This window comes from Eupeodes corollae, chromosome 1 (assembly GCF_945859685.1).
Source record: "Eupeodes corollae chromosome 1, idEupCoro1.1, whole genome shotgun sequence".
In the NCBI taxonomy this organism is placed as follows: domain Eukaryota; kingdom Metazoa; phylum Arthropoda; class Insecta; order Diptera; family Syrphidae; genus Eupeodes; species Eupeodes corollae.
Genome location: NC_079147.1, coordinates 238,378,665 through 238,450,753, shown reverse-complemented (window position 1 = coordinate 238,450,753; position 72,089 = coordinate 238,378,665). Strand labels below are relative to the sequence as shown.

General features: G+C 33.6%; 1 long non-coding RNA gene across 1 annotated transcript; it reads right to left on the bottom strand.

Moving 5' to 3' along the window:
* Window positions 1-21,487: 21,487 nt before the first annotated feature.
* Window positions 21,488-54,278, bottom strand: LOC129940831 (uncharacterized). Its single transcript, XR_008780773.1, has 2 exons — window positions 53,921-54,278; window positions 21,488-22,212 (listed from the first exon to the last, which is right to left on the bottom strand). It is a non-coding gene; the product is annotated as an uncharacterized LOC129940831 (long non-coding RNA).
* Window positions 54,279-72,089: the final 17,811 nt, after the last annotated feature.

Sequence of the window (72,089 nt, the reverse complement as noted above, 5' to 3'; positions counted from 1 at the left end):
GGTTTGTTTTGTAAAATTTTTAATTTACAAGAGAAAGCTTAAATATTTTTGATTTAATTTAATCATGTGAATGTTGATGATGGTGATGATTTTCATAAAAGAACATTTAAAATTGAGAGATTTGAAATTTAGTGATGCTTCACTTTAAATTATTCTAAATTGAGTGTTTTGGTAAATTTCTTGTCATGAATCTTATAAAAAAGAATAAATATTTTATAAAAATTTCATTGGATTTGGTTTAATCAATAAATTATAAAAAACATGTCGAGTTTTAGAAACTGATCTATGAATGTATACAAAATTTATAGAAACACAACTATTTAAACAAGTATAAGGCAGTCAAAAAGTTAGTTCATTAACGTTTTAGATTTCTTTTAATATTCGTGTGTACTTAGCCTTAATGATGGTATCAACTACACTACCAAACAGACCCTTTAATGTCTGTTCACATGAAATTTATTTCAATTCTTTCTTTATAGCCTTTTACACCAAATCCAAAACCGGGTTTTCGGCAAAAAGTTTTCGAAAACCCGAAAATCGTTCACACCGAACATTTACACGTTTTCATTTGACATTTTAATTCATCTAACACCGGCTGTTAAATTTTGTATTGAAGAAAAAATTTGTGAGTAAAAAGTTATGTTCTTCTCAAATTTTTTGTGAAAATAAAATGAATTCTAACCAATACAAATTGGTTGGCAGATCAACAATTCCGCCTACCCGACCTTGACGAAGTGAAGATAGCTTTATCTAACCTCAAGTCAAACAAAGCTGTTGGAGCTGATGGCATCGCTGCCGAACTATTCAAAGCAGCAGACGATGACTTGGTACGGAGCATGCACGAACTCATCTGCAAAATATGGTCGGAAGAAAGCATGCCCGATGAGTGGAATCTCAGCATAGTGTGCCCGATACATAAGAAAGGAGACCCTCGTAACTGCGCCAGCTACAGAGGCAACAGTCTCCTTAACATTGCTTATAAGATCCTCTCTGCCGTATTATGTGAACGTCTGAAGCCATTCGTCAACAACCTAATTGATCCTTATCAGTGTGGCTTCAGACCAGGAAAGTTCACTATCGACCAAATATTTACACTACGGCAGATCTTGGAAAAAACCCAGGAGCTTCAAATCGATACCCAGCATCTCTTTATCGATTTTAAAGCCGCGTATGACAGCATCCATAGGGAAGAACTCTACCGAGCAATGTCTAGTTTTGGCATCCCTGTCAAACTTATCCGTTTGTGCAGAATGACGATGGAGACTGCACGCTGCTCTATCAGGGTCGGAGAAGATCTCACCGATGCATTTGATGTCAAAAAAGGTTTTAGACAAGGCGATGAACTGTCATGCGACTTCTTCACATTGTTCTGGAAAGAATTGTGCAAAACTCAACCATCAACACTAGAGGCACAATTTTCCAAAGGGCCATCCAATTACTTAGATACGCAGATGACATAATTATAAGATCAAAGCGTGATGTCTGTGGAGCGTTTTTGAGCATTGCGACGGAAGCGAAGAAGATGGGTTTAGTGGTCAATGAGGGCAAGACCAAGTATATGCTGTCATCAAAAAAGGACATTGAACGACGACGTCTTGGACAAAACGTCACCATTTACAGCTATAACTTTGAGGTAGTTAAGGACTTCGTGTACCTGAGCACTGCTATTAACACAGACAACGACACCAGCGCTGAAATCAAACGGAGAATAACTCTTGCAAATCGCTGCTTCTTTGGACTTAGAAGGCAATTGAGAAGTAAAGTCACCATCTATAAGACACTCATCATCCCGGTTCTCATTTATGGCGCTGAGGCCTGGACCCTGTCAAAAAAAAGATGAGAGCGTCTTAGGATGCTTCGAGAGCAAAAATTCTTCGGGTGATTTTTGGTCCCGTACGCATAGATGGAGAATGGAGGAGAAGATATAACGACGAACTGTACAGCGACACTGATCTAGTTAGCAGAATGTAGAGCGGATGGACATCAACGCTCCAGCCCGGAAGGTCTTTGAGTCCAATCCCGAGGGACGGCTCAGTAGAGGAAGACCGCGACTCAGGTGGCGCACCCAGGTGGGAGAGGACCTTAACCAACTTGGCGTGCGAAACTAGGGACCGAGCTGGCTGGAGACGCTTGTTGGTTGAGGCCCAGGTCCACCCCGGACTGAAACGCCACCTTAAGTAAGTAAGTAACCAATACAAATTGATGTTAACGTAAAACTAGCTCGCCTCGAAGAAGAGTTTCAACTGAAGTTCTGGGGACAAGTACAACAAACAAAACTGTTACAATAAAAAATAATTTTATTTAAAACATTTTGTTCTTCTTTCACAACAAATTTAATTCTAAATACGGAACTTATGACTATTGCTTCTGCTGGTCAAATATTCCTTCAGATTCGCCATATATTGGTCCGAGCAACTTATAGGCGGGGTTGAGAATTTTCTGAACGGTTTCGTGTAGGAGCAGAAAAGGTCAATTCCTTGTTCCAGATTCGTACAAAATCATACTCTTCAAGAGCGATCACTGAAGCTGTTATGATGGGCTGCAATTTCTCCATGACTATCTCTTTGGCTTCTTCCTTTGAGGACTCGCCTGACTTGTCCAAAGTACTGAGGATTACCTTGATGTTGGCATCGCTGTCCATATTTTCTTTCATTCCTATTCTCCTCTACAAATGAACTTATCGCCTTTCTTATATCTCCCAAATCCTTGTGATTGAACGGAGTTACCGGAAAGTCTTTCTCCAGGTAGTAACATAATTTGTAGTTACGAGTTCGTAGACGGATCCTTTGGAAACGTCATTACGAACTATAGTGAATTCCGGTTCCTCGCTTATTAAAAAGCGTTTGAAACTTTGGAGGATCATAAAAGAACCACCAGTGCCGTAAATAGTCACTGGGCTTTTATTCTAGATGTTGCGTTGACAAATTTTACCGCAATTTTTTCTGCTGCCACGCAGCTCTCCTAAAGTTTCTTTTTTTTTCTCTCTTCCATATTCTGTAAATAAAAAACAAAAAACAGTAACTCTTATTTTGTAAGGAATTTGTATAAATAATATTACTTACCACGACCAAATTTGTATTCAGAATAAAATATTTGTTTTGACAGCAGCCAACAACTGTTTTGTTTACATTAATTTGATTGCTGAATGTTTCGAAAGGTTTGGTTGTTTAGGTCAACTTTGAATTGCTACTAGTTTTTGAGAGGTTTTATATAAAACTTGTGGTTTACCAAAAATGTATGGAAAAAATTGAGTTTTCGATGTAGGCTTCGGCGAAAACCTAGTTTTGGACTTGGTGTGAAAAACCCATTAGAAACTGATCTATGTATGTACAAAAAATATTATAGAAATACAACTTTTTAGACAAGTATAAGGCAGTTAAAAAGTTAGTTCATTAAGGTTTTAGATTTCTTTTAATATTCATGCGTACTTAGCCTTATGATGGTATTAACTTCACTACTAAATAGACCCATTAGTATCCGTTCACATGAAATTCATTTCAATTCTATCTTTACGTTTATCTGTCAATTTGTATTCTCACACAATAGTGCAAATTAAGACACGAAGTTATAAGAAAAATTACTTGATATTTATTCTTCAAAATCCACGGAATAACTCTGAAGTTAGGAAAAAATAGAGCTGTCAAATTTATGCCAAAACTTTGATACAGATTTGTTGAGACTTCTATTCTTTTGAACCTGTACCGTGTGCAGGACTGTCATGCTATAGATCTTTCGTTCTCTAGCTGTACCACCTAAAGCTTTTTAACGAGTTCTGCCTCTTGAGAGGAATTCAATCATGGAAGAGTAATTCTTGTTAGGAAAAGTAGTTTTTCAAATAAGCCGTTCGGAGTCGGCATTCAAATTCTTGGTCCCTTCCATCCCTGACACTTCCCTCATGCATAAATGACGAGCTGTTGCTCCACCTAATTATTTATCTATGGTTTAGCCTTTTCCATGAAGTTAAAAAAACCTAATCATTCAAATGGCCGTCTTGGAAAAATTTGGAGTATGCGATTCTTTGGACCAATTCGCTTATTTCAGAAGTGTTTCGTTCATAACTTGAGTAATACGGTCTTTTGCGTAGACACACATTCTTATTTACTTACTTACTTCCTCCCTCCAACTCTTGCCTAGTGACGCTGATTCCATCACGACTGTTCTGCGCCATGTGCTTCTCGGTCGTCCAGCTCTTCTTCCTTCTTGTGTGAGCGTATTGTTTGGCCTGTAATGCAGTCGTTACCTTTTCGAAGTGCATGTCCAATCCATTGCCACTTACGTCTTTGTATTATAGATTTTATAGGTTCCTGACCCGTCCTTTTATAAAGGACCTTATTTGATATACGGTTTGGCCAGAAAATCCTTAGGATGTTACGAAGACATCTGTTCAAGAAGGTTTGCCGCTTTCTTGTTTTGGCTGAAGAAACCTTCAAAGTGCTGCACCCATAAAGAAGCACAGATTCGACACTTGTGCGAAACAGTCGTAGCTTTGTTCTGAGCTGATAAGAGTTATTCCTCCAAATTTTTGACAGAATACCGAACGCAGCTTTTGCATTGCCGATGAGGCAGATGACGTCTTGTTCGGTTAAGCCTTCGATAGAAACGATACTTTCAAGATTTTGAAAGCTCTCCACTTTTTCCAGCGTTTTCGAGAAAACATTTATTTAAGAGGATGGTTGGGTTCCGAGGCTGATCATTTTTGTTTTGATGGAACAAGTTGTGGACCCACAACTTCTTCTTCTCTCTCAACACTTGTAGTCATTCCATGGAGATCCATGATCCTATGAAAGAGTAAGCAAACATCGTCCGCGTACTCCAAGTGTTTTAAATAGGATGTCAAAGTCTATTGGATCCCTCCGCTACATGACAGAGCTAAGCGCAGTACATCGCTTATCACAAACAAAAACAATATTGGCGACAGAATACAACCTTGTCTGACTCCACTTCAGATTTCAAAACCATCTGACAACCTACCATCGTGCAGAACGTGACACTCGGATCCATCATATGCTGCTGAAATAATAGCAATTAGTTTTTCTGGAATGCCTTTCCTCCGCAAAGCTAACCAGATTACTCCCTGTTAACGCTTAACGCCTTCTCGAAGTCGACGAACAGCAGGTGTAGTGGTGATCGATATTCAACGCACTGTTCAATAATGATCCGCAGGGTGTTGATATGATTAATACAGGAGGATTCAGCGCGAAATTCTGTTTGTTCAGCATCGAGTGTGGCCTCAAGATGTTCTCTGATGCGTTCCTATATCACTTTTGTTACTATTTTGCAACGGCAAGTAGATCGCAAATTCCTCTCCAGTTTTCGCGCTTTGTAATATCTCCCTTTTTTGGAAGCTTGACGATAATTCCCTTCTTCCACTCATGGGGGAAGCTTTCAGTGGTGCAGGCTTCTTTTATAAGCGGATTAAGCAGTTCGATTGATGACGTTGGCACTGCTTGTAAAAGCTCTGCGGGAATTCCATCATTACGATGGTGATGATGCACAGGCCTTTCTCTTCCAAATTCTTTAATATTTTCACGACCATAATAATTATAAAATGTAATGAGGAAAAAATAGCTACGTTTAATTCATCACTTGGAGTATGTTAAGCGATCGGTTATCGTAAATAGCAAAGATGCAACTATGAAACATCAAATGACAGCTGAGTTTGACAGGAGTCAAATGTTAGAGCTAAACAAACCACTGAATGAATAATTCTTTACCTTGTGGACTTTACCATTAACTAGAAGCTACTATTTTTCGAAATGTGAATTTGGACTAAATTATGAATGGATTATCGAATTAAACTGGTTGGAATATACTTTTAGTTATTTTCTTGTTGAAATGTCATGTTTCGCCTAATTTAAAAGATATTACAAAAATATAAGTATACTTTAATAATGCTAAGAAATACATATGTATTTCGTATAGGTCTGACAAAATAATAGTTATGAATGATCGTCTCTTCGCGCCTTTTCATATTAAAATTATTATGGGCCCTTAAAGTTACAAGACTTTTGTGAAGTTTTGTCTTGTTACAGAAACAGATCTACTTGACATGATAATTTTAAATGGTACTTTTTTCAATCCTAAACAAACAAACAAAAATGCTTATAAATACCAACCACGTTGAACATTTCACATGTTTTGTTCTTAATTAAAAATAAATTGAAAACAAAAACGAAAGTTGCCCTTAACCAATACGGCCGCGGCATAGCAATGTTATATGTACAAGTAGTATTCTGATATAATGGAAATTCAATTTCCTCAAAAAACAATTAGAACATGGCTTCCCTGATTTTCCCCTTCTCCTCGTAGTTTCTACATATTATGTATGTAAATAAACAGAAAAATGTCTCTCAACTTCATAGCCTATAGATTGATTTTTTCGAAAAAAAAGTAAGAACAAAGTTCTATATCTCTACAAGCATCATCAGCGCCAAAAGCTTGTCGCATAGCGTACCGTACCGTTCCGTTCCGTCGCGCCGCATCCTTACGATGTCGTCAAAATGTCAAATAATTGAAATCTCAAAAAATCAGACCCGAATATAAGAATCCCTTTAGTTTGGTTTAAGTTGTATTCTTTTTGTTTTAGGTTTTCTTTTATTTTTATTTACTCGTATGTCTATTTTTGCCCGTTCGGTTGACTTAAATGCTTGTCAATACAAAATTGTGGTGTCGATGTGTGTACGAGTAGATGGATATGTAATTTTAGAGACTCATAGACTGAGAATGTCAAATTGGTCAAAGAGAGGTTGATGTACCGTTTTTTTCTTTTGCTTTTACTTTTCGAGAAAATGACAACAAAAACAGCTACAAAATAAACTAAAGAAAAGTGATTTTCTTTTCTTCGATTTATTTTTATAAACATTTTGCATGGCACTTTTTATGGTTGCCAGATGTTTCTAAATTTTTGGGGATATACTCATATGTCTTATTTATTTGATGTCAAGCTTGAAATCTGTCAGCTGAGTGTATTCTTAAAAATATTCAATATTAAATTTTCATTAATTTGGACACAATTCAGTATCCAAACAACAAAATTAAGTTTTTTACAGTTTGACGTTAACCGCCTTTAATTGTATGCAATTTGGAATGGGCTCCCTCCAGTGGACACCATTAAAATGAAATATTCAATGGAAGTGAGACGTCTCATGTTTGACGTCTGTAATTTCTCTCTTAGATACAGTTTTAACAGAGAACATTAACATGAAATTTGACATATACGTTTTTTTCTGTATTCTTTTGCGCGATTAAAGGCGCAACTATAATAGGCATAAGCAAACATAAGCTTATGTCAAAAACCCAACGAAAATTCACTTAAGTTTGCGAAATTACTGCATAGCCATTATGCAATTTTTCTCACGTATCTACATGTCAGATTGTACTTATGCGGCGAGCGACTGGGATCGCTTTTGCTTAAGTGTGCTTAAGTTAACGAGATTGAGAAAAATGAACGAAACGGAGCTAGACTCCATTATGTTCACTCGTATTAAGATTCTTTATGTTCGCACGTCTACTTATGCGCGCATATGCTAGCTTATGCCTATTATAGTTGGGCCTTTAGATTTTCGGTAGAATTACCCGTCTAGAATACATGTAGCTGAAATAAGAAAATAGACTTCTTAAAGCAGTATTCACATGAGTGCGACCAACAAACGACGAATGAATTACAAAATGTGAGTTTATAAACGTTTGAAGACATTTTTCCACACAAATTCTTAACAAAACGATAGCAATATACTTTCTAAATATTTGATTTATGTTGCAAACTTTTACTTTTCAATATCATTAATTAATAAATTTAAGAAAAACAATTTATCTGTCGCAAAAAAAATTGTAGTTGATACGAACTGTCAAACTCTATTCGTGTTCCACATTAGCACACTCGCAACGAATAAAGTAATCGCGCCTACTTAACCTAAAAAAATCATTCTTGTTTTATTTTCGGTGGTGAATGGTGTTAATTCGCGACGCTTTAAAAACTCTCATGTGAAAGAAATGTCAAAATCGACGAATATTCGTTCATTCGTTGGTCGTGGTCATGTGAATAGTGCTTAACATAATTTGCCCAGGTCCATCCATAGGAAATAAAATGTTGAAATGTCAAAATGAGTCGCTTCAAAAGAGTCTGATGTAAGCACCGTCTTAAGACACCTGGCAACACTAACTAAAGTAAGTGTTATTCCTTGTCAGCATCTGAATTTAACGGAATTTTCTTTCGCTAGAATGTCAACTAATCCGTCTACAAAGGAAGCAAAATATGTTACCGACACGAACGATTACTGACGCGTTGTTGTCTAAAAACACTTTCTTGCCCAAAATACTCGAAACGCTAAGATTGATACATACGTACGTACATATATAGGGTATAGAAATGGGCTGTCACTTGACGGTAAGAAAATGCTTTTGTTTCATCCGTCAGACACTCGCTCGTGATTTTGTCGTTTTCTTTTAATTGTTGTCTCTTATAATGAAATTAATTTTGTTAAACTTCGTCGATCAATAACCCCAAATAGTGATTTTCTTTGGTATGTCATAGAATTTTGGGTTCATCCAAGATTCTTGCGTATGTTTTGTTGACAAAAATTAGGAAATACAAAATGCGTACATGGGGCACGGACTAGAAATGGAGAGCTATAATGTCAAGTTAATGAAGTCGTATGGCAAATCGATTTATATCGGTCTGTTCTGTAATCGGGTGTATTGCCTGCTGGTTCAGAGATGACTTCGGACAATGCACTTTGAACAAAATCTAACTTTTAAGAATAGAAAGAGAATGCTAACGGAAATACCTGTCTAGGTTCTATACTCAACTTATAGAGGGCAACCTTTTCGAGTTCAATAATCTTAAAATTGAGGAATAAATTAAATAATTATTGGAAGTGGAATTAGGTAAAAATATATGGCATATATAGTTCCATTTTTTTAATGTGCTAGTTTTAAATGTGCTGCCAGAAGCTCAGGTTAGACGCCTTGGGTGAAATAATAGGAGTATAAGTAACAAGCACTGCAAACCCTGTTTATAAATAAAATGATATCAGCGGACGAGGCAAAGTCATTTGACTCACGTTTTTGAACAAGCATTCGTCATCACTGACATAAATAGGTACCTATAACTCGAATACCAGAAATTCCCACACTTTTTTCTTCCCATAATAAGCGATCGCGTTTCTATATTTTTTCAAACACAATTATGTTGCTTAGTCCATATAGAGTTCTACTTCCTTAACAAATTACTATCAGCAATTTTTTAAAAAGGTTATGGACTTGTTGTGGTATTGGATTTGTATTTCAAATCAAATTTCAGTTGAGTTCACTCGTCCATTAAAATACTCAACTTAAGTAAAGATGCGATAGAGGTATATGGTATGCATATCTTTAGAATACCGCATTTCCACCGTTTTATATACAAAATGGAAAATAACAAAATTAAAGTAGATTATATCTGAAATCAAACAAAATATTTTCTCACACAATGCGAAATCTTGTGTATGCGGTTGAACTTGGTTCGTTATTTTCATTTCAGGCAGTGTAGACATTGGTTTTCGTCATCTGAATTTAACTAAAATATCTTGAAAATGCTGATAATGAGCTAAAAATGTCGCTAAAAAAATATAAAAAAAAGTAAACACAAAAATCATAAAAGGGCGCGAATAATAAATGGAATTTACATCTACAGTTTACACTTAGAAAAAAGTTGTATAAATTGTTTCTATGCACAATGACATTTAAATTTGTTTGCTATAATTACACAAAATTGACATTTCTCTATGTTCGTTCAGTATATGTATCATATTAAACTATTGAAGAAGTCCTGATATTTGTGACAACTTGGGATTAAGCGAATATTCTACTACTATCTAATATTCATCTCATAAAATTGCACACTAAGTCTAAATCAAACAGTTTTATCATTACGGAAGGACAGTTTGTTTTTCATTTCTCTAGCAATTGGCTCAATCTATACCGTCTTTAAAACAATCATATTGGTGGGTTAAAGTTTATCTGCAAACTTTTGATTTTCACATTTGATATAATGACGTTGACAGGAACGTCAAAAACAATTAATAGGTTATTTTTTATTTTGAGGTTACATTTGAAAATTTGTTTCATCTTGATAGTGACTTCAGATTTCAATTTTACGTACAAAAAATTAAAAGAAAAATATGCATCTGCTAAACTGACAGCTGAAAATTGAATTAGTTTTAGTGAAAATAAACCAGTTCTGCAGATTTGTTCTTAAATAAAAAAATAAATACATTTATTGTGGAATGTAAAAACAGGGAAAGTTTGTGTTTTTTGACAGATCTAGATCAAAAATAAATTAATTTATTTTTTTCATATAACATAACATCAATAATCAACGTTTAATACTATTTATGATGCTAATCTTTTTTAACACAAAGCTACTCAAAATATACTTAGTTTCTTTCAAGTGCGTCGTATCCCTGCCAAACATTTTTCATATAAATATTTTTATTTGACTGTTAAGGATATTGTTTTGCAAAAAGTGTTCCAAAAGGAAAGTATTTCTTATCTTGATAACTATTTTTTGAAACAGGTAACAAGTTTCGATTTAATGGCAAAAAGTCCAATTTCGTGGACATGCGTACATGTCTGACTTTTGAGTTGATATACTTTGATGTTTATTTGTATATGTAAAAAAATGTATGCGTTCAATATCACATAGATAGCGTATCCAAATGGATTTTTGTTAGTATATAACGTGTAAAAGAACAGCTGATCCAAAACTGTTAGACAATCAAAAGCGAATGCTATCTGACAGAACAGCTGATCTAACACGCATAATGTATGTTTGAGTTTGAAGGAACCTGGTAGTTGAGTTTAAATTTTAATTTTCTTATATATTTATACTATCGATTGAAAATATAATTTTACAAATGTTTTGGACCCTAAAATTTAAATGTTTGTCTGTTTCTGTGAACACCTCAAAGTTGATTTAAGTTTTTGACAGTTGTCTTGTTCAATGGAGTGTCTAAAAATTCACTCATACAGGATATCCTATTTAACAAGAGCTGAAGGCAACCAATACAGGGTCAACTAAATTCATCGATGAATGAAATCCAGATAAACTTCACATGTAAACAAAACTATTTTTGGCATTTGATTCAAGTTCATATTAAGTAGTATTCACATGAGCGCGACCAACGAACGACGAATGGATTCCAAAAGTGAATTTGTATACGTCTGAAGGACTATTTCCACTCAAATTCTTAACAAACGATAGGAATATAGTTTCTATTTGACTTATGGTGCATACTTTTACTTTTCGATATCATATGTTAATAAATTTAAGAAAATTCGTCGGGAAAAAAATTGTATTCGATACGATCTGTCAAACTTTATTCACGTTCCACATTATCCACACTCGCAACGAATACAATAATCGCGCGTACTTAACTTAAAAAAAATCATTATTGTTTTGGTGTCGGTGGTGAATGGTTTTTGGCTGTGGCTTCTTGTCAAACTTCATTCGCGACGAATTAAAAACTCTCATGTGAAAGAAATGTCAAAATCGACGAAAATTCGTTCATTCGTTGGTCGTGCTCTTGTGAATTTAGCTTTAAACCGCTTTAATATTTCTTTAGTGAAGTTGAAGTGTAGAATGTAGATCGTATGTGGAACGCAAATTGATTTTGACAGTTCACACTAATTGTAATTTGTAATCCAAATAAAAACACAGGCAGATTTTCAGATATGAGTGCTTCTGAGTTTTAACAGATTTTGACAAGACCTTTTATCTCAGTGTATAAATCGATTGAAGAATGAAGAAGTTTGCATGGAGTTTCCCATAAATAATAAATGTATAATGTGTTTTGTCTATATGTTTTTTTTTTTATTTGCTGCACTCGGTGTGCAAACGTTTTAAGGCTCGACTGCATTGCGGAAAATTAAATGTAGCGGGAAATGGAAAAATTATTCATTCATAGTTTTCAATACAATATTATATTAGAAGACAAGAATTGCCGAGCACACAACATGATACTATAATTTACATCCTACTGCGCTACGTGTAGTTTGAAGTTATGAAATTTACAAAACAAATTGATGTTAAGACCCGGAAATTTTAATTGATTTTTCAGTAGAGGAAGCACTACACAATATTCATAAATTGTATTTCTCAAATTATTTTTGTTGTTGTTGTTATAGTTGTATACATACTTGACTTGTATATCTTGAAGAACTTGTATGTCAATGCCATATGCTTCTTTTGCGCCAATGGAAAGGGCAACGAAATGAAGCATTCCCATTCAATTAGCAAAACATGTTGTCGGAACGACTCAGATCGCATTCGAATTCGGATTCGATGCTGGAGAATTAAGTGGTATAGTTAACACGATATGATATATGTACCTACATAGCACAGTCATGACGACAAGCGTCAAAAATTTAGCGCGATTTACAATTTGGAATTTGTGCATTGAAAGCATGGTTACCATTAATACTCGTATATTTTACAAAATCTGGTTCATGTGTATGGGGTGTAATGGATCCTTTTTGCTAGTTGATGAAAATGATAGTTGCAATTACAGTCAAGTGACGTATCCTTACAGAGATATATTGCAACGTTTGACGTTTGGTCTTTTGGCTAATCTTAAGCTCAGATATAATAATTTTTACAATACATTTCAAAAACGTAGATACATCTGTTTTATGAAAACTGCATATATATAGGTACATAATTGTTAGTAAAATAAATATCCGATCTATATTTTCAATACAAAATAATACAGATATTAAGCACTATTCACATGAGTACGACCAACGACCAAAGAATCAACAAATATTCGTTGATTTTGACATTTCTTTCACATGAGAGTTTTTAATTCGTCGCGAATGAAGTTTGACTTTGACAATTGTATTTTTTGTTTGTGTTTATCATTATTGTGTTTTTTTTTTTTAACAAACGATTGATAAAATGCGGTCGAAGCTTTATTTGTTAAAACAAGAAACCAAGAAAAAGCTGGAAAAATATCCAGAAAGAGTTCATTACATATTTTAGGATGTCAAAGGAAACATTTGACTACATTTTGAGCTTGGTAAAGAACAACTTACTAGCTTTAGAAACGACATTATTATCCGAACACCATTTACCACCGAAACCAAAATAAGAATGATTTTTTTAGGTTAAGTCGCACGATTATTTTATTCGTTGCGAGTGTGATAATAGAATTTGACAGTTCGACAACTACAATTTTTTTCGCGACAGATAAATTTGTTTTCTAAAATTTATTAATTCATTCATTCATGCATCATAAATCAAATAGAAACGATATTGCTATCGTTTTGTTAAGAATTTGTGTGGGAACATGTCTTCAAACGTATATAAACTCTTACATTTTGTAATTCATTTGTCGTTCGTTGGTCGCGCTCATGTGAATACGGCTTTAAGGTCACACTAATTTTTTGGAATGCTTATTTAAAAAGCCTTCTTTTTTGTACAACTCCCTTTGAGAAAAAAAAAAACAAATTTCAAAACTTTTCTCTAAATTAAACGAATTTTGATCTGAGTATAAAACGCCTCCCAACTCCAATTTGATTGTTGAAATTCAATGTGTTAAGCTTGGTTCACATCTCGAGCTAAAATTTAGCATCCCTACCAAATTCTTTCCAAAAATAAGTCAAGGTTAAATTTATTACATATATTTTTTCATAGTTTATATTATTGGGCTGTCAAAATTTAGCGGGTGGATTAATTGCCCGCTTGAAATGACCTAAATTTTGACAGCTAAAAGGGGTAATGGTCGGGGTTGAATCTCCTAATAAAATTTGTTTTTACAGATAAAAATGTATAGTTTTGAATATAAATTGAAATTAAATAGAGCCAAAAGCTATCATTGGTGGATTTCAATTAGGAATTTTTTTTCAATGACAGAAACTTTAATTGATAGCTATAAGCGACCTGTCAAGATACATAACTCATTGGAGTTTGTTTTCAATGATAAAAACCAATGATAGCTATAACAGACGTTTATGAATTACCTATGTCTATTTTTAACATCGTTTGAGAACAACTGTATTTTTATTTCTAAAAGGGTTCTGTCATGAAATAAATTCTATTTTATGCCTCCATTTAATAAATGGATATTGAGGAGTTATTTCTTGAAGAAAGTCTTTCTGTTCCCAAAAAAGACAACGAAAGCGAAAAAGAATTTAGCGATTCTCGAAGCAACATCCATCAATTTGGAACTAAGACTATAGTTTCTACAAGATCAATAGCATTAACTAAACATAACGTTCTTCTGTCAAAATATAGCTCAGGTTTAAACTGAAGTTTGAAGAGAAAACGTCAATTAAATTTTAGCTCGACGTGCGTAGATAAAATTCTTTAGCCAATTTAAACGCTCAATGTTTTCCTATAGCTTTCAAAAAGAGAGCTCCAAAATTAAAATTAACTCAAGATTTTAATATGTCTTTTTTGTAGTAAAATTTTGGCAACAGTGTAATAGGTTTCTATTTGACATTTAAAAATAGATATCAATACGTGCGTTTTGTTCGCATTTCATATATAGTAAAGTGAGAAATTCCCAACAAAACGATCGGCAGTGGCCAGATTTTTGTATTTAAAAATTGGTACAACTGAAAGAAGATCAGTCAAAATAATAATAAAAAACTTCAAAAAGGGGGTTTGTTCGTAGACTACTACATTAACATGTGGTGTACCTGAATCGAGTTGAGATTTATCTATTCGAAACTGAGATAAACCTTTCAAACATATCAAAACACAAAACTCTTTTTTATTATTTTTTCTTGCAAAATAAGCCCAGTTAGTCCATTTTCACTAAAAAAACTAAATAATATCAACAGTAATAGATTCGTTTTTTCCGCAATGGGAAACACACATGATTCCAAATGCAGAACTACTCAACGAAGACAGCCATCGAGATACAAATGCAATATTATTCGTACCAACATTTGAGAACGAAATCACATAAGATCCATTCGAGGATGGTATAAATGTCAAAAACCTATCCATAGTCAGATTCTACTCTAACTTTTATCGGTGTTATTCTCACTATGGATATTGTTTTTGTTATTCGTGTAAAATCCTTCTTTACTATGGATAGATTTCCCAACAAAACACATGTAATGTATGTTATACCAAGAGGAAGTTATGTCATTAACAATTAAAAACGATATCAGCAAAATATCCAACTATACGACCCCAAAAAAGTGTAATGAAAAAATCTCTGTGGCCAATATGGTTGAAGGCTGCATTTTAAGTAATGGCGTTAATAAAGGGTGACCCAAAATTAACGCAAGATTTGAATTTGCGGCCATTTGTGCAGTGAAGTGTTGGCAACCCTGAAAAAAAGCAATTTGACAGCAGCTAACAATATAGGGTTATTAAATATGGAGCGTTACACGATAAAACAACGTGTCTTCATTATTAAAGAATATTTCAAAAATAGTGAAAGCTTGGCGGCTGCAGTTCGAAAATTTCATACAAAATATGGTCGGAATAGTGTTTTAACTTCGTCAACTGTGAAGAGATTAATTGAAAAATTCATGGAGACTGGATCCGTTGGAGACTCCAAACACACTGGTAGTCCAAAAACAAGCCGTTCAAATGTGAATGTCGAAGCAGTGCGTGAGAGTGTTGCTGACAATCCAGGAACCTCAATTCGACGTCGTGGACAAGAATTGCAAAATTTCAAGAACCTCTCTACAGCCTATACTCACCAAAGATCTGTGGCTTCATGCTTACAAAATTCCATTGACACAACAATTGAAGCCTAATGACCATGGACAGAGAAGGGAGTTCGTTGAATGGATTATTGAACATTAACAAATGGACCCTGATTTTTCGAGCAAAATCATCCTAAGCGATGAAGCACATTTTCATCTTGATGGCTTTGTCAATCGCCAAAATTGCCGCATTTGGGGTTTGGAGAACCCACATGTGACTGTCGAAAAACAAATGCATCCACAACGCGTGACTGTATGGTGTGGATTTTGGGCTGGAGGCATAATTGGGCCATATTTTTTTGAAAATGATGCTGGTCAAGCAGTGACTGTTACTGGTGCTCGATATCGCAACATGATTACACAGTTCTTTCTGTCAAAATTGGATGATATTGATGTGTCCAATATGTGTTTCAACAAGACGGTGCCACATGTCATACAGCCCGTGAAACAATTCAATTACTGCATGAGACATTTCCAGGTCGTGTACTCTCTCGTTTCGGTGATCAAAATTGGCCTCCTAGATCGTGTGATTTAACACCATTAGACTTCTTTTTATGGGGTTATTTGAAATCACAAGTTTATGTCAACAAGCCCACAACCACCCGTGTATTAAAGGGGGAGATTCAACGCTGCATCAACGAAATTCAGCCACATCTATGCAGAATGGTCATGGAAAATTTCAACAAAAGAGTGCGCATGTGCATGCAAAGCCGTGGAGGCCATTTGTCCGATGTGTTATTCCATACATAACCCTATCCTATGTACTTTACGATTCAATAAAAATATAACTATCAAAAGACTAAAAACGGAGTTTTCTATTCAATTCAAATCTTGCGTTAATTTTGGGACAACCTTTATTTTCTAGAGCTAAAATATGACAGCTTCAAAAAAGTGACAGTTACTCTCTATTTCAAACACAGAAGAATACATTTTACATACAGTTACGTGTTTTTAAAAATGGAGTTTTTCAAATAACATAATGTATAATTTTTGGCGGTCATATATTTCTCCACAGTTTGTAACGTGTTTAAAACGTTTCCTATTGCTGACGTAAAAAATATGTGATGCTAAATTTATGCTATAGGTGTCAGTGTGATAGGAATATTAAACAAACATGCCTAACAACCTAATATATTATATCATAACATAACACCAATCTATCAGTATCACATGTTTGCTTTTGTTTTAATAAACAAATCTTATTGATATCGCGATTATTGATTCAAATGAGACACATTTATATCAAAGAGTGTTAAATCAATAAATAACATTTCACCCCTCTCATACAACTATGTACAGACGTTATTATAGGTACCTATAATAATACGGTTTCTATCGCTTCTTCTACACTCTCGAACCTCGAACAATGTTAAACAGCTTGTTGAACATTCGGAAAAAACGCTTCGTACACAATATTTTCGAGGAATTCTTACACATTTTTGTTGTTGCCATGTCTAACGTTTAGGAGTACAAGTACCATACGAGTTGAAGGTATATCGTCTACCCTACTCCACAGAACAGAACAGAACTCAGCCTACGAATACACGCTGCTGGCTGGTTTATCCAAGCCAAGCAGCAATGTTTTAACAACTGAATTGTACAAACAGAAACACTTCGTTCAGGTGCACCGTGACTGCTACATCAGACTCACTTCAAAAAAACAACTAAAGAATGTTAAAAAATGGGTTCAGTTATCTGTAACAGAAGTTGTAGAAGTCATTATTTATGTTTGATGGCTTGAGTGAAGTATTTTGTATCTAGAGGTGTGAGGTATTCATATTTTAACATAGTTATTTTGTGTATAGATTGTTTGCTATCAAAACTGACAGCAGACTTTTTTGTTCGGATATTTGAATTAAAAAAGAAAAATGGTGACTGACATAGTAAGACGTCAAACTTGAATTTGGGTTTTCTTTATTTTTTGGATTCAGAATTGTGTTTCGGGTTTAATGACATTGTATTTTTTAATATTTTTGGATTCACTTTCATTTAATAAATAGGGAATTGAAAGGTGATATTATTTGTCTCTAGTTATTTATAAATAGAGAGAAAGGAAGTTACAAGTTGCCGTTCTAATTTTAGTGTGTGTGTTTTTTTTCGAACGAAAAAACTGTCAATTTGTTGACAGTTTCTTTTCAAAGTCAATTAGTTAAAAAGAAAAATTACTTAAGACCTAAAACATGTGCGTTTTTCTCGCTTCCACTTCCGCTTAGATATGAATAATTTATCATTGCAAAATACGGTCAATTTTCAAAAACATTTTCATCTTTGATTGTAATTTGCAAATATGTCGAGATTTTCTTGAATTTTTCAAGAAAGTAGGAAAGTTTATCAATCGATCTGCACTTTGCAGAATTGATCGATAATGGTTCCTTAATGAGCCAACCAATGTCTGTAGAAAAAGGCTTTTTAATAGTATTACAAAAATTATTTGTTTTCAAGTTTTCAAGAAGAAATAAAACGCATATTATTTAATGTTATGGCAAGATCGTTATGGAAGGAATTCAGTGGCTGCCTCGAAAAAAACTCCTTCCATATGTCGTACAAAACGTACAAAATATTCTTTTCCAAGGTGTGAATAGTCTCGGACTAATCTGCGCAGGCCTGCGACTTCTCATGATCCTACAAAAAATAATCCATCGGTATTAAATTACTCGATCTTTAAGGCCATGCCATACAAGTGAGATAATGCACTCAACAAAAGTTGCCTTCAATAAATCGATTGTTTCGATGCGTCACCTGATCCAAATCATTATTTTGGCAGTAAATGTGTTGTTCAAAGATTCTACTCATTACGAAATGGAAAACTAAACTGCGAATAAATCAAGTGACAGCTGTCAAAAAGCAAACCACACATTCTAAGAAAACACTCGTTACTTTCACCTTACATAAAACCGATCTGGTCTTATTTCCGAGGAGATACAAAATTCCATTTGTCAATCCTCCTTATATTAAAGGAATCCAATTAAAATTAAATTAGTGCGTTGGACTGTCATGCAAGAGGTCTTGGGTTCAATCCCTGCCGGTGCCACCTTAATTTAAAAAAATAATTTTCGCGGGTACTGCCTCTTGCGAGGAATTGACAAATCCTTCAAGAGTACTTCTTGTCATGAAAAAGTGCTTTCTCAAACTAGCCGTTCGGATTCGGCCTTAAATTGTAGGTCCCTTCCATTCCTGACAACAGTACTCGCACACAGGAATGGTTGCGAGTTGTAAGTCACTAGGCCCTGGTTCACGACGGACTGTTGCGCCACCCCATTTGATTTGAATTAAAATTCTCAGACAAGGCTAAATACCTGGGTCTTGTCTTAGACAAAAAACTAAATTGGAAACGCAACGTACAGGAAAGAGTCAAAAAAGCTACTGTAGCTCTCTTTTCTTGCAAAAAAGCTATTGGTAATAAATGGGGTTTACAGCCCAGAATCACGCATTGGCTATACACATCGGTAATCAGGCCGATTTTAACGTACGGTGTGGCAGTATGGTGAACTGCTTTAGAGAAAGGTATAAACAGGGATAAGTTAAATAAAGTCCAACGTTCAGCCTGCCTATGTATAAGCGGATCGCTTCACACGACCCCGTCTGCAGCACTGGACACCTTGCTCTACCTTACACCTCTTGACATATTTAGCAAAAAAAATAGCTGCAAGCTCTGCTATTCGCCTCTATGCTTCGTCGCAGTGGACTAACAACAACATTGGCCACTCCGTAATTCTAAGGTACTTAGAATCAATTTCAAAGCACACAGACTACATCATCCCCCAACTACAATTCGACAGAAACTTCCAGATTTCTATACCTACCAGATCTTTTTGTGAGGATAGGACATTCTTGGAGGATGAGTCAATCCATTTTTACACAGATGGGTCCAAAACCAAAGAAGGGGTTGGTGGAGCTGTGTACTCTGAACGACTGAAATTTAGTCTCTCATTCCGCCTTCTTTTGGCGATTAAAGAAGTCTTGTCTTGGCTCAAAGAAAACGTGATATAAACATCTGATATCCGTATTTTCTCCGACAGCCGGGCCGCTATCAAATCTCTGAACTCTGTCTCTACAAACTCTATAACAGTAAATAACTGTGGATCATCGCAAATGGAGATGGCGCAACAGTTTAATATTCACCTTTGCTGTGTGCCGGGCCATAGAGACATTCCAGGTAACTGTAAGGCAGATGAACTCGCCAGGAACGGTACAGTACAGCCCATCCTACCACGTTTGGCAAGTACTGGCATACCAATCGCTACTTGTAAACTGCTGCTAATGCAAGACGCTGTGCGGAGGGCAGGCACCAGGTGGAACAACATCACCACGTGTCAAGCCACAAAAAACAACTGGCCAACACTGGATTTAAAACGTTCAAGGTGCTTGTTCTCTCTAAGCAGATCTCATATAAGCTCGATAATAGGTGTCATAACCGGACACTGTCTAATAGGAAAGCACGCCACGAGACTAGGCGTATTCTCAAATGACTTTTTCAGAAGCTGTATGGACGAGGAAGATGAGGAAACAGTTCTTCATCTTCTCTGTACATGCCCTGCTCTGGCTCGAAAACGCAAGAACTACCTAGAAGGATTATTCTTTAACGATCTAAACGATCTAAATCATATAGGTATAATCAGCCTCTCACGTTTCGTAAGGGACTCAAGCTGGTTCCATTGAGCTTAGGAGGAAGCCTCAAGATTCATGTGGTATCACAATGGGCCATTAAACTGGCCTAAGTGTGTCCGTTTCCATCTTGGACAGCCACTATAACCTAACCTAACCTTCACCTTACATAAGTACCTACCTTTATCTAATGGTTTTTTTCAGGTATTAAATTTTTACAAAGTAATAACCTAGTCATTAAAATTGAATATGAGGTAATTATTGAATGGTCATTTATACAATATTAACAATGAGACCCAACCGAAAAGTCAAAGTGAATGCGTTCACAATAGTGTAATGTGAATACCATCCTACTTTCTCTAATTGATGACAATCACACCGACTATAGAATTCGTTGCTTAAGGTGCCCTCCACACCAATTGTCACGTTGACATACCACAGTAACAGTGTCAAAATATTACTCCAAATTACTCCACTCATTTAACAGATTTTTTTAATCGCTGTTTATACGGAATGTTCTTATTTTGACAGTTTTGTCAATTTGTTAAAAGTGTGTTCACGGTGATAGTATAAAAAGATGCTGGAAGTCCATTTATAAGGCATTTTTAATGTAATTTTTGAAATTTCGAAAAATGTTCTGTCATCAATCCTTGTCTATTACTTTTCGGCTAGAGGTATGAGTTCTGGACCTTGTTGGAAAACCCTTGAACTGGTCTTAGCTTAACTTCACGATAGGTAACTCATTCGCTAAAATGCCAAATAGTTACCCTAATTTTCAACAAAATATGATGTATACAAAAGCATTTGCTCAGAAAATGTCTAGACAAAATAAAATAGCCTCGCAAAGTGCCAAATAAAAATAAATACGATTTTAAGTCGTCGGCTACACCAGAACACTTAACCTCAATTCAATTCTATCTAAAAGAAGAGTCTCCTTTGACTCGAAACTTAATTTTGAAAAAAACGTAACAAGTTGGATCACAGACAAATTCCACGTTTTGTTTCCAAAAACATTCATAATACTTACCTTGCTATTCCGGAAACAGAATTGTCCATCCCTCTTTCTCAAACCAAAATCCCACCATATCGACTTTTTTCAGTATAATTTCTTCAACCACATCTAATAACAAAAACAAAATACATAATGTACATAAAAATAAATAAAACAAAAATGAAATTCAAAAACGCTATGCGTTTGGCATCAAAAAGTATTTTATTTTTCGAAAAGATACGCTAGAAAGATATTTTTGCGCGCCACTCGTTACTTCATTAATTTTATGGGCGCTTACTCGTACTTGAGAGAAGATACTCAAAAACTCATTACAAATGAGTATATCTTATTGCTAGTGCGGTTGGGTTGTCGTTGTTGGTCCCGTGTCCCGTTCATAGCGTCGTCGGAGCGTCGTCAACCGTAGTTGTGGTGCGGTAGTGGAGCGGCATATCGGTGTTGAATCTTTACTATATAATTCTGGTGGTGCAATATGATGGTCGTGCTGATGTTGAAGCTGATGTTGATCTTGATGATGATGACGATCTCACATGGTCGACAACGTGCTGTATGTCGACTTTATAGACAGGACAGACACACCACTTACCTTACTTGCCTTGGTTGCTTTTACAGTTTACATATTTACACGATGTGGTAGATCTTTCAAAATGTGTCAAGTAATGCCATCGCATTATGTCATTTTCGGATTAACATAAATAATTTGTTTTTTTTTGTCTTGGTGTTGTTGTTGTTGTTGTTGTTGGAGCTCAGTCAGAATTTTGAAAATATTTAGAAGAAGGGGTGTGTACGACGACGACGTACCTAGATTTAGCTATGCCGTTAAGAAAAAGGCGCCAAGTTCAAAATCGTCAATAATAAATGAAGATCAGTGTTGCCATCGATAGATTTAAAAGCTGTCAAAAGAAAAGACAAATATTTATAATATTTTGACTCTTATTGTCAGTCAAGGTCATTTTATTTAAGTCTTACAGAATTTCAGAAAAAAATTGATCCTCCGAAAGCATTTAAATGTCTTAAGAAAATTGCTGGTTGATTGAAAAAATCTAAAAGTTACCACCCTAACAGGTTTTTTTTTACATTTTCACCTTGATTGTCAAAAAGTTTGATCGATATAAAATGATGAAATGTTAAAATAAGTTGAATGAGTCTCATGTGGCAACCGTCTGTTTATTTTACAAGTTCTCAGTATGCTTTGACATTTCATCATGAATAGACTTGCGATCTGCCACAACGTCGAATTTTCAGTGAATGGGCCCTAGAAACGTTGGCAGAAAATCCGCTTTTTTATCGACAAAATTTGTTCAGCGATGAGGCTCATTTCTGGTTGAATGGCTACGTAAATAAGCAAAATTGCCACATTTGGAGTGAAGAGCAACCAGAAGCCGTTCAAGAACTGCCCATGCATCCCGAAAAATGCACTGTTTGGTGTGGTTTGTACGCTGGTGGAATCATTGGATAGTATTTTTTCAAAGATGCTGTTGGACGCAACGTTACGGTGAATGGCGATCGCTATCGTTCAATGCTAGCAAACTTTTTGTTGGAAGAACTGAATTTGGTTGACGTGTGGTTTCAACAAGATGGCGCTACATGCCACACAGCTCGCGATTCTATGGCCATTTTGAGGGAAAACTTCGGAGAACAATTCATCTCAAAGACTGGACCGGTAAGTTGGCCACCAATATCATGCGATTTGACGCCTTTAGACTATTTTTTGTGGGGCTACGTCAAGTCTAAAGTCTACACAAATAAGCCAGCAACTATTCCACCTTTGGAAGACAACATTTCCGAAGAAATTCGGGCTATTCCGGCCGAAATGCTCTAAAAAGTTACCCAAAATTGGACTTTCCGAATGGACCTCATCCGCAAGTCAGTGTTTTTTTTGACTGGGTATATTATGTCTTGCCATGAGCAATGTCACATTTGACACAACTGTTAATCTGTCTTTGAGTGCTGGCTAGGAAGCTAGAGGAACTAAAACTGATAACTATTCAAGAGAACAGAAAACACAGGTTTTGGGTGCATCCATTTCTCGAAGTAAGGAAACTTTGGAGCCGCACCTACTCAAGGACTTACTATGGGAGGACAGTGCAGACTGTAAGTCCTGTCATGGGAAATGTTCAAATTACATTCACAAGACATAAATCGCAATACTCACTCCAAATTTTTGACATCTTTTCTATATTTGTATTTATTTCCTATTCACTGACAGATAACAATTATAAAAAAAAACTTTTAACAGTTCACCTTTGTCGCAAATGATAAGTTTTTATGTCTTAAATTCACATTAAAAGCATTAAAATATAATCTTGAGATCAATTTCAAGTCCTGTCATCGGAAATGTTCAATGGAGAATACAAATTACATTCACAAGACATAAATCGCAAAACTCACTCTAAATTTTTGACATCTTTTCTATATTTGTATTTTTTTCCTATTCACTGACAGATAACAATTATAGAAAACTTTTAACAGTTCACCTTCGCCGCAAATTATAAGTTTTGATGTTTCAAATTAACATTAAAAGCATTAAAATATAATCTTAAGATCAATTTCAATCCAGCATTATAGAAATCTGTCAACAGTTCAACTATGAACACAAATTTTAAGTTTTTACGGTTCATATTCACCACAACAGTGTCAAAATATAATTTTAAGATCAATTTAAACCCAACGTTATAGAAAACTGTCAACGGTTCACATATGAATACAAATAATATGTTTTGACATTTCGAATTCACCTCAATAGTGTCCAAATTTAATCTTAAGATCAATTTCAATCCAGCATTATAGAAATCTGTCAGCAGTTCACCTATGAACACAAATGTTAAGTTTTGACGGTTCAAATTCACCACAACAATGTCAAAATATAATTTTGAGATAATTTTAAACCCAGTCATATAGAAAATTGTCAACAGTTCACATATGAATACAATTAATAAGTTTTGACTATTTGAATTCACCTCAATAGTGTCAAAATTTAATCTTAAGATCAAATTCAATTCAGCATTTTGGAAAACCATCAACAGTTCACCTAAATAAAATAAATAAATTAGGTGGCGCAACAGTCCATGAAGAACCAGGGCCTAGTGACTTACAACCCTCAACCATTTCTGTGTGCGAGTAATTGCAGGCATGGTGGGCACCTACGGTTTATATGCCTAATCCGAATGGCTAATTTGAGAAAGCACTTTTTCATGACAAGGATTACTATTGGAGAATTTGTCAATTCCTCGCAAGAGGCAGTACCCGTGAATAAAACTTTCGGTGTCACAGGTAGGGATCGACCCCAAGACGGGTACTACAACAGTTCGCCTTTGAACACAAACATTATATTTTGACGTTTCAAATTCACCTCGATTGTATCAAAGTCTCAAATCTAAATCTTAAAATCAAATCAACTATCCACATCACGTAAGGCAGTTCAATCCATCGGCTATCGCTTCTCCTAATCCTTTGACAAAGATATGGTAGAGAGGGCTATTGTCAAAGCAATAGTTGTTCGATCGAAATGTGGTATGTGTTTTTGGCCCAGTTCAAACATGGCACATATGGCTTGAGGTTATATCAAAATGTGTTGTTTTCTTGTAAGTTTCAATCGAGTCCAAACGGCAACCATGGTATTCCATAAAAAAAAGAAGAATCTTTATTTTATTTATTTATTTGTTTTGACATCTCAACAACGGTATCCGAAACTATTTAAATTCAAATAGCAATCAAATGATATGATACTTCAAAAAAGTTTAATACTTTGGGAATTAGGATGGAATCATCTACATTGTAAAAATGCATTCAGTATATTATGTAGACTTTAGAGATATGGCTTTGAGTTCATGTTGAAGTGTACTTATAGATAATAATTATATTGTTTGGAGGTTGGTTGAGGTTTCTATAAATTGTACATTTATTAACATATGCATAGCTATAAAAACGTTTTAGATAGATATGTATTTACTTTGGAGGCGTGTGCGACGCTGACGATGACTATTAACATTTTAATGGTTTCTTCAAGTTATTTTTAAAACTTGAATTGCTATTTTGTTTGCTAGCTGTTAGAGATATTGCGAGTTCCTGTTCGATCGATGGTGACAACTATAGATCTATAAGTTTATTTTATTCTACGTACTGAAGATGATATTTACCTATTTTTGAAAAATATTTTTAAAATAAATAGTTTTTTCTTGGTGAAGATATTTTTGTTTTAAACAACTTATGTATTTATCTTTAATATAAACTATTATTTATTTTTGTTTTAGGTTGTATTGTCTTAAAATTGAAAAGATGGTGTTGATGTATCCAAAGGGTTCCTGGTTCCTGAACGATCAGGTAATTTATAAAAAGAGTGTTTTTTAGAGGTATAGGACTTTGAAATGTAATATAACAAAGATGATTTATTTAAATTACCAGAAAATCTACTTTATTCGAAAGATAATCTTCTGGCATTATGATTTAAGTATGATTTTTGACAAATAACCCCCTCGGCTGGCTCGGGCGTAGTCTAATCTGAAGGTTTTTTTTTCTGATGACATTTTTAAAAATGTGTGGCCGTACGCCCAAATGTTGTCCTCCAAGTTGTCAATCGTTTGGGCATAGCCTAACGGGCCAGTAAATTGTAACGTTTTAATCAGTAAATCAATTTTAACAGGAGCTGTGTGATTTATTGCCAGCATCGTTTTAAGGAAGAACGGACCAATTATTCTACCTACCCATAAATCATCACGTCAGATTTTAAGGATATAACGGTATCCTAACTTACACTTGATCATTATCATTTTCTAATATGTAAGTTTTGTTTTTAGAAGTATCCATTCAACCAAAAGTAAGTCAGTTACGTCAAAAAGAAAACCAAACTAAAAGACTAGCATCCGACCCACACTGATAACTTCCCATCCCGTCTGTCGATTTGTATTGCTTAAAAGTTTGTAGGGTTGGGTTAAATAAAATTGTAAGTTGAATTATTCTTACACATTTTAAAATCACCAACAATATTTTTTATATAAAGAAATAGTTTAGTTCAAAAATCTAGTTTTGTTAAATAGATTTTTAGTCGGAAACAAATTTTTACCAATTAAAGTAGCATTTCTTAAATTTTTACAAATTGGATGAATGAAATTAATTTGAGAGATATCGAGAACCGAACATCAACTTTTACCAAATTTGCGTACTATTTCCTGTAAATTTTATTTTTTTATGAAAAAACGGTTTGTTGGATTTTTATAAAAAAAAACTACTGAAGTTTGAAGACAATATTTTTAAAATTTTAACCAACTTTTATACATTTTCTTGCTTAGGTTTTTGTTTTTTGTAATAAAACTGTCAGTTCAATTTTTCTCAAAATTTTACCGAATGTCTTATAAGTTAAAATTAGTTGAAAGCCAAAAACTCAAGTTTTAAAAAGATATTTGGATCAAAAATCAATTTTTACAAATTTTTGTTAAATTTTCTATTAAGTTTTTATTTTTTTTTGTAAAAAAAACTGACAATTCGATTTTAGGAAAATTTTACTGAATGTTGAAAAAAATTTTTTTTTAAAGATAAAAGTAGGTTGAAGCCAATATTTCAAAGTTTTGAAAAGATATTTGAGTCAAAAATGAATTTTTACCAACTTTTATTAATTTTTTTGTAAAAAAATTGTCCATTCGATTTTTCTCAAAATTTTTCAGATTGTTGAAAACAATATTTCTTATAAGTTAAAATAAGCTGAAAGACATAATCTCAAATTTTGAAAAGATATTTGAGTCGAAATTGAATTTTTACCAACTTTGAGTAATGTTTTTTTTTTATAAAGAAACTGTCAATGCGATTTTTCTCAAAATTTTACCACATGTTAAAAACTTCAATTTTCGTTGAACAAAATTATTTTGAAAATAAAATCGTTTATTATTCGTAAAATTTTCGAGTTGACAAATTAATTTTTTCAGTTTTTTTTTATAAAAAAAAAAATCGTTAATTGGATTCGTTTCATAAAATATACTTATTTGGTATCACCTTACAATATATTATATAAAAGTCAATTCAAGACTCTAGCGTTTTTGGTTCATGAGATATTTAGGGTTAACCAAAATGTCCACCTTTTTTGAGAGCCAAAATTTATTTAAAGTCGAATCTCTTCTGGTCCTGGAGCTATGGACGACAAAAATATTAGCAAAGGTACGGACGTAATGTCAAAATTTTCAGTTTGACAATTTGGACCCTTTACAATAACTTCCTAAGAGAAGTTAAAAATAATTTCACAGCTGACAAAATGGCCGCCATTTAAAAAAGTTCTGTCAATTTAAAGTTATGTACCTCATAGAAAAAACACATCGGTTATGTGGTCAGATTGCATAAAATAATTGATATATGTACGTCAATGAAAACTTAAATTTAATAATCAATTGTTTTGTTAGAAGTTGAAGTTCCTAATTGAAATTTTTATAATTAGATTCACTTTATCATTGAAATTGTTTGAAATTGTTGAAAACTTCAGTTGTCACATCCGAATACCTCTTGTTATCGTGGTAAACTGAAGCAGATTGTGAAAAAAACGTCTCAATTCTTATAACGATGTTATTATTAGACGTTTGGAGTTGGCCTTTTTGACAGCTGTCACTTGATGTATGCTGAGTTTGGTTGGACATTGCGATTTAACACCGGTGGATTTATTCATATATATCATATCTTTTGCTCTATTATTGATAGTGCCAAAAATGATATATGCAGTAAGTACAGTTTAGGAGAAACCCTGTTTATCTGAAACATTTTCATAATCCCCATTTATTTGTTGACCAATTATATGTACCGTCAAAATACTGCGTTCATACGAAATTCGCTTTTTTTATTGATAACACCCAGAAGTTGTATTTCTTCTTTAAGATTTACCTTTATGACATTTTCATCATGTAAATGACATTTGAATGCATCCAACTGTAAAATATGAAAGAAAGTCACTGCCTATTATAAGTCTTCTTATTTCTCTCAATATCGCACATCGTCCAACAAAATGAAAAACATCCTCGCGCTCCTTCAAGTTGCACAGGTTGCATAAAATCGGTAAGTCCCCACGATGAGGAATGTAGTTTAGATTAAGGAGTTCTCCTCTAAGCCGGAACATGAACGAAATTTTTTTGATAGTATTTGTCGTTTAAGTATAGTTTCTTTCCCTGAGATCGTAGTTTAGTCTACTGTAAATCATGCGGTGCAGTGAGCTTTTGGCTTGCTCCGTGTATTGTGTTCTTGAGGCTTCGTCCAGACGAGCTATTAGGCGATATAAAGTTGGCTTCCAAGAGGAAAGGTTACTGTAGTTTAGGTCAACCTTAAGCTGTTCGGCTAGTTCTATCCAGTCTTTAAACAATTCACTTCAGGATTGGATTGCTTGAAGAACTACTTTATTTGGTAGACGATAACTTGGAATATCCAGAGCTTTGAGGACCTGCAGTTTGGTGTTTTTACAAATAAAGGCGATAAACCCGTTTACAGCATTATGATGTAGTTTGGCGTACTCGAAGGAAGGTGAAAAATCCGTTTTATGTAAAATCTGAGCAGTTTTTCCACTTGTTTGTATTTCCGACCTCTCCAAACTTGCGCCGCATAAACATAACTGATTCCGATACCGCTTCGAAGACTCTGTATTTATTGGTGTGCGTAGTTTCCTTATTATTAAAGCATTGCTTCCATGCTATGTATATAGCTGTTTTCACCTTAACAAGTTTCTCAATTTGATTTTTCCATGCTCAAGTACTTTGTAAAGCAGGCTCCTAGATATTTTTATTCTTTCTTCAACTCTAGTTTTTCCCCATTATAGTACCATTGCTCACTTGCACCCGATCTACCACCACCATTCTTTCAAAAAATCACCTTGGATTTATTTAAATTTACCATTAGGTTCCACCTTTTACAATAATTAGCAAGCTTATTTATCATTAGCTGAAGGGGCTGTGGAATATAAGCGAGCAGACCAATGTCGTCAGCGATCCCTGCTGGTAATTCTTCGACTATATCATCAATGAAGATGGCAAACAAGCTTTTACTGAGTGCACAGCCCTGTCTAACTCCTGATTTCGTTTGGAAGTTGGAACAATTCTGATAAACATTGGCCATTTCCACACTGATGCTTTGGTAATCTTGTATACATTTTGCAATACTGTACCGAACTTAAGCTACATTCCTATCTTAAAAAGCTTGTAAAACAGGGCTTTGCAATCCACGGTGTCGAAAGCAGCTTTGAAATCAACGAAAAATGCAAATAGTTTCCTATTTCTCGATAGAAACGAGTCAGCAATCGAGCGGAGCACAAAAATGTCAGCTTCAAACTCCCTTTTCCGTTAAACCCCATACTCTGTCGCCTTCGCCATTGCGATCCACGGTGTCGAAAGCAGCTTTGAAATCAACGAAAAATGCAAATAGTTTCTTATTTTTCAATAGAAACGAGTCAGCAATCGAGCGGAGCAGAAAAATGTCAGCTTCGAACTCCCTTTTCCGTTAAACGCCACACTCTGTCGCCTTCAATTCTTGGGTGAACGGAGTGCCTCGGAGGAAAATTACAACGACAATATAAATAACATATTGGTTCTAGCTCTGAATATCCGCTTAGTGAAAAGTAATGGTTATTTTACATGCGTAAACTGTTCTTAAAATCGTAGACTTTTCTTGAAATTTGACATTTCAACAAAAAAACATCTATGAGCTGTTGTCAGACATTTTAACTAGTGGTTTGCTCGTCCGTTTTAGGAACGAGTTGTTTTGACATTTAAGGAGCTACATATGTCTATTGACACTGTCGAAGTTTAAAATACAAAAGTGCTTCTTTTTAAAATGCAGGCTTTTAATGCAGTGATTAATTTAAAAAAATATCTTCTACCCTTTTTTCTATATGTATATAATTTTACCTTCACAAAAATATGGCCACACTAAATATAAATGACTCATGACAAATTTAATAAAGCACTATAAAATAGTTTTTTTTTTGTTGTTGCTGTTTTTATTTATTTATTATAAAGACATCACTATAATCGTTTCGAAATTGTGTCGACATTAAGACAACATTCCCAGAGATGAACGCATCATCCCTGCTTCTATTCATAGCCTCTTAATAAATCTTCTTTAATGGCTGTATCACCATTCGTGAAATACAGCATCATCGTTTCAGATTATTGAAACTCCAAATGTTGTTCCACCTACGCTGCGCGGCATAGCACTCACATATGCTTATTTTATTCTTCAGTCACCTGGACAGTCTCACCGAGTCATCTAAGAAAAAGCAATCACCATCTTTTGCTGCTATAGTTATGCAAATTCATAAAATTTATATTTTTTTTTAAATTTAACTTCAAACAAAATGCAATTTATTTATTTCCTTGTATTCTATAGAGGGTGTAATTTCAACGAGCTTGTTCTACTTGTTTTTAATAATTACAAAGAAAACATGTAAAGTCATTTTTCAAAACATCATTTGCCAAGTAGTTATGACTTGAAAAGTCATCAATCATATCTGCTAGCCAACACCTAACATCATGGCACAAGGCATAATCTTCGAAGTGTTGCCTTAATGCTTCGTTGTAATTTTGAACAAAAAAGTATTTATGTAGGTTTTATTTTTGATAAATGGAAAATGTTGTACTTTGAGGATTACAAATAATTCAATTTTGTAGTTTCAAAGGTGTAAAACAGACATATATATCGTTAAAATTTAACGAAGATAGTTAACCGATGAGAGTCTACGAAGAACGAAACATTTCGGATAGCTTTAAGGACAAACTATAATAGACATAAGCAAACATAAGCTTATGTCAAAAACCCAACGAAAATTCACTAAAGTTTGTGAAATTACTGCGGATAGCCATAACGCAATTTCGCTCACGTATCTACATGTCAGATTTTACTTATGCGATTTTAAGTTTGCTTAAGTTAACGAAACTGAGAAAAATTGAACGAAATGGAGCTAGACTCCATTATGTTCACTCGTATTGAGATTCTTTGTATTCGCACGTATACTTATGCGCATTATGCTAGCTTATGCCCATTATAGTTGGGCCTTTACTTAAAAAAAGGAGATTACATTCAGCCATATCAGGAGTTTCACCCAAAAAGCTTTTCACCCGAAATATTTTTGTTCTCCGGATTTTAAAACAGCTATGAGAAGTTTCTACCGAATAAAATTTCACTTCGAATTTAATGTTTGTTCCCCTGCATTTTAAAAAGCTAAGAAGAGTTTCGCCCAAATAAAATTTCAATTCGAATTTAAAACTGACAGTTCGAAAAATAGGTATGTTCAAAAACTGAGCTTTCAATAAATTTCCCATCTTTGTTATGGAAACAGAGAATGAAATCTGAACCTAATTTTTTCTTGAATATAAATAAAAGTATAAAACAAATGAGGTGCTGCAATTTCCTGTTAAAATTGTGGCCTTTGAGAGCCATGGTACGATTTTAATTACTTCTCCAATCGATTTAAGCTGAGTGCCTTTTGAATGAAAAAAACTGCCATCTGCATGTGCGCTTTGACAGTTGTTGTTGGTAAAGGCAAAATCAATCGACGAATAAAATAAATGAATATTAGTTTTTGTTTTCTTTTTCTGCATTGCAAAAAAGTATGAAATCTTAAATTATAAAATATAAACTGAAAACAATAATTTTTTTTAACACTTTCGTCAAAAAACTTACATTTTACCGTTGTTGCCTTTCTCTTCGCCTTCAAAATTTAAGTGAACATTTTAGTGTGATATTTCGCCTGAATTGAATGCTTCTGATAAGGGGAATTTTTCGAACATAGTTTTTTTTCGGGTGAAGCTCAAAGTAAGGGATAAGAAAAAGGGAATTTTTTCGGGTGGAACGACATACGGGCGAAATTCCTGAAAGGGCTGATTATGTCAGGGAAAGTGAAAATTAATTTAAAATTCCCAAAAAATAAATTATTATTGTAATAATTTTAAATTTAGTTAATTTCAATTGTATTATATAAATTTAACTGTATTCAATCAATTCACTCACGTACGCATTACGCTTACGTTTACGTTAAACATCAAACGTCAAACCTATACGGATTTGAATTCTTGTGAACATAAATCGAACTGTGAATCTTCAAAGACAGATTCTTAGTGTAACGTGCTACTTGAATGCACTTCTTTTACAGGTAGACTTACTTCTATACAAAACATAGATAGAACAAACAAAAATATATAAGTCGTATGAACTTAACTTATGGAATTTATGAACGCAAGAGTAAGACCTGCTTGGAAAAGCCAACTTAGACAAGTTCTATTCCTCATTAGAGCCATTCAAATTGCCTTAACTTGTTCGTCTCAATATCACAAGACCTTACCAGGATTCCGCATATGATATGGAGGAAGAAAAAGGTATAGAAAACTGGTAAAGTAGAACCGAACATAAACCTACTGGCGTATAGCTTAGCTATGCATTAACATCTTCTTATGCTATATTGAATTACACTATTCTTGGTTGACTTGGTTGTTATTTGGTCGTATTGACAAGTTGACTTGTCATAAAATAGTTTCGCGTCTTTAGCGCACCTCCCTGCCTTAAACCTGCATTTATATTATGTATTTGTTTTATACCTATACTAATACGCAAACCAGTACAAGTGATGAACAGTAGCTGTAAGAAATAAAGGAGAGGAATTGCGGGAAAGCTAGAAGGACAGGAAAACTCCTTCTTATGTTTCTATTTGAAATTCTTCTTTTTTGTGATTTGTTTTCATTTTTTGTAAGGTTTTGAAGTATGTTCCTGATTTACTTTGGTTTTGTATAACACTCTACCTTTACCGTGCCCCCCCTTTTTGTAATAACTAGAACCAACGATAATAAGTTCCAGATATATCCGTTAGGAGTTCCCATTTTTCGGAGGAGAGTAATTTGTTTCCTTATTTTCCCAATTGGTTACCGCTGTATGAAGGCAAAAATAAAAAAAAATTGAAGTGCTTACATACCCTTAAGAACTGAAATTTAAAGTGTCATTTGAATCCAAATCTGTCAAATCATATGCGGTTTTGATTGGTCATCCAGAAATAGTATCGTTTATAAACAAAAGTAGAGAGAATCTTCGTATTTGATAAAAGGTTCAAGTAACTTTGACATGTATATTTAGTTCTATTAATTTATTTGTTTAGTCAAATTTATGGTTCACCTATGGTAGCCATTTTATTCAGTCCCGATTTAAAAAAAACAAGAAGATTTGCTTCACTTTTCATAGGGCCGAAAGTTTGTTTTGCCTTTTTTGAAGAAAAAAAAACATAAAACAAAAAAAGCATTATGATGTCTTCAATTAGTTTTTATTGGCAACGTTTTTGGATTAAAAGGTCAATTTTTAATTTGATCTGAAATAAAAAGAAATTGATTGCACACATAAAATATTCATTTAATTTTCGGTGCTGATAGATAACGTTATCTGAACACAAAAGTTAATTAGAAGAAGTGCATTTTTTATTTCAATAAATGACACTGCTGATGATTAAGTTTTTCGTCATATTTTGACACTTATGGTATACTTATAAATTGAATGTAATCATGGTTATATTTGTTATTATTAAAGAGCAAAGAGGTGTGTTTTTTAGACATGATAATTGACAATTGGAAACTGTTCTAGTTCTTCAAGCCAAATATTTTAAACTCATTGTTTTAGTGTCAAATAGGTGCGTTTTTCTACAATCCACAAACAACTCAGCTCCAGAAGACGAGTTTTAATAGTTAAACTGTCAAAATGATTTTTCATGCAAGTTATGACTTTGAAAACTTTATAGAAATGGAATTTTTATAAATAACAATTCTTCAATTCTTAACACCGATAGTTTGACAGATCAACAGTTTCTAAATACACTCGTTTCTTAATGATTTTTTTTACAAATTCCAACATCTTGTTACGATGACACTTGAATATTTTTTTGACATATGAACATTATTAAATTGTGGTAAGAAAAATCAGTAAGTGAATAGGGTACTTCTCAAAATTTAAGACGGTAAACAACAACAAAAACAATCCACAAACAACTCAGCTCTAGAAGATGAGTTATAATTGTTAAACTGTCAAAATGATTTTTCTTGCAAAAAAGTTTTGGGAATTGTAGTTTTCATAAATAACAATTCTTCAATTCTTAACACCGATAGTTTGACAGATAAACAGTTTCTAAATACACTCGTTTCTTAATGATTTTTTTACAAATTCCAAAATCTTGTTATGATGACACTTGAATATTTTTTGACATTATGAACATTATTAAATTGTGGTAAGCAAAATAAGTGAGTGAATACGGTACTTCTTAAAATTTAAGACGGTTAACAACAACAAAAACAATCCACAAACAACTCAGCTCTATGAGATGAGTTATAATTGTTAAACTGTCAAAATGATTTTTCGTGCAAGTTATGACTTTGAAAAGTTTATAGAAATGGAATTTTTACATATAACAATTCTTTAATTCTTAATACCGAAAGTTTGACAGATCAACAGTTTCTAAATATACTCGTTTCTTAATTATTTTTTTACAAATTCCAACATCTTGTTACGATGACACTTGAATATTTTTTTGACATACCAATATTTTTAATTTGTGGTAAGAACAAATACAAAAGCAACGGATATTTGAACAGATATAAAAATATGTAGGTGAAGATAAAGTTTCGGCCTGTAAAATGTAGGAGGCAGTGAGGTGGTGTTAAAAGAAATAAATATGGAGGGTGTGTTTGTTGATATTTATTCTATTTTGGGCTTCGCCTGCATTCGATTCAAACAAATATCGTTTCAACAAGATTTTGCATACATTCACATTAATTTATAACACATACTTTTAGTAAGATGTTGATAAAAAATAGTAGAGAACAAAGTTTCAAAATCAATTCAACTCATTAAAATTTACTTTTCTATTCAATTTGGTCTATTCAAATCAAATGGGGTGGCGCAACAGTCCGTTGTGAACCAGGGCCTAGTGACTTACAACTCTCAACCATTCCTGTGTGCGAGTAATGTTGTCAGGAATGGAGGGGACCTACAATTTTATGCCGAATCCGAACGGCTAGTTTGAGAAAGCACTTTTTCATGACAAGAATTACTCTTGAAGGATTTGTCAATTCCTCGCAAGAGGCAGTACCCGCGAAAATTAATTTTTTTTAAATTAAGGTGGCACAGGCAGGGATTAAACCCAAGACCCCTTGCATGACAGTCCAACGCACAAACCATCATGCCACGGGTACTATTGTCTTGCATAAAATATTAAGAACGTATACATTTGCGTACAAATAAGAAAATGGGAAAAAGCTTTGAACACATCCCTGCAAAAGTGGTATTTGAGGTAACATGTAAATATTTCACAATGGGCAGGTTCAGACAACATAATGACTTTATTTGCAGTCAACTTCATTGTTTGAACGTAAATTTGACTGAGGAAACTGCTTAGTTTTTTAAGTGTCATAAATTTACTTCACAAACATCTAATTTAAGGTCATAGCACAAAATACCAAAAACAATATTGTTTACAAAACACTTCTCAGAAGAGGACAGGCTACAAGTCCATAACGATTTGTATTTTGTATTATAAAGAAAAAATACTTGAGTTTTTCTTTTCCAAATTGACAATGAACGCTTTTACAGAAAACATCAAATTAAGTTGTGCAGAAAATGAATAAATCATATTGTATTATAGTTCAGCTTTCAGGTAAACGAACAAATATAATCAACTGTCACTTTGACAGAAGTAGACTTAATTCCATAGTTGGATAGATTTTTCTAGACTAACTTTCCAGTCAACTTTCTATTAAAGTTGCCTTAACTGGAAGGTAATTTTTTTTGGCAGTTGGACAATCAGATACTAGAAATTTGCCTAACTTTCAAGTCCTTCACATCATCTGAAACTGCCCAACGACAGCGATACATAAAATTGAAGCTTGTATTATTGCATTAACTAAAAAACACAAATATTGTAGATTGAAAAATAAGTTTAAATGGAAATATTTTTCTCGTAATTTTCTTTAAAAACGTAAACAGCTCTTTTAAGTGTGTTGAAGCAAGGTGAATTTAAAACAACTAAACTCTGCATACATCATAAGATGACAAGGCTGTTTTTGATATTTGAGTTACATGCATTTGACAGTCATTATACATTAAACACAGCTTGTTTAACATATTTTGGAAATAAAGTACATAAATAATAAATATCGAAGTTGTTAAGCTGGAAAAAGTATGAAATTCGATTTGCTTCACGTTTGTATACTTTTCAAAGTATTCGCAGAAAAATACTAGATACTATGTAGAATTTATATTTCCTGACAGTTAATAATAAGTTTTCTCAATAATTATGAATTAATCAAACACAAACCTACAATCGCCATCACAACCATTCCATAGTAGCAATATTAAATATACGTAGCTCTACTTATAAATATTTAAATATTAATTGAAGAAAATCCATTTGCCACTTAAATCAGCCACCTGTTGTCTTAAATGCTCACCTTCATTTTTATTAGATACAGTATCTATTCTGACTGATGCATGGTTCTTATTTAGTTTCTCTTTATTTTTATTTTTATATATACCAAAAAAATAAAATGTATAACAAAATAAATCGATTCCAAATTAAAAAAAAAATATGGCGCCGTTTTGCAAAGTATGTCATTTGCATACAAAATTTTCATTTATAGCGTGAATATTAAGTTACATATGGTGTGGATTGTTGCGGCTAGCGTCCGTCGTCGGCGGTAGTGGTGGCGGTGGGTTAAAGACAAAGAATCATATGAAATATACAACTCAACTAAGTATATATGAATTACAGAACCTAACTATAGATAAAATAAAACTTGAGAGGTGAGTTTCAATTAATTAGATTGGGTTTGAGTCAGAAGAACAGGTGTTTAAGGTTGAAAAGTTGTGATCTGGTATCTATCTGCCACTATACTAGATTATGCATAATCTATACTATTGTGGCTGATAGCTGAGGGTAATTAATCGAGAAAAATATTGTACGATTATAAATTTATGCATGCAATTGATTTTTGTTGCTTATCGAACGAATCAGAAGTTTAATGAATTGCTTATGTCAAAAACACCTTAGACACTCGAGAAGTCTAGAGCAACGGAATTGTTTAATGTTGTGTTAAAATTAATATTTAAAAGTTGACAAATGTTGTGAATAATAATTATGAACGTGTTTTTAAAATTTTATCTGATTAATAAATAACAATTTTGTAATTATTTTTTTTTACTAACAAATATTTTCTTTTAATAAATTAATCACAATTTATTATGCTTTATTTTTAAATGATAGGCAGACATTTCAGATCATTTGTTAGGGTAATTATTTATTGTTTATTTCTTGGAAAAATTCCGATGGCTACCCTGTCTTTTAATAACGAACTTTTAAGCAAGTAAGACAACTTTCGAAGGCCATTTTATTTCTGTTATTGGTCTACGATATTGTGCAGGTCCAGGCAACAGTTCATTTGAAGTCAATTTCATTCTTTGAAAGTACATTTTGACCAAGGCTCCTAGTTAGTTTTTCAAGTATCAAATTCAGAACTTTACTTCACAAACCTCTACTTAAAGTTGATAGCACAAAAAGTTAAAAATAAATTATTGTCTACAAAACACTCCTCGAGTATATTTAAGAATTTTTAGTTATTTATTTTCAACAACACTTCCGATAGCGGATTCAGGCTCATATATTTTGCTGCGGGGCGAAACGTCATGGTAGCCAGTACGCGTTTTCCACACCTCAACTTGGACTTCTCCAGATCAATCTACCATCAACCAGATTGATCATATTGCGATCGACGCCAGACACGCTTTCAGCACCATGGATCTACAAACTTTCCGAAGAGCTAACATCGACTCGGACCACTACCTCGTTGTAGCCAAGGTAGCACTTCGGATTTCCAGATCCAAGGCAAAACAGGGAGGTGCTCGGAGAAGGTACAACGTCGAACGGCTACAATCAGAGATCGCCAAATTGAAGATGTTGAGAGGTTTAAAAGCAGCAATGAAGTTCGAAAGTTTTATGAGCAGGTGAAACGAAATTCACAAGTACATAAACCTAGAACCGAAAGCTGCAAGGACGAAAGTGAAAAAACCATAGTGGAACCGCAGTCAATGCTAAGGATTTAGAAAGCCCACTTCTGCAGACTGTATAACGGCAACAACGAACTGAATTCCACTGTCAGGCAGGATGATCCATTCAACATCCAACAATCCCGTCATCCCGACTTAGACGAAGTAAAGATTGCCATATCTAAGCTGAAGTCTAACAAAGCCGCTGGAGCAGACGGCTTGAATGCCGAGTTCTTTAAAACAGCTGGAGATAAGTTGGTTAGAAGCATGCAGTAACTAATCTGTTAGATATGGTCGGAAGAAAGCATGCCCGATGAATTTAACCTCAGTATCGTTTGCCTGAAAAAGGAGAGCCTCTAAACTGCACCAACTATAGAGGAATCAGTCTACTTAACATTGCCTATAAAATCTTCTCTGCCGTAAGATGTGAACGTCTAAAGCCCATCGTCAACAACCTGACAGGTCCTTATCAGTGTGGTTTTAGACAAGGAAAGTCCACAGTCGATGAATTATTCACATTGGCAGATCCTTGAAAAACCCAAGAACATCATGACGATTTCAAGGCCGCATATAACAGCATCTACATGAACGAGCTGTATAGAACCATGTCTAACTAGTCCGTTTGTGCAGGATGACCATGGAGGATTCACGCTGCTCCATAAAGGTTGGAAACAACTTAACAGAACCTTTCGATGTCAAAAAAGGTTTTAGACAAGGTTATGCGCTGTCGTGCGATTTTTTTACACATCGTGCTTAAAAGAATAGTGCAAAGCTCACACGTCAACACTAGAGGCACTATCTTTCAAAAGTCTGTCCAATTACTAGCATATGCTGATGACATTGAAATAATCGGAAGAACTCTGCGTGATGTCAATGGAGCTTTTGTAAGTATTGAGGCAGAGGCGGCAAAAATGGATTTAAAGGTTAATGAGGGCAAAACAAAGTACATGCTGTCGTCAAGAAAGGTCCTATAACACCGGCGTCTTGGTCAAAACGTCACCATCGACAGACGTAACTTTGAGGCAGTCAAGGACTTCGTCTACCAAGGCTCCGCTGGAAACGCAGAAAACAACACCAGCGCAGAAATCAAACGAAGAATAACTCTTGCTAACCGCTGTTTCTTTGGACTAAGAAAGCAGTTGAGTTGTAAAGTCCTCTCTCGAGGGACCAAAGTGTTGTTATATAAGACCCTTATCATCCCCATCCTGCTATACGGTGCAGAAGCATGGACTATCACAAAAGCGAATGAAAGCACCTTGGGTCGGTTCGAGAAAAAAGTTCTTTGTGTAATCTACGGTCCCGTATGCATCGAAGGGGAGTGGAGGAGAAGATGGAACGACGAGCTGTACGGGCTGTACAGCGACGTAGACTTAGCCAGAAGGCTAAAAGTCCAACGACTAAGATGGCTTTGTCACGTAGAGCGCATGGAAACCAATGCTCCGGCCCGTAAAGTCTTCAAATCCACACCCAGAGGACAGCGCAATAGAGGAATCAGGTGGCGCGCACAAGTGGAAAGTGACCTCACCCAACTTTGGAGCCCGAAACTGGAGAAATCTAGCTAGGGACCGAGCTAAATGGAGAAGTTTGTTGGGAAAGGCCCTAGTTCACACAGGACTATAGCGCCACCTTAAGTAAGTAAGTAAGTTATTAATTTTCTAAATTGACAAGGAATCTTTTTACAGAAAGCATTAAATGAATTTGTGCAGAAAAATGAATAAATCATGGAGTAATAAAGTTCAGCTTTCAGTTGAATGAAAAAAATGATCAACTGTCATTTTTATAGAAGTAGACTCGGTTAATAGTTAGAGAGATTTTTCTTGACTAACTTTCCAATCAACTTTCCAGTCAACTTTCCATGTTAGCTGGTCATGTTTAAACATTCAACTGAAAGTTGAAATTAATAGCTCTGTGATTTATTGATTTACTGCACAATTTTATTAAAAGTTTTGTTTATAAGGGTTCAGTGTTATATTGGAAGAACAGAGCTTTTCACGGGCTTGTACCTTGAGTAAGGAGTTTGTTTTTGTTGGTAACAATAACAAAATAGTGAAGTAATAGCCTTATTTTCAATTTAATGATATCTGAAAAATTAACTAAAGACACCTGGGTCTTGTTTCGCGTTTAAAGTATGTAATTGACTGGACCATTCTGCCCGTATTTCCAAAGTTAATCGCAACCATCATTCTCGAGAGGATAAAATCTAAGATCGAGTCTACGCTCAAGAGGCATCAAGCTTGATTTCGGAGTGGTCGATCAAGTGTCGAACACATTAACACCTTGCGAATTATTCTTGAAGAATCGTCGGACTACCAATCACCGCTTTCGTCCATTTTGAAAAGGCCTTCGATCGCGTTAGTCGTGATGTTATCTGGAGATCGCACAATGGACGTCTTGCCGATGCATTTTAAGTGCGATAGGGAGTAAGACAGGTTGATGTAATGTCACCGATTCTGTTCTTGCTTGATATTGATGATGTTATGACTGCTACGGCGGGTAGCCAATGGCGCCTGAATGAGCCATTAAGACTATGCTGACGACATATGCTTAATGGCAAACAGAAATGGAGACCTCAGCCAAATGTGATACTCTCTTCAACAAAATGCCAGTAAGACTAAGTTAATGCATACCAGCCGAAACCAACAGCACCAGATTATTGTGAGACAAGTGGCAGTAGAAGAGGGCACCCAGTTCAACTATCTGGGAAGCTATTTGGCACTCGATGGTGGATCGAACCTGGATGTCACCAATAGAATAAATAAAGCCAGTAGTGCATTCGGAATGCTAAAGTGTGGAACTCCAGGAAAATAGCGCTCCGTACCAAGTAAAAGTTCTTTGAGTCCCACGTAAAATCCGTGCTGCTATATGCCTGCGAAACGTGGAGGCGCTCTGCTGGGGTCTCGAGAAGGTTGCAAATTTTTGTCAACCGCTGTCTACGTTACATCCTCAACATCCGGTGGCCACAAACCATATCTAACGATGAACTGTGGCTCAGGGCTGGGCAAACAAAAGTGGATGTTGACATGGAGCAGAGAAAGTGGAGCTGTATTGGCCAAAAATTGAGGGAGCCGGAAGACAACATAGCAAAGCAGTGCTTTCAATGGAATCCTCAAGGTAGAAGGCGATAGAAACATGGAGATCATCTGATAAGAAGGAAGCTCGGTCCCAAAACTTGGAGACGTGGTTCCAGCTGAGGTATCGTGCTAGGAATAGAGAGCGATAGGAGGAATTAGTTGCCGCCCTATGCTCCAGGAGGAGTTAAAGTGCTGCTACCAGCAGCCGGAAATGCAGAAGAAGAAGAAGACTGGAAATGAAGACCCTAAGAGTCTAGGCCCTAGTTTTCAACGGACTGTTGCGCAACCTAATTTATTTTTATAAAATGATGATTTTAGTTACTATATTTTTTAAGAACACTGTTGTCCAGCAAGGCATGGCTTAACTATTTAATTTTGGACGTCTCCTTACAGTTTTCTAGTTATGTGCTTTTATGTCTTTTCTGGTATTTTTTCGGACTCAATATCCGATTGTCAATCAATTATTGCTTTTGATGTCAGCCAAACATGGCAAAATCTCTTCTCACCTTGCTCAGGACCTTAAATTTCTAGAGATTCAAAGCGTTTGTATTAAGTGAATAGAAAAATAAAAAAAAAACGTTCATTAATTTTTTTGAATTAGACATAAGTTCAACGAAAGTGCCAGTTTTGCTGTTTTTGAGACATTTATATTCTTGAAATGTATTAATTAATTGATCGTATATCCTGTTTCCGATTTTCTTCAACAAATCGTCAAATTTCGACCTAGAATTAATACTGTGATTTAACACATGCGCCACCTGAGGCGCGGTCTTCCTCTACTGTGCCGTCCCTCAGGATTAGATTCGAACACCTTCCGGGCTCGAGCGTTGATGTCCATCCGCTCTACATGACCTAGCCATCTAAGCCGTTGGACTTTAATTCTATTAACTAGGTCAGTGTCGCCCTACAGCCCGTACAGTATGTCGTTATATCTTCTCCTCCATTCTCCATATATGCGTACGGGACCAAAAATCACCCGAAGAATTTTTCTCTCAAAGCATCCTTAGACGCTCTCATCTTTCTTTGACAGGGTCCAAGCCTCAGCGCCATAAATGAGAACCGGGATGATGAGTGTCTTATAGATGGTGATTTTATACGCTCGAGAGAGGACTTTACTTCTCAATTGCCTTCTAAGTCCAAAGAAGCAGCGATTTGCAAGAGTTATTCTTCGTTTGATTTCAGCGCTGGTGTCGTTGTCTGTGTTTATAGCGGTGCATAGGTAGACAAAGTCCTCAACTACCTCAAAGTTATAGCTGTCCATGGTGACGATTTGTCCAAGACATCGTTGTTCTATGTCTTTTTTTGATGACAGCACATACTTGGTCTTGCCCTCATTGACCACTAAACTTATCTTCTTCGCTTCCGTCACAATGCTCAAAAACACTCCACTGACATGACGCTTTGATCTTCCAATTATGTCAATATCATCTGCGTATCCGAGTAATTGGATGTACCTTTGGAAGATTGTGCCTCTAGTGCTGACGGTTGAGTTTTGTACAATTCTTTCCAGAACGATGTTGAAGAAGTCGCATGACAATGCATCGCCTTGTCTAAAACCTTTTTTGACATCAAATGCATCGGTGAGATCTTTCCTGACCTTGATAGAGCAGCGTGCATTCTCCATCGTCATTCTGCACAAACGGATAAGTTTGACAGAGATGACAAAACTAGACATTGCTCTGTAGAGCTCTTTCCTACGGATGCTGTCATACGCGGCTTTAAAATCGATAAAGAGATGATGGCTATCGATTTGAAGCTCCTGGGTCGATTAGTGGACTTTTCTGGTCTGAAGCCACACTGATAAGGACCTATCAGGTTGTTGACGAACTGCTTAAGACGTTGATATAATACGGCAGAGAGGGTCTTACAATTTTAAGGAAACTGATGACTCTGTTGTCGCAATTTAGAGGGCCTCCTTTTTTATGTATCGGGCAAACTATGCTGAGATTCCTCTCATCGGGCATGCTTTCTTCCGACGGTATTTGCAGATGAGTTGGTGCATGCTCCCTACCAAGTCATCGCCTGCTGCTTTGAATAGTTCGTTAGCGATGCCGTCTGCTCCAGCAGCTTTGTTTGACTTCAGGTTAGATATAGCTATCTTCACTTCGTCGAGGTCGGGTAGGCGGAATTATTGATCTGCGTCTCCGAGGTTGAGTGGTTCTATCTCCCTTACAGCGGAATTCGGTTCGTCATCGCCGTTATATAATTCGGAGAAGTGGTCTTTCCATATTCCCACACTTGCACTCCGTAGAAAAGTATTGCAGTTGCGGTTGCTCGAAAAACTTTTTATTAGGCAATACATATGCGAAACGTCATTTCTTAACACTGTGCACATTGCACGTTTAGCTTCCGGAACTTTCGCTCGGAGGTGTCTATTTAGATTCATTTTTGAGGTAATCAATACACCCAGATACTTGTATTCCTTAACTGTTTGTACTGCTTCTTCTTAAAAAGCCCATTTTTGCGTTCTGTAGTATCTCCCTCTATCGCTTCTTAATATCATTATTTTGTACTTTGACTTTGCAACAGCACTGAAGTCTATTCAATATCAGATGCAGTCCGTCAATAGATGATGAAACGTCACAATAGTTCTTGACTAAGCTTTAAACAATGATTTTCTCTTCTCAGATCCACATCTTCTTGCAACTGATTCAAGGATAAATCGAAGTTTTATGTCAAAGTTCTTATAAAATTTCAATTTGCATTCTCGTTCCGTTCTAAATGTCATCTTCATGTATAACTTTTTAAAAGATAAATTTAAAATCGATTTCAATTTTGACTTCTTCCAAACGTCCTTAAAACTATCAACTCAATTCAAATTTACTTTAAAAGTGTTTCCATTATATTTTATCTCTCCAAAGTGTTTTAAAGATTATAGCTGCTGTTGACCCTATATATTGATTTATTATTTTCTACATAACAGAAGCCTAATGCATCCTAGATTAGTGCTAAGTAATCACACCACTTTATCAAATTGAAATAAATGAACATATATTTTTTTAAAAGATTAAACAAAAATGTCAAATGAAACTTCATAACTTCAATAAGTCACACTGTTGAACTCCCTAAATCTATATTTTTCATTTCGGTACAATCTCTAGAAATGGCTCCATACAATTCCAGAGTTGCCCATCATCACATCACCGATAAGAAACATTTTACATTACTAAAATTCATACTTAGGTACACTTAATTGATTCATATTTTGTCCGTTTTCTATAATAAGTATGCCTCTGCGATCGTATTCGATGATGGGGATTAAAGTTCAACTGATAGTGGTACAACAAAGCCGTCATGATTTCATAAGACTGTTCATTTAAATTGAAAATAAATATACGAGTAGCCAAGACATGTTTGACTATTTATTTCTTCTTTTTTTTAAATTATCAGGGAATATATTTTTCTGACATGTGTTGCAGCGGTAGCACTGATATAGTTTATCGAATGTCATAGGTCATTAAAGACCGAACACATTTATTTGAAATGCTTCTATTTGCTGCTCTGCTTTTTGTAGTTAGGTTCATTTCGAGCTAACTTCACAATTTGATGTGTTAAGTAAGTCAAGATTAAAATAATTGTGGTTATCAAATAAAAAGATAACCTTTAAGGTTTTTTTCCAGCACTCCAGCAAATATATCAAGTGAAATAAATATGTATTTGAATATGTATGTTTATTAATTTTAGTTCAAATCACTGATAAAATTGAATTTAAATTTTAATGTGAAGCCATAAATCTGTCACGAATGTTCACTTCATTAAAGTTTTATGATTTTTGTATTTTGTTTTTGTTTGGTGAAAACGTTTTCTGAAGACTCATCGAAAATGAGTTAGGAAACAAAATAATGACATTTCATTTTTTATAGTCATGACTAAGGTTTGGACTGATGAAAGTGTTTACTAAAGTTCATTTACAAGAATTATTGTTCGTAAAATTCAATTTATCTGAAGTAAGTTATCTAAAAAAAAATTTTAAAAACACTATCCGAAAACTATAATCTCAGTTAACTGAGTTAATAGCTGAACACAATGGATATGAGCTACAACTGGTGCTGCAACAAGAATAGCTGTCAAAATATTGAATAGAAACAAATTCATTATTCAAATTCACGAACATAACCCAACTGAAATCGGTCTTCAAGGGTTCACCAACTTTGAATTATTGTTCGTGCAGAAATTTTGACATTTCATAAGAAAGAGAAATATGGTATCTGTCAGTGCTTTTTAGTGTTTTGGTGATTTTGTGGTTGAATATAACAATGGTTGAAAATAAAGTATATATAAATAAAGTTGAACCAAACAAATGAAAAAAAAAAACATGAAATGTCAAAAAGTTAAATTTTTCATTGTGGGCCTGCAAAGCACTATTCACATGAGCACACCAAAGAATGAACGAATATTCGTCGATTTTGACGTTTCCTTAACATAAGAGTTTTTAATTCGTACGCGAATAAAACAAAGCAAGAATGATTTTTTTAGGTTAAGTACGGGCGATTATTTTATTCGTTGCGAGTGTGGATAATGTGGAACGCGAATAAAGTTTGACAGTTCTTACCAACTGGAATTTTTTTCGCGACGAAGAAATTTGTTTTCTTAAATTTATTAATCTATGATTCTGAAAGGTAAAAGTATGCATCATAAATCAAATAAAAATTATATTGCTATCGTTTTGTTAAGAATTTGTATGGCAATTTGTCTTCAAACGTATATTAACTCACATTTTGTAATTTATTCGTCATTCGTTGGTCGCGCTCATGTGAATACTGCTTAAGGAATAGTGTGACGACTATTTTTGACAGCTCTTTCAACTGCAACATGCAGTTAACGTTTCAGTTGCATATTGTGTTCAGGAAGTTATTAGTAATCTGTAAAGTGAGGAAAAGTAACTATATTGGGTTAAACAGGAAATATACTTAAAAATGGTTGAGAACTGTTATACGTTCGATTTTTTGTTCTTTAAGCCTAAATTGCATACGTGGATGTAGCTGGACCATATTAGTAAAAAAGACATCTTCAAAAATATTCGTTTTGCTAACTACTAAATTCCTAATTGCCTTTTATTAGAAAATAGGCATTAAAACATGTCAAAATAGTGACAGTTCGTGAAAATTAACAAAGCAACAAATCTTAACCTATTAAATGGAAATCCCAACTGTTGGCTGGACAATTCCGTCCACTGCTCTTATTGTACAGGTGTCACATGGATTTAGCAAATTGCTAAAAGTTAAAGTTGCCATTACGTGATTATAACTTTGGCAAATTATTTAAGAGATGGGAAATAAGTTCTTAAGATTTGTATAATTTGGTAAATCATCTTTTAAGCTTAGTAAATTACTAAAAATGGCTTTAACATTTCACTAAATCTTTAAAATTTTGCGACACTGTTTTTATGAGTTTGGACTTGAAGCTCATAGCATTTTCACACCACATCCAAAACCGGGTTTTAGAAAACATTTTGTTCACACCGAACTTTAACACGTTTTTATTTGACATTTAAATTTGTTTAACACCGGCTGTCAAATTTTGTATTGATGAAAAAATTTGTGAGTAAAAAGTTTTGTTCTTCTCAAATTATTTGTGAAAATAAAATGAATTTTAACCAATTCAAATTGATTTTAACGTAAAACCAGCTCGTCTGGAAAAAAGAGTTTCAACTGAAGTTCTGGGGACGGGTGGAATGGACTCACGACATGAACCAACAAGAACCTAAAACTTTTTCTTCTTTTTTCACAACAAAATCAATTCAAAATACTGAATTTATAACTATTGCTCTTGGCCAAATGTGCAATTTCTCCATGACTATCGCTTTGGATTCTTCCTTTGAGGACTCGTCTGGTTTGCTCAAACCACTGTGGATCTTCTTGATGTTGGCAGGTTGTTCATCAAGTTGCGATAGACCACTGTTGTGGAATGTTTTGGCTCAAATTTTCCTAGCCCGCTGCGACTTAGCCGCCGCGAGAAATTTTCTTCCATACTTATTCTCTTCCACAAATGAACTTATAGTCTTTCTCATATCTCCCAAATACTTGTGATTGACCGGAGTTACCGGAAAGTCTTTCTACAGGTTGTCGAACATATTTGTGGCGACGAGTTCAAAGACGCATCCCTTGGAAACGTCATTATGAATTATGAGTAAGTCTTCTTAAGAAAAAAAGATTCTTAAGCAAAAGCAGCAAAAGTCGCAATTCCTGCTAAAATTATACCCATGGCAAAACGATTTCGATAGTGGAAAGATAGTGTTCCTTTGGTTTGGCGTTTGAAACTCTGGAAGATCATAAAAGAACCGCCAGTGCCACATATAGCCACCGGGGCTTTTATTCTTGACGTTATTTTTTCTGTCGCCGACCAGCTGCCCAAAAGTTTCTTTTTTTTGTTTTTTTTTTCTCTTCCATATTGTGTAAATAAAAAAACAAAAAGCAATAATTCTTATTTTGAAAGTTAATTTTACTACAACCAAATTTATTTCAAAATGAAATATTTGTTTTGACAGCAGTCATCAGCTGTTTTGCTAACATTAATTTGAGCGCTGAATATTTCAAAAGATTTGTTTGTTTAGTTCAACTTTGAATTGCTACAAGTTTCCGAGAGATTTTATATAAAACTTGTGGTTTACCAAAAATGTATGTTGAAACTCGAGTTTTCGGCGAAAACTAATAATTTCGCCAAAACCGGGTTTTGGACTTGGTGTAAAAAGCCTAGGTATCACACTCACATACATATGTATAGCTAGTTATGTATGGAATTTATTTTGTTCAATGTTATATGGACCATACTAAGGAACTTCTGAGTTCGTGAGGAGTAAAAAGGAATAAAAAAAAATACTTAAATATAATTGAAACATTTAAATTTAAGATATTATAATATCGAGTTTTCTAATAATAACATAACAACTATGAATTTAATTTTTGAACGCACCCTTTTAGAAACTATTGAACTGTCATTGTCAATTTATTCAGTAAAGTATATATAACACCCAAACAAGATCGAGCTGGCTCAAGAATTAAAGTCCATGGACCATTTTGAAGCGAAAACGACATACGCTCTCCAGTTTGGTAAGTTGTCAATTACTTATTGTACCCTTTAGGTGTCTAAAATGTATAAAACCTATTCGAACTCTCTACGTTATTAGCTAAATAAGTTATACTATTCATTGAAAGTATCCCAGATAACAATCAAACAAAATGTAAATGCTATTTTATATTAACCTCAATAGGTAGGTTAGGTACCTTACCTACCTAACTTAACGAAACATTCAGTCAAATCTCATTAACCGATATACAAAAATCTCAAAACCCCGCAAGCCAATTAACAACATCATTAATTAGTTAAACATAAACATATAATTATCACTTAAGACAAGACTATATTTATAATAAAAAAAAACTAAAATGAAGACCAAAAATCTGATTGGCACTTACTTCCTAAACCTACCTTTTCATTCCACCATTATCATTCCATACCTAATGTGGATGGATGTGCCCCTTCTCTATAACAATGCCAAGTCAATACCCATTCTATAATAACCAGTGGCACAAAGTTATTCAGGTATTTTCGAAATTTCATTAATTTCTTCCTCGAAAAAATAAAAATATAAATACAAAAACAAAACTAATACAATTTAAATGAGCAGCTAAACCTCCTCGTATAAATGTACAAAAGAAAAACATTTAAATTCTAAATTTGAAAAAAGACGAAAAAGAATCTAAAATAGGTACCCACGGTGAATAATTTTTGTTTGTCAACCACAATCGCATAAACGACAGACAGTGGAATTAAATTTTGTAAAATAAGAGGGAAGAAAATCAAAAGAATAGAATAGGTAGACCGGACAGCTTTAGCTATCTTCTTAATGAATCAAGAAAAGAACCGAAATTCAAAAAACAAGCCTGAATAAAATTTGAATTTTTATCTGCACTCGAATTTGAAGTAATAAAATGACAAGCGATCGAGGTGCGAGTGCGAGTAGAGATCGAGAGAGATCAAATACGTAAACGTAAAACGTATATAGGACCGCAATCGACCGACCGACCGACGCGACGCTACGCGACATCGAAACGAACGGATCGAGCGCAGAGAGAATCATTTCTTGAGAAAAGAAAAAAAAAACCACCGAGTGAGACAGAAATTGATGATGATTGTGTGACATTCGTATTCAAGTGTGATTGGAGCCTAAGATGTTTGTGGTATGTCGGGGGAGGGGGTGTTGCAATTGTAAGGCAATGAATCGAAAATGAAACGAACCCCGAGCCACCTTCTGTAAACACCACCAACCGCCCGCAGTAAGAAGCGTCAACATCATTGTCGCGTCGTCGCCACGATCATCGTCGATGGTTGTTCAATGTTCACCACTGAAGATGCAGAAAAATACTTTACCTTACGTCTCGTCTCACTAAAAGACTTAAGCAGTCGCATCGTATACTATCGAACTTATTAACTAACTGGACATGCCTTTGGTTAATTTCCTCTCTCTCACCTGTCACTGTCACATTTCACATAGCCATGGCATACCTACTGCCTACCTAATGCAAGGTAAACGCATGCCTTTAGTTTTATAGCTCAGTTAACGGACAGGCTCTATAACCACTCACACATCTACCAACCAAAAACAACACAACATAAAATTGAAAAATCATAATCAACCTGCGCATACGTAAAACAAACTTAAAGCAGATACAAAAATTATACATGTAGGAAGGAGAAAAAAAGAAAGCAATAGAAAAACGATAAGGAAAAGAACGCGACGCAGCACAGCACAGACATGAAAAATCGGGCGAAACGGGCTAATGTTCTGACTTAACTGTGACTTGGCTCAAATTAGTTAAGTCAGTCTTCGGATTTCACTTTTCCGTTACAGTTGATCGTGCACTTGCGTTCGGCATTATTTCGTTCAATATAAAATACATTAAACAAAAAAAACCGTTGCATGCGGACTCGGTTACATAAAAGGATATTAACACTATAAAGTGACATTTGTGTGTGTGTGTTTGTGCTGTCAGATTTAATTAAATTATTTTTTATTTTTGACAGATGAAGTGTCAAATGTGTAAAATATTTTGAGTTATTTTAATTGTATTCAATACAAAAATTTATAAACTGTGAAGAATCAAAATTGGTGGCATGGACTTGAAACTTGAGTATGATGGGGTTAGGTGTATTTCCGGTTCGTAATTAAAAAAATCAACAATAAACGGTGGCTATAAAATGTAAACATTTAAATTCAAGTTGATTTTTATCTTAAAATTTTAAGAGATTAAGGTTAATAGGTAGTTAAATGTTTATAGACATCCTATTGTTTTAAATTTGACTGACTTTCTTCAGTTCGTATAGAAATAATGTCTTGATGATTAAAGAATTTTGTTTTGAGATTAGCCTATCTTATTTTGATGCAAATCAAAGAACAACAAGTTAACAGCTATAATTTACTCTGATAATTTTTATTTCAACACTAACTTTCCATAGTTCCTTTTTTTTGCTGTCGGTATTTGAAGTCTCTTGAGTTGGTATCTTTGAACAATTTAAAAAATAAGTACTCTGAGTATGTTCAAGTACATAAAACAAGTTTATTTTAATTGCAAGTAGATAAACAAGCATTTAAGTTAGGCATACATTTATTGTACATAAAAAGAAACAATCTTACAAATTTACTCCTGGATATGCTATAAATATTAAGTTTCACCTGAAATACTCGTACATTTTGAACTTTTCAGAGCATCTTGAGTGAATATATTTAAATTTTCCAAAATTAAAGCCTAATCCGAAAAAAGTCTTATGAATTTTGGTCGATTTTCGTATTTATTATTATGAAATAAGCTTTAAATACTTTATAATCCGTTTAATCTTATTTCTATTCTGAATTCACAAAATGATTTTCTAATAAGAATCTATTTTAATTTTTGGTAACGTCATTTGTATTGAATTTTCAAATAGAATTGTTATCGATAACACATTTTAAAAGTGTCAAATAGTCAATATCCTTTGCCTGCAATAAAAAATTCTTTATTGACAGCTGCGTAAACGTCAAAGCGCTGTTATGAAAATTGACAGTTATTGATCAAACATATTTGATGCAAACAAGACAGCTGCACTTTTGTCGATATAAATATCAAAATCGATAAATTATGATCACTCTATGATTAAATCATTAAAGTAGTATTCACATGAGCGCGACCAACGAACGACGAATGAATTACAAAATGTGACTTTATATGCGTTTGAAAACGTATTTCTACACAAATTTTTAACAAAACGATAGCAATATAGTTTATGATGCCTGCTTTTACTTTTCAATATCATATATCAATAAATTTAATAAAACAAATTTATTCGTCGCAAAAAAAATGGTAGTTGATACGAACTGTCAAACTTTATTCGCGTTCCACATTATCCACACTCGCAACGAATAAAATAATCGCTCGTATTTAACCTAAAAAAATCATTTTTGTTTTGGTATCGTTGGTCAAAGTGAAACTTCATTCGCGACGAATTAAAAATTCTCATGTGAAAGAAATGTCAAAATCCACGAATATTCGTTCATTCGTTGGTCGTTGGTCGTGCTCATGTGAATAATGCTTAAATCTTTTAATTATTTTGCATTGCACAATTATCGATTCTATTTTAACGATGACATTTTCTAGATTTGTACTTAATTTCAGTTTTTGACAAAAGGTTGTGTTTTTTTTCATTCACGATTCCTTAAAAAATAAGAAATGTTATTTGTTTTTAAGCAATGTTCCTAATGTACCAGTTTTATGGTGTCCCTTTTAGAAAGACAAGTAATCCTTGCCTTGAATCCTTTTTTAAGTAATGACATATTCACGTCATAATCGTACTTTTTAAGGTGTCGATGAAACTAACAATGACAGTTCTCTTTATTAAGACTTAATGACAACTCAAAGTACTTTCACGAAATTCCTTGAATATCTCACATTTTATCATGATTGTTATTTTTTTTTGATTGAATTCCCCGTCGTTTAAAAAAAAAGTTGTACGGACAACTTTAGAGGCAAAAAGGAACTTAATGTTGTGAGTAGTATTTTTTTTACGGAGCTAGCCATGATTTTCACATTACCATAATAAATTTTGACTTCCAATGACATAACAATGTCTCTAGCCTACTTGCACTAAAACCAGTGTAAAGTGCTGGGAAATCTAAATCTACTACAATCCAAAATAATGTCTATCTTCTGCCAAAAACATACGAAAAGAAATAATCATATTAATTTCCTAATTAATTTCGATGTCAAATAAAAAAAACTACTTTCAAAACTATTACAATAAAATCCAAGAACACACCTGATACAAAGTTTAATATGTTCGTACAGTTTTTACATATTATTATATTTTTTGTAAAGTATAAATATCACATTAAAAAGCTAATTTTTATAATGAATTTAAAAAATAACTTCATCTAAATAGATAAATTATTCAAAATTTAGGAGAAAAAAAACAAGACAAACCAAGTATTGAATCTATAATTTTTTTTGAAATCCATTGACCTAAACTCATTAATTTAGATTTTTATATATTTTTGTTTTAAAGGCCTTTTTTGGTAAAGTGTCTTAATCCATGAGGGTAACTATCTGCTTTTTTTAGACAGCTAATCATTTTCATCCATTTGTCACAAATATTTATTCTAGAAATGCTTACTGGTGCATACGTCAAAATGTGTCACACTGCAACATTTTAGGTTACTCGCTACAATGACACTATTCAGGTTTTGCTTCCAGTTGCAATTTTTATTTTGAATTATAAATTATTTTCCTTATATTCACAATATGGTAATGCATATAAGTTCGAAGTTCGAACTTCGAACTCGAAATTAATGTACACCTATTCATTTATCAACTTGTTTAACATCATTCTCGAAATTTCAACTCAAAGTTTACTATTCGAAAGATCGATTATCGAATTTTCGAAGAAGAAATACCTATAACCGAAAATAGAATGAAATTACTTTCTCGCTTCACTTTTCCTGCTGTCGTCAACTAAGGTTTTTTTGATAGTGACTTATAGAAAGTGATTATTCTATTTTCAAACACATACATAAATCTCTCTCTCGCTCTCTTTTTCCCTCTCTCTGTCTTTTGTTCAATATTCCTGTAGAACCGAATGGAATTGAAACACTGAGAGTATAGTATAGAACTCTCGGCTGACAGTTCCCCAACTTCTTCGTCCCCAAAAGAAGAAAAAAGAAAATAAATTCTTGAATTGTGAGAGAGGAGCACACTCCATTTGGCATTGGATTCGTATACATAGACACTATTTCGAACAAGCTGTATGTGTGTGTTTGTGGTGTTTTCTAACGTTTCCGTGAGGCTTCGTTCATTATTTGTTATTAACCAATAGATGGCCGCGATTTTGACTTTTGATATCGATTATCGCTTCCACATTCGCCAACACACATGTGTGCATAGACAAAAAAAAATATTACTAACACCGCGCACACACTACCATCTTCATCGTTCACCGAAAAAGGGGAGCGCATGCATACGGTATACGGCATCTGACATACCTATTCCACATTATCAGAACCAGAAGCTATTACACGATCCGATCGAAATGAACCGGCCGCGGTGGCCGCCACCGTTTCTAGTTGCTGCTTCGAATCCAAAACGCGACATGCACTTCGATCTTCTCCACAAAAATGCCACTCGCTCATTTGACGGTGGCGCTGCCTCGAGCCAACCAGAATATAATACGCGGCAGTGACAGCCATAGCAGTGTCGGATCGCGCCGGATTTTAAACGTATTCCGGGACTCGACGTGTGAACAACATAGCGGTCGGATGTATTTAGTTTTCGCTTCGCGCAGCCGTTAGCGGAAGGCAAACTACATAAATATATACATAAGACGTTTATTTTTTAAATTGGTTTTCCTTTCCTACACATTTTAAAGTTCTTCGCATTCACATACGGAAATTATGTAGATCGACAAAAGTTGTGTAGGTTTTTTGAATCATTTGTCCTGATGAGATCAATCGAATCGGTTCGGTAGTGACGGTTTATCGAATCGAATCAAATTTTAATTCGAAGAAAATTAAAGAAAAACTGTCACCTTCCTCGGCCATATTTTCATTAGATACCTTTAAAAAGTGACTTTTACTTATTTTGGATTTTTTCTTTTCCTTTCAATAACAAACTACATAAATTCAAAAAGTGAAAAACTAACTGAAATAAATAATAGAAAAAAACGCAAAAGTGACATTTTATTTTTGATTGATTAGTGACAGTGACATTTAAATGGAATTGAAAAAAAATAATTATTTTGGATTTAAAAATAAAGAAAAAATATGGATTCGGATCCGGATGGCAGTTATCAACTTTCGAACGAGATTTTGGCTTTGAATTTCTCATATTCTTTTTTAAACATTATTCAAAAAGGACATCTGTTCACATCTTACCGGGCAGCATTAGATGTATTTTGAAAACTCTAATACTGTCAGGTAAAGATGTCGTCCGAGTTCTTATACATCGATATTGAGAATATTCAAATTGCCGACGGTGCTTTTTGCATGCCAACATAAATAATTAATTTTTTTTTATTCAATTTTTGTTTAACTTTTTGCAGATAAGGATCATTTGAAAGGTAAAATATACAAAAAAAAACTATAATTTTTTAGATGTAAAATTTTTAAAGACAAATTAGAAATTTGTGTAAAATACAATTTCAGTAAGACCGGTAGCATAGTGTTTTAATGTTTGGTAGTAAAATTTCTTTTTTTTAAAAAAAGGAATTTATTTTGTCAAGATTACCTTATGCTTCCGCGACTTCAATGTTGCCCTTAAATAAAAAGGGATGTCTCTAAACCTCCCCCGATCATATATTAAGTACATTTTGAAATTTGGCCTTTTTTAAAGCTTGAACAATTACCCACAAATTTAAGCGATTTCCAGTGACATTAAGTTTAAACCCCTGTCAAGTTTATTAAAATAAATGATATTCAAAGAAATTCGGAAAATCAAATTTGTTGTATTGAAGGTATTTAAGTTATCATTTTTAAACAAGGAGCTTTGTATTATTTATTATTTTATTAAACTATGAAAGTTTAATTTTACTACATCCTTTTTTTAAAGAAAAAAAAAATAAATCCGAAAGAAGGAATTGAACATTTTTGACAGCAGTCATGAGATTTCAAATTTCATAAATGTCACAAAATAAAAAAAGCAATACATCTCAAACGAGTTGTATTCCTTTGAGGTGACATTATATACATTGGACGATGAGCTTCGTTGAATCTCCGTTCCCACTTGACAGTTGAAAAGATATGAAGGAGTGCTGCAGACATTTTTTAATTTTAATCAAAATCCAAAATGTGTAGCCTTAATTCGAAATTATACTGAGGTTTCGACTTCTGCCACTCATTTTTGTATGAATACAATTGATGTTATCCCAACGTAATATTAAACGTTAATTTTCTTTTAATTTTATCTTAAAGCTATCGATAAATCCAAAAACCATTCTAAAATTATGCTCAAATTCGATTTAGAGTGAAAGCGATAAAAACATGTGCATATAAATTTAATTTTCTAGTATTTTCTTATTTCTAAAATCAAAGTAACTCAAAGATAAGGTCAAAAATATAAATAGATAATATTAGAAAAAGTTTTTTGTAACTTACATTTTTTTGATTTTTCAAAAACCGATATGGATAGAAAGGTTCTACATTTCAAGTTAACTGGGAATGAAATTAAAATCCAATCAAAATAAGTATTTTAATTCTGACATTCACTTTTTTCGATATCGAATTCTTTATTTTTCATGCTAAAATTAAGTGAAGTTCTCTTCTTTCGATATCGAATTAATTATTTTTCATGCTAATGCTTAAATGATGTGAATGTGTTCTAAATATCGATTATTGTTATTTTCAAGTGATTTGAATTCGACAAGAGGAAATTGTTTTAAAACAAAAGTAATTTCGATTTTTCGAAACGAATCTAAACATATTTTTTGGAATAGACTTCGATCATGGGAATTTGCTGATCTTTACTTGTTTTAGAACACAGCATTCAACACGTATTCTTTGCCGGACAAATGTCTTCCCTGTAACATTTCTAGCGAATAAATCTTCCATTAAGACACTTTTCTGACAGTGCCTTTACCCATATATCAACTTCAGTCTATTTCAACCGATATTTTAAAATTGCCCTCCAGATATCTCCAAAGAAAAAACACTAAAATTCTTACAAATAAAAACACAACAAAATTATATAATTTATGACAATCAACATAATTGTTTATTGACCGATGTTGTAAATGCATATCAGCTGCTTTAATTTCTATAAGTCATTTCGAAAAGTATTCGAAGGTAGAAAATCGATCGAAAAATGGAAGCCTGGGAAAAAATTTCACTTGATTTTCAATTAAGATCTCGATTTTATTTCACTCGATTTCAGGAACCTCCAAAACGAATTTTTATGAAAAAGTTACAAACATTTCTCAAAATCTACTCAAATGATTTTCATAAAAAAAGAATTGAAAGACGGCAGAAATTTTTGGTCATTTTTGACAACAATCAAATTATATTGCATAAAGAAACTAAATTGAATAATAAATATGTGGGAAATTATTAAAATTTTATGGCATTCCGACACTATTCCAAAAATGGGGTTTCTAAATTGAAAATATGTATGTTTCAAAACATAACTCAACAATTTAAATCTTACCATTCAAACATGTTTTGATTACAATTTATTGACTTTTATGTGTTACAACTGAAGAAAAACGCGTTAAAAACCTTCGGTTTTTTTCCATATATTGTTTGTTTACCCACAACCTGTTTTAAAACAAAATAGTTTCCGAGTAATGAGTTGTTTTTAAGAATGCTGTATGACACTATTTAGTCTTAATTGTTTTTATCTGAAACATTCTAAGAAACATTGTTTAAAAGTTTCAGAAAAGGAAAACATTTCATTGATATTTCTCTGTTTCATAAATAGTTTGGACACACCTTTAAATTCTGTATTTCAGAACCCTTTAAAATTATTTTGTTTCAGAGTTCAATAAAAAGGCATAGAAAAGATGATTAATACTTTAGAACATAAGACTACAAGACAGCAATTTATTTAAGAGAAAAACAAAGCGTCAAAATATTGATACGTTCATAAAAAAATCACCTAAAACAACAACTTTCAATGTTTTTTAAAGTAGTAGTTAGATTCTCAAAAATATTTAGTTTTGAAAGTTCTATACTTCAAAATGCTGTAAATAGAAAAATCGTGCAAACTTTTTTTTTACATTATTAAAACGATTTTTATTTGTCAGGGTATTTTCAAATTCGCAATTTTGACCATAAATAATTTTGAAATTTTGTTCCCTATTGAATTTTTATAATCCAAATTTTCACAAACAGCATTATCCATATAATATTTCGACTCCAGCGACACCTCTTGTGTATGTTGCTTTACACCAAATTAACAGAACTTATTAGGAAGTGTTCATGAAGTATGAATTAAGTTCCTTACAAAAGTTCAACTTTGTCCTGTTGTCAAAAATTAAATACCTAATTTCGAACTCTGTACAACTTTAAGATAAACCTCTGCTAGAAGAAACTATTATTACATAGCCAATTTTTTGACTTTATTGTTTCAAAACAACGATAGCCTAGTTACTCAATTTGTACATTCAGCTGCTTGAAGTAGTTCAAGATATTGGGTTATATGCTAAAAGATGAGAAGCTGACGAGCTTGAGCTCACATTATAGATCGATCAAGAAGACTCGGATTTGGACTCAGTTTCAAATGCAAAAAACCGAGTTTACTCTCTCCAGTTCTGACCCAGTTTGTGGAACGATCTCAAAAGATCTCTTTATCTGTACTTGCACTAGTTAAAAAAGTAGTTTCTGTAAAAAATGTCTTCTGAAAGCGAAAATGAAAGCGTAATTTTAAACAATAATGCTGACCATCTTAGTGAATTTCTAGTAAAAGACCTGGAACATAAAGTTTTACTGGAGAAGTTGCTGTTACCAGTTTTAAAGGCAAGAAAAAGAGATGCTATTCTCAAAATCATAGATGCATTTAAAAACAAATTGGGCGAGGACATAATGGCTGAAACGCAAACACGCTTCAGCTTCGGCTTCGTCTGCGTAACGTTGGGCCTTCAAGGTTGCTTTGAATGACACTTCCAATATGACGTTTCTAGAATGGAACGTAAAAAAAGTAAACTATAGCGGAAGTAGCTTACACAGGCTATAATAACCAATGGGAATCCCTCCAAAAGCAAATTTATTTTGTTTGCTGTCTTTTTTAAAGCTGTTGAGCTGTCAGACAAAGCAAATTTGAGCTAGAGCTTCCGTTTGGAGTCACATTACGTAACATTACATTCATTTCCTTGCGATTGTCAATTTAAACGTGGGGTCGAAGCTTCATTGTGATAGCATGCAACTCCTATGGCAAAACTGTCAGGCGAAGCCGAAGTGAAAAAAAAGTGTCAACTATGAAGTCCCGCTTAAAAAGCAAAATAGATCTTAAATTGGAAATAAGAAAATAAATCCTAAGGACTGGGAAAAAGAATCGCTTATTTTGATAGAGTCTGAAACTAATCCAACGCTGTACTATCCAGAGCACCAATGGCATGGCGTAAGGAAACTCATTCCTACTGCTTCATAACCTTTCCGCTTCTCTTCTATTTCTTTAGAAGTGTGTGGGAATATGATCCAATCAGTTGCACGGCTTGCAATTTTTGTTGCGACTTGCTGTACCACCATAAATATCGTTGATTGATTGAAACCAATATCTTCACCAGCACCGCTTTAAATATAGGATCTACTACATAACGCAGAAAAATCCTCATTTTTTCGTGATAAGTCAAAGCAAAACCTCGTGTTTCCAGGGTTGGGCCCATAACCTCATCTGTCAATAATTGCACACCGCTTTCACTAAATCTTAAACAATATTTGAAAATCTTCACCAAGTGGTCATCTTCTATTTTTATAAACACGATTTGTAACAAAATTATTCAGAAACTCGGCCATTTTGACAGTTTTTTATCAACTGAAGAAAGCAGTATTCACATGAGAGCGACCAACGAACGACGAATGAATTACAAAATGTGAGTTTATATACGTTTGAAAACATATTTCTAAACAAATTCTTAACAAAACGATAGAAATATACATAGTTTCTTTTTGATTACGATTCATACTTTTACTTTTCAAATTAATAAATTTAGGAAAACAAATTTATTCGTCGCGAAAAAAATTGCAGTTGATACGAACTGTCAAACTTTATTCGCGTTCCACATTATCAAAACTCGCAACGAATAAAATAATCGCGCGTACTTAACCTAAAAAAATCGTTCTTGTTTTGATTTCGGTGGTGAATGTTGTTCGGCTGTGGGTCCTTGAAAAAATATTGGCGACAAATTAAAAACTCTCATGTGAAAGAAATGTCAAAATCGACGAATATTCCTTCATTCGTTGGTCGTGCTCATGTGAATAGTGCTTAAGAGGAAACCTATCATCAACAATTTGTGAGATCGATCACATCCAATCGAGCGTTTGCTCACCTTTTTGCATATCAAAACTAGAACTTTCTCACATAGAGCTTTCGTCGAGGGATCAATCTCAACACTTTGAGTTCGATCTCAGTCTCCGCATTTTTTTTAAAGAGCTTGAACTCATCTTTTTGCATATGACCTATTGTTCCAGTTCCAGCATAAATATAAAGCAAATATCGCTTTGCAAAATTTACAAGCCCGTGCTTTCATAAGTAAGTCATCCTTTAGAGCCAAATACAGCTTTTTCAATTTTGATAAAGTTACAATAACACTGGTCAACAAAATTAAGTTAAGATATCTTTATTTGTTCGTGAGATATGGATGACGAAAAAAGCTTCAAAAATTCCCAAACGTACGTTCGTCGCTGAATAAAGAAATGTGTTCGAAAAATCGGCGTCCACCACCGCCTGTTGTTCAAGCACCCATTCGACGTATCTACGACACATTGTGAATGGTCTTCTGGCTTCAGTTGTTGTGTGAACTTAGATTTATATGGATGTAGGTGTAAATCCATATTCAAATTACGCCATAATGTGCCGTAATACAGTCCTAATTCCTGAGAACGAAGAGGAATCGACACATTCGGGTCTTTCTGTAACCAATCCAGTCTCTTCAAATTTCTTCTCAATTTTGCTAATTGCTTGCGTAGGTGGACAATTATGTAAACCATAATCTTCTCTTAAAGCAAGGTATGTGGCTGAGGGCAGAATCACCATTTTTGTATTAGGTTTTAACAATTTGTATGCGACGGCGATAGTAAAGGTATCCATTTTCGTGAATGTCACACTTTCAACTGAAAAAGAATATTGGTTTAAGAACTTAGTTGACAGATGTCAAATTGCAGCCCTATACTTTTGAAACCGAAAAATGGATATCCAGTTGTTTTGGTTAAGATTCTGAATGAGTATGATAAATCGAAGATTTTGAAACTTCAAAAATTAAGACCATCTACGAAGATAAACATAATATGCATGTATGTATATATCTGGTTCAAAATGTTTTGGTTTTATTTTGGCTGGAAATAAGTCGGTTAATTGCAGCGCGTTGTTTTATCTTTGAACTTGAATTTTTAATTACACATAAAATTAATGTCTTTTGTTTTTCTCTCTTTTAACATTTAATAGCACATGACTTCAAAATGATACATTGTTTTCTTATAAAGCAATAAAACTCTGACAGTTTTGTTTCAAGTTTAAGGTTAAGGATACTTTATTGTTGTAGAAACGAGCATAATGATCTCAAAATAAAATAAATAAAACACCGATAAATCAATAATGTGTATAAATATCAATGACATATCCAAGTTGTCATTTTGTGTATCATTAACTCAAGATCTTTTAATTCTAGAATTATTAATAGTAATGTAGTAAAATAATAATTTTTATTTATAAACATATAAATAAATGTGAGGTGAAATGCTAATTTGAGTTAATTGAGTTCTTTGAATGCATTTGAATACAAATTTATCGCTGATACAGATGTTGTGTTTGATAGCTTAAATGTTGCTAGAATTGTTTGTTAAATAAACATAATAGTTATGACAATATTTAATACTTATTCTGGTTTTATATTGTTAAGGATAAAATAAACAAATTACGAGAGTAAATTTGTACTTAAAGCAAAACGTTATTTAGTCTATTCATGTAGAATCTCCGCTGCCAAACCAAACTAAAAATAAATAACTTGACAGCTGACAAAATGGCCGCCAGTTTAAATAATTTTGCCAACTTAAAGTTTTATTTTTCTAAAAAAAAGCACACGTTACAACTTTGTGTTGGAAAGCTAACTTCACGAATGCAATCTCTTAGAAACGTTCTGATTATAAATCATTTATTGAATTCAAGATTGTATGGAAATATTGAAGTGAAGATTGCATTCATTGAATTTGCCAAAATATTGGTACTTCAAATTTTGCAATCACCAATCATTTGACGTTTGCAATTAATTTTTTCAAATGAATGCAAACTGTGTCATTACACTTAGACGTTTTTCGAAAGATGCAAATAAGTGCGAAAGAGAAAGTAAGAGAAATAGAAATACGTTAAAAACTCTCAACCCGTAGAGTTGTGGGTTCAGGATTGTCTTGGATGGTTTTTGACGTTTCTTTTTCTTGCATTTCTTTGTTTCTTGGTGTTGCTTTATTATTGTTTCTAATGTTTCCGAGTTAACAAGAAATATTCCGCCGGACAAATTCAAATAGAGCAAAGACCTTTTAACCGAATTAAATGAAGGAAAGATTGAAAGAGTCTAGTTTGGTAGTTTAAGCTGTGGAAGGTTTCACCACAGTCCCTATGAAACAAACTGATAGCCAACTTTTCTGTCTCGCAAAATCGTATTTTTTAAAGTTTTTTCAATTCTCTTTATATAATTTAAAAACTATGGTTTATCATTTGATTTTAGATCTTTTCTCAAGAAAAGGATTTTCTCCAGATTTCAATCCAATTAACTTTCTTCTTTTGCTTGGGAATTTTCAAAGCATCCTCACAAGAAGTGTCAAAAACGCGAAAAACATCAGAGTGTAGTAATGCGAGATTGACGGTATGGTGTTCAAAAAAAAATATACGAAACGCGCAGCATACAGAAAGTCGAAGTGTAATAACACACAAAGCATTGCGTAAGCTTTTCATCTGTTCTATTCTCCAGGTCTTTTTCCGAGTAGATGGAAAACAGCTTTTGTCCAACCTAGCCCTAAAAAAGGAGAGTCCTTCCTCCCTCCAACTATCGTCCAATTGCACTTACGTCCACTCTTTTCAATGTCAGGAAAACGCTGGCTGATCAATTTTCAGTACGGTACGGTTTTCGTAGAAATAAATCCGATTCTAGTCTCTTGGTTTATTTAACCGAACAAATCTATAAATCATTTTGAAGAAAACAAGATTATTGCGCTTGATATTGTAAGGCATTTGAAAGAGTTTGGCATCAAGATATCTTATCGATGCTTTTAGTATTGATGAATGTCTTCTTTGTTGGGTTAGAAATAATATTTTAAAACGTTCAATTAAAGTACAACACTACGGGTACAAATCTGATACCCACAAAATAAATGCTGGTGTGCCCCAAGGCTTCGTTCTGACTCCGTCACATATTTTTATAAATGATCTTGTATGATACTTCAAACCCATTAAATTGTTTCGCTAATTCGTTTTTAGATTCTCCTTCCTTGTTCCTGCTGTCTACTGTCGCAAAAGCTTAACCCGCAATGTCACTATCCATGGGTGGTACTTGTATTGACTGAAAAGCTTTCAGTATTTAACATCGTCAAAAATGCTGATAAGTGTTTAGGTTTCATCCGACGATGCAAGAAGTTTTGTACTCCTTCTGATCCAAAACTCAAGCATAACTCTCATTTTTGGGCTGGATTGTTTTATCGATATTTTTACCAACAATGCTCTAGTGAAATAGACAGTTGTATTCCTCCCCTCAAACAATTCAACCGTAATACTCGTACTTCTAGGAATGCTGATCAGTTTTTCCTTGAGCCCAACTTCAGACGTTACTTTAAAGCATCTTGCACATTAGCTACGAGCTGCGAACTGTGGATGTTCGTATATTTTGATTTTTCTTTCACATGAGTTTTATTTCTTTACGTAGACAGCGAAGAACTGTCAATTTATAATTACCCTTTTTAACAAACAAAACAAGAGTGGTATAATTTTGATGTTAAGTTGAGCGCGAACAAATTATTCGTGCAGTGTGGATGGTATGTGGAACGCGAATAGAGTTTGACAGTTCTTATCCAACACTGCAATTTGTTACTACCAAATTGTTTTTACAAAATTGTCTTGTTTTAGAGAACAAAATACAAATTTTATTATCCTAACATAATTGACAATTAGTTTCTTATAATTTAAATGTGTTTTTTGTTAGAAATTGACTTTTTGAAATGTGTAAAATCACGTTTGTTCGTCCATTCTTTTATTCGTTGTTCGCTCTCATGTGCAAGGCCCTTAAAGTGTATGGATTCTTTCTTTAGCCGCACTGTCCTCCCTTCCTAATTGCTCGCACTGTGTTTAGTCATTATAAGGGTACTCGTTACCTCTTTAGTGCGCGCTCAGTTAAAAAAAAGAGACTTATTAAAAAAGAATAAAAACTTGTTTCAAAAGAATTCAAAGACTTAACGTCAATGTAAGGAATGCATGAATTTTCAAATAATTGTTATTCAATCTGTGCAGTAATATGGTTGAAGTAAAAATTATCAAGCTCAGTTGATTGGTAGCTTTCAAATTTGAAGTACCAATCTCTAGATGAAAACGATGAATACCATTTTTATATTGAATTTATAAACGATTGCATTCCCGAAAATTGTACTCTTTCAACATTGAAACAAACATTTTCAAAGCCAAGTGGCTACAGCTTCAAACAGTGAATATAATTATTTCTAACTGCGGTAGTTTGGCGTCACTCAAAACATTTCATCTGACTCATTTGTTATAATAACAACGGCTGAGTTCAAAAATGTAACAATTTGCACAAGCCATGCCGACAAATTTCATGCAATGCATATATGAACAAAAAAAACTACTCCAAGAATGCGGAAGATATACAATATCACAAACAGTTAATAAATGTCATTAAATTTGGCGCCTATAAAAAAGTATGACAGTATATTTGTAGTGTCTTAACACAATTCTTTCAAAATGTCTAATAAAAATGATTTATTAGGACTTATTTTAAATTTTCTGAATGAAACAAATTCATTCATTCATTAATTTATATGAAGTATAAATATTATATTTCAACTTACGAACTTGTATTAATAACAAATCATTTTATTTTTTGCCAAAAATTTAATAAACATACAATTGTTTTAACTACTCATCCTGTTCTGACATTTTCCTGCAGAGCGGCAACAAAAATAAACTGCAGTCAGCTGTCAGACTGTTTCTTTTCGAACAGAGTTACCGACTGCAGTAATGCAATGTGTTTACATTTATGAACGCAAATCTTGCATTACTGCTGCATTTTTACAATAATGAACTTACCCAACTTCGACTTTCCTAGCCAAAAGAAATTGTTTTATTTTTATTTCTTTTTAATCGCCATCTTATAAGTGACAGCATTTATTGGCGCCAACAAAATTATAACTATAAGCTAAGACTGCGTATGGAACTTATGAAACATAAAAATGCTATGCCTATTTATTACTGAGGCATAAAACCATTATCTTTTCACCTTTAAATGTATACCGGGTCAAAACCTTATGTTGGCTGCAAAACTCTACCTAACTTGAAAATGCAATTAATTTTAAGTTGACAACAATTTGCCTGTGGAGTAGGGTAAGTAAATGTGGTACCTATTTGTCATTAAAATATAGATACATGCCCAAAGGCGTTATTGACACACTATAGGTACATCGTATTTATAAAATTATCACAACAGAGTCTTATGTATATTTATAGCCAAAGTTAATTGAAATTGACTTTTATGACCTAAATATATACACTACATAGAAACCTTCTAGTGTTTTACCTTGAATTACAAGTTGACTAGCCTCATAGCTTAACTTACAGCAAAACAAAAACCATACAAATTAACCAAAAAATAACAATGTTATCTCTTTAATAAACCATCATAATATGTATGGTATGTGCTTCATATTAAAAATATATTTTTAAATAGATCAACGCCATTAATTAACAATCTAATAAATCAAATCAAACCTTCATAATATAATAAAGATTGGTGGCACAACTCTTTTAGATACATACGACTTGTAGTATCTATCTATGGACACTTTAGTAGTTAAATGGTTACAGAACGTTTAATGTGATTAAAATATGAATATAAAAATGTACTATAAGCCAGGTGTTGGATTTTAATACAAAAATAACATGTTTAGCAAGTCAATTTTTTGTTTTGATCGAAAAGTGTGGACAATCTTTTATAAATAATTGTGCATCAAGAAATAATGAATAATTAATAAGAAATACATTTTATAAATGTATAAACAATAATTAAATTTATTAACATAAGAAACAAAACACCGGGTTCTTTATGACTTTATTTCCTTTGTGGAACAAATAAAACTAATTGTAAAACTTGTGATGGTCCATTGGGCAGGTTCAGAAAACATAAGGGACTTTTTTTGCAGTCAACTACATTCTTTGAACGTACATTTTGACCAAGGTAACTAGTTAAGGGCCTTGCACATGCGAGCGAACAACGAATGCACGAATGGACGAACAAACGTGGTCTTACATATTTCAAAAAGTCAATTTCAAACAAAAACACAAGAAACCAATTGACACTTATGTTAGGTTAACAAAGTTTGCATTTTGTTCTCTAAAGCAATACAATTTTGTAAAAGCAATTTGGTAGTAACAAATTGCAGTGTGGTTGCTGCGAACTGTCAAACTCTATTCGCGTTCCACATACCATCCACACTGCAACTAATAAATTGGTCACGAGCAACATAATCCAAAATTATACCACTCTAATATTGTTTTTGTGTTAAAGATCGGTTGAGGAAATATATGGAGAAATAATGGTCATGTGAAAGAAAAGTCAAAATATGCGAATATTCACAATTTGCAGTTCGTAGTTTGTAGCGCATGTGCTAGATACTTAAGGCACTTTATCGACTTTTTATATGAAAACGATCAACGACCGACGAATTAATGAATAAATGTGGTTTTAAAACCTATATTCTGTGCAAATTGTTAACAAAAATATGGAAATATAGCTCAAGTTAATCTAAAAGTAATCAAATTAGCTTTTTCCTTGCCAAAATAAAGGAAATTTAAGCAAATAAATTGCTCGTCGCAAATTGCAATTGGATTGCAACGAACTGTCAAACTCAATTCACGTTCCACATACGATCCATACTTCAACCAATACAAGGTTTGGGCTCGTCCTTACCTAAAAAACTTCATTCTTGTCTTTGTTGTTTTTCTGGATGCATGGACAGCTCTTGCAATGCTTCTGAGTTTTGACTGCTCTTCAATTTAAATACAGCAGTTTTGTTTGTTGACATATCCACTTAACCAGATATGAGGTACGTCGTTTAACACAATTCACTTAAATTGTAGTAGGCCGTTTGACTTCAATTCTTACACCAGCTGTATTTTTAAAGACTCCATATCTAAATTTTTCAGCAAAAATTATCTATTAGAAGCAGAGTCCCATTTTCTGCGAAAGGTTGACCGGCGCGGAGTCATCACTATCACTAATGGCCGATAGAGTTGCGTTATTCTTTTTAGTTAAAAACTGGCGAAAATTTTTAAACGATTAAATAAAATTTAAAAGCCATTTTTTAGCTGTTTAAAAATAAATAAAATAGATGGTGCAACAATCCATTGAGATCTGGAACCTTACGACTTACAACTCTCAACCATCCCTGTGTGCGGTCAATATTGCCAGGGTTGGAGGGGAACTATAGTTTAAAGCCAAACCCGAGGAGCTTATTTAAAAAAAGCAATTTTCATGACAAAAAGCAGAAGCCTTGAAAAAAAACTTACATAAAATGGCACAGCCAGGGATTGAAGCCAAGACCTTTAGCGTGACAGTAAAACGCGTTTCTATTTCTAATAATTAATTCTTAAAGCTAGATAAAAATTCCTAAAACTAGCCTATTATCCTTGTCAAGCCACAAAAAACATCTGGCCAACACTGGATTTAAAACGTTCAAGGTGCTTGCTCTCTCTAAGCAGATCGCATATAAGCTCGATAATAGGTGTCATAACCGGACACTGTCTAATAGGAAAGCACGCCACGAGACTAGGCGTATTCTCAAATGACTTTTGCAGAAGCTGTATGGACGAGGAAGAGGAAGAAACGGTTCTTCATCTTCTCTGCACATGCCCTGCTCTAGCTCGAAAACGCAAGAAATACCTAGAAGAATTCTTCTTTAACGATCTAAATCATATCGGTATAATCAGCCTCTCACGTTTCATAAGGGACTCAAGCTGTATCAATTGAGCTTAGGAGGAAGCCTCAAGATTCATGTGGTATCACAATGGGCCATTAAACTGGCCTAAGTGTGTCCGTTTCCATCTTGGACAGCCACTATAACCTAACCTCACCAGCCTATTATCCATAACTTTCAACTAATTTACTGGTCTCATACGAAAACTCTAATTTTAACTATAATACTTATTACTAAAGACTTTCGGCCCTAAGATCTATATATCCAACGCAATAACCATCACGCCACGGGCTTTTTATTAAGTTTGAAAGAAAGAAACTAATTTTAAACGCTTTTATCTTTTTACCATCTTTCAAAAATTTTCTATAGTTAAATCACGAAATGGCTACTTTAACTTTTAACAATTTACTTTGTACTCATATAAGAGCTGTGGATAGAATGGTCTATAGTCTTTAGCTGGGAATTCCAATTAAAAGGTGTGTTTAAGCTTGTTTGCTTTGAATATTTTCACAAACTGTCACTATTTAGACATGTTTGGATGATAGTTTTTTATTAAAACTGAATAAGAAATGTCTTAGTACCCGTAGCATGATGGTTTGTGCGTTGGACTGTCATGCAAAGGGTCTGGGTTCAATCCCTGCCTGTGCCACCTTAATTTAAAAAAATAATTTTCGCGGGTACTGCCTCTTGCGAGGAATTGACAAATCCTTCAAGAGTAATTCTTGTCATGAAAAAGTGCTTTCTCAAAACTAGCCGTTCGGATCCGGCCCAAAATTGTAGGTCCCTTCCATTCCTGACAACAGTACTCGCACACAGGAATGGTTGAGAGATGTAAGTCACTAGGCCCTGGTTCACAACGGACTGTTGCGCCACCCCATTTGATTTGAATAAGAAATGTTCCATTCAGAAAAATGAAAATAAAGATTTAAAATTTTGGAGTCGCTCAGTAAATTGCTACCTAGTTAAATCTTAAATGTTAAAACCTTAGTAATAGATTTGGGGCGACTTTCCATTACCGCAGCTCGAATTTTCTTCAGATTTTTTTTTACAGTTAGGTAGGGGTCTCAAAACAACATGTTTTAAATATTAGGGCGAGGAAACAACTTTAAGTAATAAAAACAAATATTTTCTTTTTCGGACTTAACCCTACTTTTTTTGTATTGCATTTTTTGCAACCCTCCTGCTTGTGATCACTATAGCACACTATAGTCGAGTCAACTCGATCCACTTACCTTTCGCATTCGTTGTTCAACTTAATTCTTAAACACACCAGATCAACTACATTGTCGATTCATTAACTACCTTATCATTTCTGAACTTGCCTATCGACGCTGTCAGTTTCTGACATCTTAACGTCATTCTAATAAACAAAGAAAAAGGAAAACAAAGTGATAGAGTGAAATAGTTTAATTTGTTTGCTCAGTGAATTTTAAAAATGAATTAGTGACCAGTTTCCCTAAAAGGACAATATAATAAAGCTCGAAGCATATACGACATTCAAGATTCGCTGTAAGTACATGTTTTTATATATTTCTAGGGATTGTAACCTTTCATCATTTGCGACGATTAAGATAAATTTGATGGAAGGCTGCTATAAAATTACATATTCTGGTCGATGGATATATCAAAAATATGTTTGAATTTGTTTAACGTTTTAATTAAAACCTTTTATCAGTTTTTCCTTTATATAGAAGTTCCAATGTTGAATCGTATCAAAATGTTTTATTCCTTTTCGAATTAGGTTCATGATGCTTAAACAAAACAAAGTAGGTAGGTATTTATTTTGTGACAGTTTATAAATTGGTTTAAGGAAGCGTCCACATTTCACAGTGATCATATTTCAAGTTATTGGGTCTTAATTTCAAAATCTTTCACAAGTTCTTTGTCGGTTTTAATGTTTCCAACTCTCGGCTCTAAAGCTCACTTAATCATAATCTTCAATCATTTATTTAACATTAACAAATTTGAATTGAAGATCAAACATAAAAGTTGAATGATTTTGATAAAACTTTTGTATCTTAGCGCACTCAATACCTTACACAATATTACTTAGTTTTTCTAGGCCACCATCGCACTATTAACAATTTTATCAGATTATAGAAAATAGCCTACAAGAATGGTCATAGTCAGATTGTATCAGTCAACAATACAGTTTATCGATTTTCTGTAATATTAATTATATTTCTTTCTTTTTTTAATCGGGTTTCTTTTTTTATATGATTGATAACTATCGATTAAATTGGGTTTACAATATTATCTTAAGCGCACCAATTCGTGTTCATATTTGTTTGATTGTTCAAACAAATAAATAGAATGAATATACAGAAAAATTATCTTATCGCAAATTGGAAACATATCTCGGACATAATATACCTGTAAAAGTAAAGGTAAAACATATGACAGCAACTTAAGAAAAATATAAAAAAAGAAACTCATTAGATACACTCAAAAAAATATTCATTAAAATTTCATCGAAATTAAAAAAAAAAACTACCGAAAAGTATATTCAAGGCTTGAAAACAGTTTGATGTTGTTTTTTTTTTTTGCAAAATAAGTCGTGTCGAGTCTGAAAAAATATGACACAAAAATCTAAAAAATTAAGTTCTCTATTTTTTTGTTTATTCTATATTCGAAATCTTTTCTTATCAGTTTCTAGAGTTTTTGCGCTGTAAAACGCATTTAAATACAGGGTGTTTTATTTTTTATCTTATGGCTAAACCTAAATAAAAAAAACTAAACAGTCCGTACTTAAGTGACTTAAAACTCTTGACTATTCCTGCGTGCGAATAATTGATTTTAATCAAACGTCCGGTCTGTTTTGTCTGTCTGTCCACGCTCGTACAGCCTAAACCATTGGGTTGATTGAATTCGAACTTGGAAGTAAAGGTTTTGAGCAGATTCGCGTTAGGCGTTTTTTAACTTCCCATAGGAAGTTATTGTAATGGGTCCGATTTGTCAAATTGAAATTTTTTACATTTCATTTCTCGACGTTTCAAGGTCCCTATGGTCGTAATAAAAGATTTTTAGAAAGATGTCTGTGCGTGCGTGTGTACGTGCGTTTGTACGTTTGTACGTCCGTACGTTCGCGACGTTTTTTTCGTCCTCCATAGCTCAAGAACCAGAAGAGATATCGACTTCAAATAAATTTTGTTATACAGATAAGACTAAAATATGATTTCATCTCCAAAACAATTTTGTGTAACGAAGAATAATGTTTTTGACATATGTTAAAATTTTGAGAAAAATCGAATTGACAGTTTTTTTTTCTAAAAATTAAAAATAAAAAAAAACATTACTCAAAATTGGTAAAAATTGAATATCGATTCAAATATCTTTTCAAAAACTTAAAATTTGGTCTTCAATGTTATTTTATCTTATAAGAAATATTGTTTTTAACATTCAGTAAAATTTTGAGAAAAATCGAATTGACAGTTTTTTTACAAAAAATAAAAACCTAAACCAAAATTAATAAAAGTAGGTAAAAATTGTTTTTCGACTTAAATATCTTTTCAAAACTTTGAGATATTAGCTTTAATTTACTTTTATCTTTCAAAAAATATTGTTGTCACCATTCAGTAACATTTTGAAAAAAATCGAATTGACAGTTTTTTCTTACAAAAAATTAAAAACCGAAAAAAATTAACAAAAGTTGGAAAAAAATAATTTTCGACTCAAACATCTTTTCAAAAATTTGAGATAATAGCTTCTTATTAATTTTTACTTATAAGAAATATTGTTTTCGACATTTGGTAAAATTTTTAAAAAATTCGAATTGATAGTTTTCTTACAAAAAATAAAACTCTAAAAAAAAACAATAATAAAACTTGGTAAAAATTTACTTTCGGCTCAAATAGCTTTTCAAAAATTAAAAATAGTGGCTTCAAACTTATTTTATTTCACAGAAAATATTTTAATTTTTATATTTTTTACATAAAAATCCGACAGTCCGTTTTTTCCTAAAAAATAAAATCTACAAAAAAAGGACGCAAATTTGGTAAAAATTGATACGAGTACATATAGACAAACTTTTAAGCAAGACAAATCGACAGATGGGATGGGAAGTTATCAGTGTGGGTCGCATCCCACCCTCTTTTTTCATTTTCTTTTTAAGATCACAACTAACACTGGCCCCCATACAATTTTTTTGGTCAAAAAACGAAAATAAGAATTTTTTCAAAAATAAACCGATAGATTTTTTTAAATTTTCTCTAAAATTTTATTTTTTAACTTGGCTTCTTTTAATAAAAAAAAAGCATATTTTTGTATTGCTTTTGAAAGGTACCGCTCATAGAACCGTTATTTCGTTTTTTTAATTTTCTCAGCA